Source organism: Poecilia mexicana, unplaced genomic scaffold (assembly GCF_051168715.1).
Source record: "Poecilia mexicana isolate PSO_F unplaced genomic scaffold, ASM5116871v1 scaffold_23, whole genome shotgun sequence".
NCBI classification, from domain to species: Eukaryota; Metazoa; Chordata; class Actinopteri; order Cyprinodontiformes; family Poeciliidae; genus Poecilia; species Poecilia mexicana.
In genome coordinates this window covers 19,950,942-20,013,112 of record NW_028263392.1, presented here as the reverse complement: position 1 = coordinate 20,013,112, position 62,171 = coordinate 19,950,942, and the positions used below count along the sequence as shown (strand labels likewise).

Below are 62,171 nucleotides of genomic sequence, written 5' to 3'. Positions count from 1 at the left end.
AGAGAGAGAGACAGAGAGAGAGATAGAGAGAGACAGAGAGATAGAGAGAGAGAGAGAGAGAGAGATAGAGAGAGAGAGACAGAGAGATAGAGAGATAGAGAGAGAGAGACAGAGAGAGAGAGAGAGACAGAGAGAGAGAGAGATAGAGAGATAGAGAGAGGTTGAGGTTTAAAATTCCTTTATTTCACACTCCTTATGTCAGACAACAAAAAACAAACATAAACACAAACTCAAAAAAAAGGAAAAACTAAAGATGCCTCATCCAATGTACACAAAACATCATTAATACCCCACTTGCATACAAAACCATCAATGTTCTTTGTCAACTTAAAAAACTCAAACTCCACACGGATTCGAGCGATTATCAGTCTCTGAAATAAAACACCAGCATCATCTGTTTGATGAGCGTTCTTTTTGTTTCTCCTCGACAACCATATTGCCAGTTTTGCAGTCCCAGAAATAAAATTCAAAAGAATGTAAATAGATTTCTTTCTCGCACAATACCTTGGACCATAAATAAAAACACAGTTAGAAAACTGTTCACCAAAACCACCAAACAAACGACCCAAAAGAACAAAAAGAGGCTTCAATCTTAAACATTCAACAAATAAATGAGATAAAGTTTCATCTTGAGCACAACAACAGGAAACACTAACGCCAGGATGAAGGTGTGCCAGATACCTGTTTGTAGCTATGGCCCCATGCACAATCCTCCACTGGAGGTCACCCACCCGCTTCTCAACGGGGGGTTTGTACAGGGACCGCCAACAGCCTCTTGGGGTAGAGCTGGAGTCAAAAACCTCAAGCCACTTCGACACCCTCACTTCTGCCAGAGAGCGTAGATTCAGCACCTTCACACAGACATGGTACAAAGCTTTCCTCCCCAGGCCTTCAAAACAACCCAAAGGTGTCGCTTGGAGAGACAACAACTTCTCTGGCTCATCCTGCCACTGATCCACTGCAGGAGAGACGATCAGGGAAGGAAACTCGTATTCATCATCCCATTGGTCAGACAGAGTACTGTGAACAGCAAACGCTCTGATGGAAACTGGCAGAGAGGCACACGTTTCTTCTTTCAGCCTTAATGCGAGTCTGTTGGACCGTATGTGTAGACTCTCCATCAGACTGACCACAGACAGCTTCATCAGGTGACCCAGCTTCACACAGCCTGCGTCCCTCATCCTAGACCTTAGCGTACCAGATGAGAGGAGCTGTGACGAGAGGAAACTGTTCTCAAACAGAGGCTCTTCAAAAACCCACATCCCAGGTGTTGCCTCAGTCTCTCTCTCAAAGGTGAGAATCTTCCAAGCATTTATCACAGACTGGTAAAACGGGGTGAGACCAGTCAGATCCAGAGATCCTTGTCTCAGCAGAAAGAGATGTTTATCATATCCCATTCGTCCTGCTTTCCTTAGCAGAAGACGCGCCGTGTCCAGCCATGGCAGTCCAACCCCATATAACAGCTTCTGCAGAGTTTGAAGCCTGAACGCCGCGATCCGCGACATGATGTCAATAAGTCCTTGTCCTCCCTCCTCCACAGGTAGATACAACGCAGCAGCTCTCACCCAATGGCATCCAGACCAGAAAAAATCCACTAGAGTCCTTTGGAGACGTTGTATAAGAGAGGATGGCGGCGTCAACACAGTCAGTTTATGCCAGAGGGCCGATGCAACCAAGTTATTAACTACCAAGACTCTTCCCCTGTAAGATAGCTGAGGTAGCAACCATTTCCATTTAGATAATCTGGCACACACTCTCTCCATGACACCCTCCCAATTTTTTCTCAAAACAGCCTCTGTTCCCAAATGAACCCCCAAAAATTTTAAGCCCTGATCGACCCAGTGAATATTTCCTGGCAATACGGGGAGATTATTATTTTTCCACGGGCCAACTTTCAAAGCAGAACTTTTCTCCCAGTTTAGCTGAAGAAGCTTTTTCATAAAGCTCTAAACAATGCTGAAGACCCATAACGTCATTCTGGTTCTTAATAAAAATGTTAATGTCGTCAGCATAAGCAGAGACTATTAAACTTGGATTATGAGGCAAACCTGGAAGAACAAGGCCAGTGAGGGAGGAGCGAAGTTTATGTAAAAGAGGTTCAACTACAATAGAGTACAACTGTCCAGATATGGGACAGCCTGGTCTAACACCTCTCTGAACTTTGACAGGACGACTTAATCCTCCAACTTTAACAACACAAAACACTTCATTATATAATAAACCCAATAAAGAAATAAAACCTTCACCAAATCCAAACGCTCTTAATGTAGAAAACAATGATCGACTCTATCAAAGGTTTTTTCCTGATCCAAAGAAATAATTCCAACATCAATTTCATATAATTTACAGATGTCAAACAAAAAGATTGTCCTTAATAGATCTTTCAGGTACACAATAAGATTGATCTCTATGTATGATAAGTTCTAGAATAATCCTCAACCTGTTAGAAAGCACTTTAGAAAATAGCTTGTAGTCCACACACAGGAGAGAAACCGGCCTCCAGTTCTTCAACAGAGTCAAGTCGCCTTTCTTTGGAAGTAGGGAAAGAACAGCTTGCCGACAGGATGATGGTAAGATGCCTGCTAACTCCTGCAGCACCTCCCACAAGTCCTCTCCCAACAGCCTCCAAAAATGTTTGTAGAAGTCTGCAGGTAGACCATCTAAGCCTGGACTCTTTCCAGAAACCATCTGACCAACCGCAGCAGTCAGTTCTTCCATTGAAACTCCAGCATCCAGAACATCCCGATCTGCAGCGGTAAGCTGAGGAAGATCATCCAGCAAAGTCTCCATAGAGCTTCTGCTACAGGTCTGCTTCCTGTAGAGGTCGCTGTAAACGGCCAGGGCTCCTTCATGATGCTGGGATCAGCAGGCAGCGCTCCATCAGGGAGGCAAACCGGCTGACACTCCTCTCCAAATTAAAAAAGAAAGATGTCGGGGCATCCATGTCCTTCACCGTAGTAAACCTGGACCGAACTAAAGCCCCTTTAGCTCTTTCATGTAAAAAACAACTTAACTGATCTTTCTTAAGTTTAAGCTGATTATTAGCATCAGTTGACAAGTTATTTTCTAACTCTTTAATCTCATTTTCTAAATTCTGAATCACTTTTTTAATTTTATCTGTAGAGAAACTTGTATATTGTTGACAAAAAACTCTAATCTGAGCCTTTCCAACCTCCCACCACTCAGTTAGAGACATAAACTCTGATTTTTTTGTTTTCCATAGTTGCCAAAAGTTACTAAAACTTTGACAAAAGAAAATATCTTTAAGTAGTTTCGTATTGAAATGCCAATACGATCTGTATTTAATATTACTTGAACAAAGAAAATCCAAGTAAACCAGGTGATGATCAGAAAACCCAACTGGAGAAATTAAACAGTTGGACAATCTATTTCTATAAGTATCTGAGATATAAAATCTGTCCAACCGAGCCCCACTCACTACCCCATCCTTCATTTTTACCCAGGTTTACTGTCTATCCTGAGGATGTTTAGTCCTCCAAGCATCAACCAAGCCCAGCTGTGCCGTCACCTCAATCAGTTCAGAAGAAGATGGAGGATGAGGTTCTTCCCCGGTTCTGTCAGTTAGAAAACTAGCAGTGCAGTTCCAATCACCCCCCAACACAACACATTCATTTTGATTGGACTGCTGCAAAAAATTATACATGTCTTGAAAAATCTTAATCCTTTGATCCCCTTGATTTGGCGCATAAACATTCATAAAACAGAAAAGGGTTTTTTCTATTTAACCACTAGGGCCCTTCCAGGGACCAGCTCAGTATCAGAAATAACCTCGATATCTAAACCTGGTGAGAATAAAACGGCTACAGCAGCAGATGACCTGGTCCCATGAGATAGAAAATATTTCCCTTTCCAACTCAAACCCCACTCCACCTCATTTTCACGATCTGTGTGTGTCTCTTGTAAAAACACAACATCAAGTTTCTTTTGCCTAATCGTCTCTAAACTAACCTGTTGATGTGGATCCCTCCCACCATTGATATTTAAAGTCCCCACCCTGATGTTACTCATGCAGATGAAAAAGAGAAGGAAGACAGACAGAGACAGTAGAGAGAAGGTCACCCAGTGCACTTTAACCATCATCTTATTTCTGAGTTTTCAGTCGCTTTGAACCTTTTGCTTTAGTTACTGACAAATGTCTCCGGATGTTTGTCATATGCTTTTTTAACCGGAACCGTTTCTTTTCATCCAACATTTCAAAACCAACTATTTTCTGCACCATTAATACACTCTTGATAAATTTTTCCGCATCAGGAAAATAATCAAGGACTTTAACTTGTTTTCCAAACGTTTCATCCAGAAAATCATTAATTTCCTCCAGAGTGTACAAATCACCACTGGATGTTTGTGAGTCTGCGATTGAAACGCCTCTGAGTCGCTGTCAGACTCCATGTCCTCTACCTGTGCAGGTGAATCTGCAGACTGATCCTCTGCAGCGCCACCTTCAGGTGACGCTGCAGCCTCGGCAGCAACATAACCAGCCGTCTGATCCGTTTCTATATCTAGCTTGCTCCCATCTAAGGAGTCCTTGGGAACATCGGTTCCAGTTTCCCCAGTATCCTCCCGTGCAGCACGTTTATTCAGACCACTGCTTCCCTCCCCAGCATCAGATCCAGCTGATGGAGGAAACGCCCCGCCCTCAGCAGGCGGAGGAGCTCCGCCACTCACCTCAGCCTGAGCTTCCTGATTCTTGTGCAGCCAAGAAGCCCGTTTATGTCCAACATCCCCACATTCGAAACATTTCATACTCCCAGTACTCGCATAAACCATGTAAGATCCCTCTTCATATTTCACTCTGAAAGAAACTTCTAGCGTCGCTGTAGCAGTTTAGGAACATAAAAACCTCCTGAAAGACTGAACGTGTTTCAGTTTGTCATGTTTACATCCAAACCAACAGTTTTAAAACCACTGGAGCTCTTTCTCCAACAAAACATTGGGAATGAACGGCGGCACGCCGGAGACAATAACCCGGGTGGAGGGCACCGCAAGCGGCGACACCTGCAAGTACTCTCCGCCTATTGTCACCCCACTAACAATCAGCTGGTTCACAAAGCGCTCCTCCTTTAAAAATATCACTACTCCCTTATTCATTCTGGAAGCATAAATTAAATTGCTGTGACCAACTAGATCACCAACAGAACCGTTTCAACTGGGATCGTCGGATCAGGTTGGACCCGAATCCCATTCCTCAAAGAGAGGGGCGGCGGCTCCGGAGACGCCATCCCCGCAAACAAACAGCGCTACAAGCGCTGAGACTCAAAACAAGAACCCAAGACTTAGAACCAAAGCAAGTAAAGAATGTTAGAAAGCAAATGCATGAAAGAAAAGGATTGAAAAGACGTTTGAGACACTTTCACTCCCTCAGACTCACCACCTGCAGACTCGCCACCACAACTCCCAAAGAGAGAGAGAGAGAGAGAGAGAGAGAGGTTTAAAATTCCTTTATTTCACACTCCTTATGTCAGACAACAAAAAACAAACATAAACACAAACTCAAAAAAAAGGAAAAACTAAAGATGCCTCATCCAATGTACACAAAACATCATTAATACCCCACTTGCATACAAAACCATCAATGTTCTTTGTCAACTTAAAAAACTCAAACTCCACACGGATTCGAGCGATTATCAGTCTCTGAAATAAAACACCAGCATCATCTGTTTGATGACCGTTCTTTTTGTTTCTCCTCGACAACCATATTGCCAGTTTTGCAGTCCCAGAAATAAAATTCAAAAGAATGTAAATAGATTTCTTTCTCACACAATACCTTGGACCATAAATAAAAACACAGTTAGAAAACTGTTCACCAAAACCACCAAACAAACGACCCAAAAGAACAAAAAGAGGCTTCAATCTTAAACATTCAACAAATAAATGAGATAAAGTTTCATCTTGAGCACAACAACAGGAAACACTAACGCCAGGATGAAGGTGTGCCAGATACCTGTTTGTAGCTATGGCCCCATGCACAATCCTCCACTGGAGGTCACCCACCCGCTTCTCAACGGGGGGTTTGTACAGGGACCGCCAACAGCCTCTTGGGGTAGAGCTGGAGTCAAAAACCTCAAGCCACTTCGACACCCTCACTTCTGCCAGAGAGCGTAGATTCAGCACCTTCACACAGACATGGTACAAAGCTTTCCTCCCCAGGCCTTCAAAACAACCCAAAGGTGTCGCTTGGAGAGACAACAACTTCTCTGGCTCATCCTGCCACTGATCCACTGCAGGAGAGACGATCAGGGAAGGAAACTCGTATTCATCATCCCATTGGTCAGACAGAGTACTGTTAACAGCAAACGCTCTGATGGAAACTGGCAGAGAGGCACACGTTTCTTCTTTCAGCCTTAATGCGAGTCTGTTGGACCGTATGTGTAGACTCTCCATCAGACTGACCACAGACAGCTTCATCAGGTGACCCAGCTTCACACAGCCTGCGTCCCTCATCCTAGACCTTAGCGTACCAGATGAGAGGAGCTGTGATGAGAGGAAACTGTTCTCAAACAGAGGCTCTTCAAAAACCCACATCCCAGGTGTTGCCTCAGTCTCTCTCTCAAAGGTGAGAATCTTCCAAGCATTTATCACAGACTGGTAAAACGGGGTGAGACCAGTCAGATCCAGAGATCCTTGTCTCAGCAGAAAGAGATGTTTATCATATCCCATTCGTCCTGCTTTCCTTAGCAGAAGACGCGCCGTGTCCAGCCATGGCAGTCCAACTCCATATAACAGCTTCTGCAGAGTTTGAAGCCTGAAAGCCGCGATCCGCGACATGATGTCAATAAGTCCTTGTCCTCCCTCCTCCACAGGTAGATACAACGCAGCAGCTCTCACCCAATGGCATCCAGACCAGAAAAAATCCACTAGAGTCCTTTGGAGACGTTGTATAAGAGAGGATGGCGGCGTCAACACAGTCAGTTTATGCCAGAGGGCCGATGCAACCAAGTTATTAACTACCAAGACTCTTCCCCTGTAAGATAGCTGAGGTAGCAACCATTTCCATTTAGATAATCTGGCACACACTCTCTCCATGACACCCTCCCAATTTTTTCTCAAAACAGCCTCTGTTCCCAAATGAACCCCCAAAAATTTTAAGCCCTGATCGACCCAGTGAATATTTCCTGGCAATACGGGGAGATTATTATTTTTCCACGGGCCAACTTTCAAAGCAGAACTTTTCTCCCAGTTTAGCTGAAGAAGCTTTTTCATAAAGCTCTAAACAATGCTGAAGACCCATAACGTCATTCTGGTTCTTAATAAAAATGTTAATGTCGTCAGCATAAGCAGAGACTATTAAACTTGGATTATTAGGCAAACTTGGAAGAACAAGGCCAGTGAGGGAGGAGCGAAGTTTATGTAAAAGAGGTTCAACTACAATAGAGTACAACTGTCCAGATATGGGACAGCCTGGTCTAACACCTCTCTGAACTTTGACAGGACGACTTAATCCTCCAACTTTAACAACACAAAACACTTCATTATATAATAAACCCAATAAAGAAATAAAACCTTCACCAAATCCAAACGCTCTTAATGTAGAAAACAATGATCGACTCTATCAAAGGTTTTTTCCTGATCCAAAGAAATAATTCCAACATCAATTTCATATAATTTACAGATGTCAAACAAAAAGATTGTCCTTAATAGATCTTTCAGGTACACAATAAGATTGATCTCTATGTATGATAAGTTCTAGAATAATCCTCAACCTGTTAGAAAGCACTTTAGAAAATAGCTTGTAGTCCACACACAGGAGAGAAACCGGCCTCCAGTTCTTCAACAGAGTCAAGTCGCCTTTCTTTGGAAGTAGGGAAAGAACAGCTTGCCGACAGGATGATGGTAAGATGCCTGCTAACTCCTGCAGCACCTCCCACAAGTCCTCTCCCAACAACCTCCAAAAATGTTTGTAGAAGTCTGCAGGTAGACCATCTAAGCCTGGACTCTTTCCAGAAACCATCTGACCAACCGCAGCAGTCAGTTCTTCCACTGAAACTCCAGCATCCAGAACATCCCGATCTGCAGCGGTAAGCTGAGGAAGATCATCCAGCAAAGTCTCCATAGAGCTTCTGCTACAGGTCTGCTTCCTGTAGAGGTCGCTGTAAACGGCCAGGGCTCCTTCATGATGCTGGGATCAGCAGGCAGCGCTCCATCAGGGAGGCAAACCGGCTGACACTCCTCTCCAAATTAAAAAAGAAAGATGTCGGGGCATCCATGTCCTTCACCGTAGTAAACCTGGACCGAACTAAAGCCCCTTTAGCTCTTTCATGTAAAAAACAACTTAACTGATCTTTCTTAAGTTTAAGCTGATTATTAGCATCAGTTGACAAGTTATTTTCTAACTCTTTAATCTCATTTTCTAAATTCTGAATCACTTTTTAAATTTTATCTGTAGAGAAACTTGTATATTGTTGACAAAAAACTCTAATCTGAGCCTTTCCAACCTCCCACCACTCAGTTAGAGACATAAACTCTGATTTTTTTGTTTTCCATAGTTGCCAAAAGTTACTAAAACTTTGACAAAAGAAAATATCTTTAAGTAGTTTCGTATTGAAATGCCAATACGATCTGTATTTAATATTACTTGAACAAAGAAAATCCAAGTAAACCAGGTGATGATCAGAAAACCCAACTGGAGAAATTAAACAGTTGGACAATCTATTTCTATAAGTATCTGAGATATAAAATCTGTCCAACCGAGCCCCACTCACTACCCCATCCTTCATTTTTACCCAGGTTTACTGTCTATCCTGAGGATGTTTAGTCCTCCAAGCATCAACCAAGCCCAGCTGTGCCGTCACCTCAATCAGTTTAGAAGAAGATGGAGGATGAGGTTCTTCCCCGGTTCTGTCAGTTAGAAAACTAGCAGTGCAGTTCCAATCACCCCCCAACACAACACATTCATTTTGATTGGACTGCTGCAAAAAATTATACATGTCTTGAAAAATCTTAATCCTTTGATCCCCTTGATTTGGCGCATAAACATTCATAAAACAGAAAAGGGTTTTTTCTATTTAACCACTAGGGCCCTTCCAGGGACCAGCTCAGTATCAGAAATAACCTCGATATCTAAACCTGGTGAGAATAAAACGGCTACAGCAGCAGATGACCTGGTCCCATGAGATAGAAAATATTTCCCTTTCCAACTCAAACCCCACTCCACCTCATTTTCACGATCTGTGTGTGTTTCTTGTAAAAACACAACAAGTTTCTTTTGCCTAATCGTCTCTAAACTAACCTGTTGATGTGGATCCCTCCCACCATTGATATTTAAAGTCCCCACCCTGATGTTACTCATGCAGATGAAAAAGAGAAGGAAGACAGACAGACAGTAGAGAGAAGGTCACCCAGTGAACTTTAATCATCACCTTATTTCTGAGTTTTCAGTCGCTTTGAACCTTTTGCTTTAGTTACTGACAAATGTCTCCGGATGTTTGTCATATGCTTTTTTAACCGGAACCGTTTCTTTTCATCCAACATTTCAAAACCAACTATTTTCTGCACCATTAATACACTCTTGATAAATTTTTCCGCATCAGGAAAATAATCAAGGACTTTAACTTGTTTTCCAAACGTTTCATCCAGAAAGTCATTCATTTCCTCCAGAGTGTACAAATCACCACTGGATGTTTGTGAGTCTGCGATTGAAACGCCTCTGAGTCGCTGTCAGACTCCATGTCCTCTACCTGTGCAGGTGAATCTGCAGACTGATCTTCTGCAGCGCCACCTTCAGGTGACGTTGCAGCCTCGGCAGCAACATAACCAGCCGTCTGATCCGTTTCTATATCTAGCTTGCTCCCATCTAAGGAGTCCTTGGGAACATCGGTTCCAGTTTCCCCAGTATCCTCCCGTGCAGCGCGTTTATTCAGACCACTGCTTCCCTCCCAGCATCAGATCCAGCTGATGGAGGAAACGCCCCGCCCTCAGCAGGCGGAGGAGCTCCAACCACCGGCGACTCCTCTGCACCTCCACTCACCTCAGCCTGAGCTTCCTGATTCTTGTGCAGCCAAGAAGCCCGTTTATGTCCAACATCCCCACATTCGAAACATTTCATACTCCCAGTACTCGCATAAACCATGTAAGATCCCTCTTCATATTTCACTCTGAAAGAAACTTCTAGCGTCGCTGTAGCAGTTTAGGAACATAAAAACCTCCTGAAAGACTGAACGTGTTTCAGTTTGTCATGTTTACATCCAAACCAACAGTTTTAAAACCACTGGAGCTCTTTCTCCAACAAAACATTGGGAATGAACGGCGGCACGCCGGAGATAATAACCCGGGTGGAGGCGACACCTGCAGGTCTCCGCCTACTGACCCCCCGCTGACAATCAGCTGGTTCACAAAACGCTCCTTTAAAAATATCACGACTCCCTTATTCATTCTGGAAGCATAAATTAAATTGCTGTGACCAACTAGATCACCAACAGAACCGTTTCAACTGGGATCGTCGGATCAGGTTGGACCCGAATCCCAAAGAGGGGGGGGGGGGGGAGGGCTCTGGAGACGCCATCCCCACAAACAAACAGCTACAAACTGAAACTCAAAAAAAAGAACCCAAGACTTACAACCAAAGCAAGTAAAGAATATTAGAAAACAAAATCATGAAAGAAAAAGATTAAAAAGACGTTTGAGACACTTTTACTCCCTCAGACTCACCACCACCACTCCCAGAGAGAGAGAGGGAAGGAGAGAGAGAGAGAGAGGGAAGGAGAGAGAGAGAGAGAGGGAAGGAGAGAGAGAGAGAGAGAGGGAGAGACAGAGAGAGAGGGAGAGAGGGAAGGAGAGAGAGAGAGAGAGAGAGAGAGAGAGGGAGAGAGGGAAGGAGAGAGAGAGAGCTCTGCCTGTGTCCCACAGCATGATGCTGCCACCAGAACAGCTCAGCTCTGCTCAGCTTCCTCCAGCAGGAACACAAAGGGTTAAAATCATCATCATCATCATCATCATCATCATCATCATCATCATCATCATCACTCACACACACAGACTGAGTTTATTTTTAGATGTTGCCTGGATGACTAAGTGCTAATTATGGGAACAATGAGGTGGGAGGACTGGTTCTACTGGTTCTGTCAGGCAGAACCGAGCTGCTGACTTGCCCAGCCTGACCTTTGACCTGCCAAAGGAACCTGAACCTACCATCTGGTGATGATGTCATCGTGTCAATCATTCACTGTGTGACTCTGCAGGAGAGCGACCCGAGATAACCACATGGCTGGAATCAGTCTGCACACACACACACACACACACACACACACACACTACTAACACACACACACACACACACTGCTAACACACACACACACACACACACACACTGCTAACACACACACACACACACACACACACACACACACTGCTAACACACACACACACACACACTACTAACACACACACACACACACACACTACTAACACACACACACACACACACTGCTAACACACACACACACACACACACACACTGCTAACACACACACACACACACACACACACACACACTGCTAACACACACACACACACACACACACACCGCTAACACACACACACACACACACACACACACACTGCTAACACACACACACACACACACACACTGCTAACACACACACACACACACACACTGCTAACACACACACACACACACACACACACTGCTAACACACACACACACACACACACACTGCTAACACACACACACACACTGCTAACACACACACACACACACACACACACACACACACTGCTAACACACACACACACACACACACACACACACACACACACACTGCTAACACACACACACACACACACACACTGCTAACACACACACACACACACACACACACACACACACTGCTAACACACACACACACACACACACACACACACACACACACACACACACACACACAGAGTTCCTGACTTTGCAGTAGAAGGTGAAGTGGCCAGCTGCAGGTCAAAGGTCACACATCGGTGCAGTCTGCAGCAGCATGTGACCTTTGACCTGCAGCTGGTTCTCTTTGGGTCAGTCAGTTAAAATCTGGAACAGGTTCAGTGAAGGCCGGCCGGCCCAAAGCATAAGCAACCCTTGGAGCGCTGCAGCAATCAGCTAAAAGTCAGATTCTAGTAAAAATCTCACCAAGCTTCACAGAAACCATTTAAACGCCTGGTCGGGTCGGGTCGGTTCTGATCAACAGCAGAATCCTGGTCTGGTCAGAGGTCAATGTCAATCCCAGAATCCTCAGCAGTGGTTCTGATAAAAACCTGGATGGACTCGGGTTCTAACAGAACATGGAGCTTCATGATGCAGAGGAAGCAGCTACACATTTTCCTGATGGCTCCTTCAAAATAAAAGTTTGTTCATGACTAGAATTGAAGAAAAAAAAAGTTGAAATCTAAGAGATAAAATTATATTTGATAAGTTTTCTTTCTAGCAGCAAAAAAAACAAACATTACTGTAACTGCTGGAAGGCAGCAGATTTAATAACATTAACAACAATGATGAAAATAATAATGATAATAATAATAATATTAATAATAATGATGATAATATTAATAATGATGATGATAATAATATTAATGATAACAAAAACCTGTTCATGGTTCCAGTGTCTTCGGTCGAACAGAGACTCGGACTCGGCTGAACTTTAAGACTCGGATTTAATTTACAACATAAACGATCCCAGATATAAAAAAGCTGATTGACAGAGACCCCCCCTCCCCCCCTGTTGTCATGCAAACATCTCCATAGCAACAAGCAGCTGCAGCTGCTGCAGACCAAGAGACTAGAAAAGACCATAGAAACGTGAAAACGATGCAGGACCGGTCACAGAACCAGAACCAAGCGGCTCATTGGACCGTCTGGTTCCACAGGAAGGTTGAAATCCTCCAGCGGAACCAGAACCGGACTGGGATCTGGACGCAAACCTCTGGTGATCATGGTGTCTGCTTCCTTGAGGCTCCGCCCCTTTCTCCCTGCAGGGCGGCGGCCCGTTAGCAGACCGCTAATGAGCCGACCCGTTTACACCTGGATTTATCTAAAGCTGCGGTTCTGTCGAGCCGTCTGGGTCCGCCCGGTTCCGCCCGGCATGCTGCACACCAACACACCTGGCTGGGCAGGTGGGGGCACGCGGGAGGGGGCGGGGCTTCCTGCTCCAGTCCTGCATGAACCGAGTCTGTCTGGATCCGAGTGGAGTCAGAACCGGGCCGCCTCAAAGTTCTGGAGAAACACCAGTTGACCTCAGGAAGAAGTTCTATCCATTCACTGCTTCCAGAACCAGAACCAGAACCGGCTCAGACAAACACGCCACCAATCGTCACCATGATCAGGAAGAGTTCTGGATCCTGATTGGCGGGGCGGTTCTGGAGGTTCTGCTCAGCGGTCCCGGTAGGACCCAGCAGAACGCGACGGAAAGCTGTGGAATAATAACAAAAACAGACAGAAGTCACACGATCGGGTCCGACCGAACGCCGATTCCCTCTGGGCCAATCAGAGGCCGCGTCCGGCCACAGGTAGTCTCTCCAGACCCGCGGGCCGACCGCTTCCTGGTGACATCACTGAGGGGGCGGGGCCAGGAACGACGGGATGGAGGAAGGACGCGAGGCCGGCAGCCCTGAGGCTCCGCCCCTCACTGGGCGGGGGCGGGGCTGGTGGCGTCGGCGGGCGGCTGCACGTTGTCGGCCAGGTTGTGGGCGTGCTCCAGGAAGAGGTCTTTGAGGACGCTCAGCTCCTTGCTGAGCAGCTTGATCTTGGCCTCCAGCCGCTCGTTCTCCTCCTTCAGCTCGTTGACGCGCTGCTGCGTGTCCATGGCCTTCTGCTTGCTGCGCATGCGGCTCTTCTTCACCGCCAGGTTGTTGCGTTCGCGCCGCTGCCGGTACTCCTCGCTGTCCTTGTCCACGCTGGGCTTCTTCATCTTGCTGGGCGGCGCCGCCTTTCCTCCGGCGGCAGACGGGTCGGCGGGGACGAGCTGGGGGACCTGCTGCAGTCCGGCGAGGGACGCTGCGTTGGACGCTGCGGCGGCGTGCGCCTGGCTCTGGATGACGCTCACGCCGTTGTGCTCTGCTGTGATGAGTTTCGGCTGTGGCGGCCGGCTCATTTGGATGTGCTGCCTGCAGGATCTCAGGTCTGACCGGAGCCGGACGGGTCAGAACCACAGGACGGGTCTGCAGGACAACACAGAGACACAACAATAACCATATTATAATTGTAGAACAGTGCCGCCCTGGTGGCAGCATGTTGGAGTACTTCTCCTGGTTCTGATTGGTTCTTCAGTTGCCCTGGTTTTTGGATGCTTTGCGTGGATTTCTGTTGTACTTTTGATAGGAGGCGCAACCATGGCAACAGAGTGTTGTTTTTAATCGCAGAGCAGAAGCTCAGATAATCACTGAACTGAGACTGTCATAAAGCAACAGAGGTCTCTTCAGATTCGCTGCACCACTGACTGCTCTTGGAGATCCTTCAACAACCGTCTTTCATTTATGAGTTATGACAAAATTTAATTTCCATTTGGAAGGAATAAAGTATTATATAATAATATTGTTTGCGTTCTTTACAATCCAGAATAATCAAATATAGAAACGATAGCAACATTAATTCATAACTAATATTTAATGATAATATCTGGATCCAGTGATCGCCGTCATTCCTGATTACGTCACTCTACGCTGTGAAGCAGCCGCCGCGCTGTGATTGGTCGGCACGTTGCTATGGAGCGGCTGCCCTGTGTGTAGCAGAACTCGCTCCGGGTGAAACAGCGGCTGTTGCCTGTTGTTGCATCATCACTGAGGGGAACTCCGAGTCATGCGGGTCTCAGCACAAACCTCACTTTTCAAAACCGAACCGAACCGGGTCCCAACATCAATACATAAAGCCAAACAGAACGGGAAAACTGGGCCGAACGACGTCAATTAAACGGATCATTTCCCGAAACCGATATAACTTTTAGTTCAATTAAAGCAGCTCATTAAAGCAGCTCGTTTCCTCCCTGATCTAACGACACCCTGAGCTCAAAGTACCGCCTGCTGGTCGCTAGACGCGGTTTCAGACCCGAACCGGGTCGAACCGGGTTATTTTCTCAGATTTTAATCGAACGAGTTAGCCGTTAGCCTATTAGCACCCGCTGCTAACGCTCTTCGAGGATAAATCTGTGTTTCTGAGCCAAAAAGTCAAAGTTTACCTTCACCAGGAGACCGCGTGGTTAACCTGTAGTCTATCCTGACCGATATGGGATAGAAAGTGCCACTTTAATTCCGTCTCCGGCCGCTCTCACTGTTTTTGTTTGGAACATGGACAGCAGCCGATTGCGAAATCTCTCTTTACCATGTTCGGCAATGTTTGGAGTCAGCCAATCAGGGCCGAGGAGGCGGCGGCGTAAAGATCTCTGGGCCAATCAGAGTTTAGCATTTTCAAGAATGATGCAATTCCTTGCTGGAGTGATATGTGGACGGACCAATAGAAAGCGGCCTTTCTGTTGGTTTTGTTTATGTAATATGAGGTTGGTCAGATGAGTTCAGACATGTATGACTTCATTTGATCCTGGCTTCCTGAAACCGGTTCCTTATGAAACACCTAATATATAAATATGTATAAATGTATTTATAATTACTTTATAATACACATATTTTATAGAGTTGTGGGTTTTAAAAGTTGAACATATTTTTAGCAACAGACTGAGTGATACGTGACGGTCTGCTGTTATTCATAGTCATATTGTGTTGTGTTGGGACTACCACATTTCCCCGTTCAGGAATCAATAATGTATTATCTTATATTTATATTATCAGACTGGATCCACCACAGGAGCGTCATCATACTGCTGCAACTCAGTAAGTTAGAGTATTATGTTTATTTCACTTCTTCAAATGAAACTCAATTATTATACAGATTTAGCCTGAACAGAAAGGGAACCTAAATGTGACTCTGTGGACACAAACAGACTAACATGAATTTAAATTTAAATTTGACTTAATAAATAAATCTTCATTAGTGACGTGAATAGAGTTAATCATTACTTCGTCATGAAGTTCATTTATTTTTTATAATTTAATAATTCAAAAAGTGAAACTCAGTATTGTGATGTACTCATAGATCCTCTGTTTCACTGTCTGGTTCTGTTGTTTCTCTTGATTCTGACTTCCAGGTAATAAAAAGCAAGATTCAGTTTGTCTGAAAATTTCAGATTTAAGCCGATTTAAATCCAGAGACGTGAACCGTAGACCAGCTGCGGTTCTGACAGGATGTCCAGGTTGTTGTAAAACGTCCTGGTAGACGGCGCCGCAGGCTTTGGACCCGATAAACCCGTGGGACCAGAAATCAGAAAATCCCCACTAACAGTGGGCGAGTCGGACTGGACCTCCAGAAGCCCAGTTCTGTTCTGCTGAGCCGGTTCTGATGTTTCTCTGGTTCAGGATCCTCGGCTCTATCCCTGATGAATCCGAGCCGTTGGAAGATTCCAGGAGATTAAAACCTGGATGACACCAAACTCTCGCTTTGAAATTCTGAGCAGACAGAAGTTGTTGACCAGGAAAGAGCTTAGAAACAAACCAACGGGATGATTTCACCAAGATAACCAGCAGAGATAACCAGATAACCAGCAGAGATAACTAGCGCTCTCCAGACTTCAGACCTTCCTCTCTGATAAAGCTGACAGTCTCTTGTCTGGGGTTACCCTGAGCCATTTCTGTAGTTATGATGCTACCAGCTGGAGGACAAACTGACCTCTTTTCCTCACTTCCTTCTCCTACTACTCTCCAATTTGCATTATTGTTTCAACTGTTAACTATTTGTTTTCTCCCGACAGAAGCTACAACAGGTCTCGCGTTCTGATTGGCTGATTCCTTCCTGGAGGCGGGGCTTCCACTGAGTTAATGGAAGCCATCCGTTTTTACTTTTCTCTAACATTGAAAGTTCTCCTGGTTCAGTTCTTACCATAACATACCAACTTTATTTATAAAGCACTTTAAAACAACCACAGCTGATACAAAGTGCTGCACATTAAAACACAACATAACAATAAAAAAAATAAAAAAAAATAAAAACTCTTACAGTTTAAAAACAAACATACAATTTAAAACTGGATCCTGCTGGAGTTGAAAGCCAAGTAAAATAGATGGGTTTTAAGACGAGCTTTAAAAGTGGACAGTGAAGGGGCCCCTCTGACGGTCCATATGGGGCCCCTGACAGAGGAGCCCTGTCCCCTCTGAGCTTCCTGCTGGACCTCGGTTCCTCCAGGAGCAGCTGATCTGCCCTGAGAGACCGATGGGGTATGTAGGGGTCAAGAAGCTCAGAGAGGTAAGCTGGGGCAAGATTATGCAATGATTTAAAAACAAACATAAGAATTTTAAAATGAATCCTAAAATATACAGGCAGCCAGTGAAGTGAGGTCAGGTCAGGGGTCACCTGCTCCCTGTCGAGTTCCTGTCCCAAGTGGTGCAGCAGCATCTGAACCAGCTGCAGACGTGAGAGCAGCGACTGACTGACTCCCAGATGAAGTGAGTTACAGTAATCCAATCGAAATAAAAGCCTGGATCACTGTTTCACAATGCTGATTTCACTGACGCCAATCGCCTTAAATGATAAAAGCTGGTTTTAACCACGGCTCTGATCTGGCCGTCCAATCTGAGATCATGTCCACCTTAAAACCAAGATCTGTAATAACAGGTTTAAAATAAACCTCCAAGGGTCCCAGGTCCACAGAGGAGGACTCACAGGAGCCACTGGGTCCAAACACCATCACCTCTGTTTTGCTTTCATTAAAATTTAAAAAGTTCAAGGCCAACCAAGCTTTAATATCACCTGGACATGCCAGGAGATGCTTCATCTCCTGGCATGTCCTTCTGCTGCATCTTCTCAAACCTCCAGTTGATCGTGGCAGACGTCCGCTGGTTCTGACTCGGTTCTGGTTCTGTTGGAGGTTTCTTCCCGTTAAAGAGACGTTTCCTCTTCACTGTTCCTACATCAGCTAGATGGAGACGTCAAGCTGCAAACATCTGCAGCAGATGGACAGGAAGTGAGGCAGATCTACTTCCTGCCACTGATTCAGCTCAGCAGGTTCGTGTTGCTGGAGGTTAAATCCTGTTTTCTTGACGTCTCTAGTGAAACTTTTCAGCTGCTGATGTTTTGCTGTCCTGACAAACATTCAGATGTTTATTGATCTTTTCTTCTTTTTCTCTGATTGTTGCTGCTGTTGGTTTGTGACGTTTCTTTTCACATTTTGCAGTTTTTTTCTCCTGGAGAATAAAAATGATCAGAATCCAACATCAGATCAGCTCTCAAACTTCATGTTGAGATCAATCAGAGATGTAATAAATAATACATTTAATAAAATTTAATTTAAATTAGGGTTAGTTCAATTTAATTTAATTAATCATCCCTGAAGTGACTCGATGCTCCTCTGGGCAGGGGCGGAGCTACGGGGTGGCTGGCCTAGAGGGGCCCCAGATGGGAGGTACAATGTGACTTCAGGGATCCCAGACTTCATCACTGATGAGAGCAGAAGAAGGTGAGCCCCCTCCTCTTCAGTATGGTGTATGTAAAATTACACAGAAAGATGCTCCAGTCATTGTTGACTCATGGTGGTTAAAAACTTTACCAGACCGACTGATTTTAGTGACATAGTGGGTGTAAAATATTGAATAAAATGTTGTCCTACATGACTGGCTTCATTTACATTTAAACTTTATGACATGCAAAATTACAAGAGGATCGTCCTTATTGTCTCCAAGTGTATTCTGGGTAAAACTTGTCACCAGCCGTCCACCAACGTCATCATCAGTCTCTTGGCAACAGATGGCAAACTAGCTAGACCAGTGGTTCTTAACCTGGGTTCGATCAACCCCAGGGGTTCGGCGGAGCCTCTGCCGCGGAGGTAAAGACACGCTGTGTAAAGTCGTGATGACGCCCCGTTTTGCCATCACTTGCTCCAGAGGATCACGTTACATTGCTGAGCCAATCAGAGCTGCGGGAAGGAGCTCCACTCTCAGCAGAGATTTTTTACCAAATTGTATAGTCTAAATCCGCTCCTTAGTCGCATCTTTTCGGGGTTGGTACTGCCTCTAGTGGCTTGGGGGAGGTAATACAACTAATATAATTACATTAATTTTCTGTGGGGGGGTCGATGGTGCGCATATGAAACAGGGGGGTTCGGTACCTCAAAACAGGTTAAGAACCACTGAGCTGGAACATTTTTATGGACTAAGTTATCAGGAGTGGAGCTCCATGGAGCGGCAAAGTGAAAAGGATGGAAAAAAGAGAGGAAAGAAAAGCCAAAAACTGGACGCATATTTTGTTCGTCGTCTTGGAGATGAAGCGGAGTTTTTTTGTTGGCAGCGATTCAGACCCGCCAAACCTGGCAGCCCAGTTTCCAGTCTCAGGTAACAACTAACATATTCACAAAGTGAGTTAACTGTAGACTGATAACCCAGCCGCCGAGCTCACATCCCCTTTTCTCTCTGTGGTGGTGAAACTTGTTAGCTCCGCCGTTGCATGTCTATGTTGTAAAGTTAAATTATAATGAGCTTTATTATTTGGGCCATTAGCCCCGCCCCCCGGCCCGAAGCCGACTTGTTCCGCTGCTGCCGCTGAGATTTTATAGATAGAAACTTTTTTAATGAATTCAAAACATAAACAGCTTAATGCCCTGTTGACTAGGATCACCTGTGATATACGAGTCAGTGACTTGAAATGACTCTTTATAAAATGTCTTGAGACGACAGTTGGCACCGTAGAAATAAACTGAGTTGAATTGAAACAGCTGGAGACGATTCTGTCTGATGAACTATTTATTTTAATAGTTTACATTTTTTAAAACCTCACAAAGAGAAAAGTCTGGACGGAGCAGGACGGAGGCTCCATCTACCAGGGAATCATTATCAGCTGCAGATAAACGCAGAGCGTCTGATTAAACGTTAGCATGATAAACTGATTAGCATCCGCTAACTGACCAGTCCAGACGGAGACACCTGGAGGTGAAACCTGGCAGCTTAATGAGCCACTCATTGTGCATTGATAAGGATTCCTGCACCGATGTGAGTAAGACGGTTGATGACAGACTTGGTGCCGATAAGGCAGAGAGGAAGGACGGTGCCGCACAGCGGGGTGTCATCTGCATAGGAAAAAATTAACACAAAACTTTCACCAAAAGCAAAACCCTGAGGTTCACCTGGAGAGGTAACTGGGAAGACTGGGAGCTGGTTGAAACGGTGCCAAAAATCTGATGGAGGAAAATCTGTGTTGAGAAATGGTTTAAAATGCTGGACTGGGGTTAGAGACTAAGTTTATTTATACTTTTCAAACATAACGCTGATTGGACCTGATTCTAGAATCGCTGCAGTCAGACTGACAGCCTCTGCTGCTGGGAGGAGAAATCAATAAAACAAGCTGAGATAACCTCAACATCCGACCTTGACCTCCGACCTCAGCAGGTGTTTTGTGGAAAGCTGAGTAAACGGTTCTTCAACCCGTCTGGACTTCACTGAGCAGAACTCGTAAAGGGTTCAAAAAAGTCCAGAAACGTCATTTTTAAAAAAGTTCTCTGTGAAACGAAGCTGCTTTATTCTGGTTGGACTCAAACGGGTCGGGTCGGTCCGAGCTTCTGGTACCGGTTCTGGATTTCTCAGAGAAAAGTCTGTCAAAATCCTGCTTGTATGAAAGTTGTGCTGTGAAAAACCGTCTGCGCGGTCTGTCGCCGATAGAGGGCGCTGCAGGCCGGGGCATCAGGCCCCCGACGCTCCGCTCGGAGTTGAACATTGACCGTCTGACGGAGCTCAGATTCATGACTTCACTTTTAAAGGAGAAACTTTCACAGTTGGACCCAAACGGCTGGAGACGATCCGAACCTGCAGAAAGTTCTGAGAGAAAACACCAAACTGTTGAACATTTCTGTGCTGCAGAAGAGTCTCTGTAACCGCTGAATGGGTTCGGTTCTGAATGGGTTCAGTTCTGAATGGGTTCGGTTTTGTTCGGAACTGGGTCTCTGCTGGAGCGGGTCTAGAGATTAATGGTTCAAGCGCAAAGGAGCAGAGCGAGGAGAGCTAATGTCCGTGGGGTGTGTGTGTGTGTGTGTGTGTGTGTGTGCGCTCCGCCCCGCCCACTCCCTCGTCCTATAAAGCCTGGCTGTGACAGCTCAGAGGTTACTGAGCAGCAGGAATCGGCCCCGCAGCCCGCAGCTTCACGCAGCTCCTCTCCACGTCACGCAGAGCCTCGTCCCGCTCAGCGTCCCGCCAGCTGGTCTCACCTGAGCTCGTCACCTGCGCGGCCCGCCGTGCCTCACCCTGGATTCGCGGAGCGCCTCGCCATGCATGCCGGGCTTTAGGTTCTCCATGGAGCTCTCCAACCTGTACGAAGCGGCGCCGCGGCCCCTGATGAGCAGCCTGACCCACGGCCAGCAGCCCCCCTCCGGTTACAGAGACCCGGCGGACCTCGGCGGGGACATCGGAGACAACGAGACCTCCATCGACCTGAGCGCCTACATCGACCCGTCGGCGTTCAACGACGACTTCCTGGCCGACCTGTTCCACCACGGCGCGCGGCAGGACAAGCTGAAGATGATGAGCGGGGACTTCGACTCCGCGGCCCCGCAGCAGCTCTACATGTCCGGATACATGGACTCCAAGATGGAGCCCTTCTACGAGCACAACCCGCCGCGCATCCGCCCGGTGGCCATCAAGCAGGAGCCGCGGGACGATGAGGACCTGAACCTCAGCCTGCCGCCCTCCTACCACCACCCGCATCCCCACCCGCACTCCCAGTACTCCCAGCACCACCAGCCGCCGCCGCCGCAGCAGCAGCAGATGCCGCACCTGCAGTATCAGATCGCGCACTGCGCGCAGACCACCATGCACCTCCAGCCGGGACACCCGACCCCGCCGCCGACCCCAGTGCCCAGCCCGCACCACCCGCACCAGCACCCGCAGCAGGGCGGCCTGAAGCTGCTGGAGCACCAGCGGGGCGGCGCGAAGTCCAAGAAGCACGTCGACAAGAGCAGTCCGGAGTACCGGCTGCGGCGCGAGCGCAACAACGTGGCGGTGCGCAAGAGCCGCGACAAGGCGAAGATGCGCAACCTGGAGACGCAGCAGAAGGTGGTGGAGCTGACGGCCGACAACGAGCGGCTGCGGCGCCGCGTGGAGCACCTGACCCGGGAGCTGGACACGCTGCGGGGCATCTTCCGGCAGCTGCCCGACGGATCCTTCAAGCCGCTGGGCAGCTGAGGGGCGCGGGTCTGGAACTGGACCCGAACTGGACCGGAACCCGATGGATTACCTGGCAGCTGAGCTTCACCGGGACATCCGGAACATCTGGGCCGGTTCTCCTCCAGCAGCTACCAAACGAACCAAAGCGCACAAACTGAGCAGACTGGAAGCAGCTTTGGTTCGATTCCGGACGTGTTTCTCACCGAACCGGACCCAGAATCTGTTATTGGACCACCTTCCCACTGCATGAGCTGGACCGAACCGGACTCACCCTGGCGGTTCCGTCCGGCATTTGTGCCTTTCCGACGGTTTAAAACTGAACCTGCAGCTCTGCTCCTCCTGTGCCTTAAGAACCGAACCGAACCGAACCGAGCCCGGTCCAGGTTAACCATGTCTATGCAGTCAGCTGCACCAGTACTGTAAGGAGGCTGGTTCTGGCTCCGCCGAACCCCCTCAGACTGGACCCGAACCTGCGGTCTCATGCACCTTGTCCCAGACATGACGGTACTGACCCGGTACCGATCCGGACTAAACAGAACGTTCTGCTCTAACTGTGAACTGGGCGGCTCTTCCTCTCCTCCAGTGAGTCATTCTCACTCAGTGCCTTCCGATCGTGACCTTTGACCCGTTCCGTTCGGAACCGAGGAAGCAGCACTTTGTTCGAACCTTCCTGACCCAAATGTAAAATAATTCTCTATATAAATAAATATATGAATGAATATGAAATACCAAAAACCTGCAGCATTGTAATAAAGCAGCTTGTTTCATCTCATCTCCTGTTTCTGTGCTGGAATCCCCAGATTAAAGCTAATCCAGATTATTGATCACTGATCGGCCTGATGAGGCCCAAGCTGCGGCCCGGGGGCCGTTTGTGGTGCAGAACTGTGTGTTTATTCATCAGGTGAAATTATTTCCCACATCATTAGTTTGAAATGAAAAAAAATCATTTTTAATAACTAATCTATTATAATAAAGAGAACCAGCTTTTTCCAGAGACTTTCACTGAAAACCAGACTTTGTTGCAGACAAATCAGCTTTAATTCCATTTATTAAGATGAAGCATGGCGGAAGCAGCTGACCGAATCCTGTTTTCACTTTCTGTTAAAACAGCAAACATATAAAATCATATCAAATCCTTCACCTACAAAACAATAAAAATAATAATTATCAGATGACTTTAATTGCTTGAATTTATTTTTCTACATTATTTTCTTGGCCCTTCTGTTTTGCTGATGTGACATCAGAGGTCCTGATGCATCTGATTGGTTCTAGTGAAATTCCTTTTCCTGTTTCCAAACTGCTAGGCTCCGCCCACTTCCTGCAGAAACACCTGAAGAAGCTCACCTGTCTCATTCTGACAGGTTTTTATCTTCTGTTGCAAACAGATCAGATCAAATCTTCCACTGAAAGCGGCCCGCATCACCACTCCTCTACCGCCGTGCTCACAGTCTCAGGTGTTTCTGCTTCCCTCCATTCAGAGGATTTTTTCCTAGAAGCCTCGGCTCTGCTCACCTCAGTCCCGCGGCCATCTTGTTTCTAGAGAGAAGAGGCTTTATGTGTCGTGACCTTTGACCTTTAGCCTGCTGAGAATAAAACCAAGAGAATTTCCATGTAAAAGCAGGAATCCATGATTAGGAGAATAAAATCAGAACAGATTAAACCTGAGAAAACGACGATTTAAAACAATAAACCAGAATCAGGATAAAAATATTAGATGTTATTTAAATAAAACGGGACTGAAAGCAGAAAAATCTTAGAATATAACCAAGATTAAAGCAAGACAAAACCTGGATTAACCAAGAAGAAGAAATGGAAAAATCAGAAAGCCACAAAAGCAGATCAATAATCTATAAAAGTCCAGATTGAATCAGGATTAGGGGAAATTTTTTTTTTTTTTAAATATCAGCATAAAATCATCCAGAACCGGGACAGAACAACTGATTATAACCTCAGGATAGAAACATGGATTAAACCAGGATGTAATCTGGAGGAAATCCAGATTAAATCAGTTCAGACCTGTATTCTAGAGGAGCTCAGTACCAAACCAGAACCAGAACCGGAACCTGAGCAGTTCTGGTTCCTTCTCACGACTTCGCTAAATAAAAACAGCAGATTTCCCAAAAATGTAAATCCTCTCATCAGAGACGGATCAGAACCAGAACCATCAGCTGATTTATGGGTTTCTGTGCTGAAAAGGAAGAAAACATGTGTTAGAGGAGAACCGGGCCAAACCTGAGCGCCGAGCGGGTCCAGATCAAAAGTTCTGATAAGACTGGATGTTTGGCTGGGAGCCGGCGAGGAAGAGGAGGAGGAAGATACCGGGAATAAAGCTGAGAACTCCTGATTCCCTCTGGATCCGACCTGGACAGGTCCGGATCCCAGCAGAACCTCAGCGGTCCGAACATCTGCAGGTTCTGTTCAGTAAAACACAAAAATTAATTCCTGAGTAGCTGAAGGTTTTCAGCCCCGCAGATTAAAACATGAACTCTGAGAAGGAAGATTAATTATTGATTAGCTGATCAATAACCAGATGCTAACGGTGATTAGCAGGAGGTTGTTTTGATCTCTGCAGATCCTCCAGGTGACGATGAATTGATTCCTGAATTAGCTGATTAGTTCAATAACTGATTCATCTGGTTGCTTCAGTTCTCATGGTGGTCGGATCAGAACCGGTTCTGGTACCAGATCCGACCCTCCTCTCACTGGGCTGTAACTCTCTGTGGTTCTGGCCCGACCCGTCTCGGCGTGTGAACGATCTCGGACCTGTAGCGGGGTTCTTGGAGTGAGGCCGGCCATGTTGGCCGCTCGCTCTTCCTGTGCATGGAAGACATTATCCTGTTAGCGGCTGGAACGCTTCCCCGCTTTCATTCCCTGCTCCTTTCCAGGTTCTGAGCTGAATCCCACACCGGGCCAAAACCAGAACCAGGGTCCAGGCCCGGCTGGCTGGACTTCAGGGGGAATAATCCTCTTTCACGATCCGAGGAGCTGAAGCTGCTGACAGGCGGATGAGGCTCCATCAGCTAGGAGGAAAACCGCTGTCAGCATCACCGCTGTTAGCATCACTACAGTTAGCATCACTACAGTTAGCATCACCGCTGTTAGCATCACTACAATTAGCATCACCGCTGTTAGCATCACTACAGTTAGCATCACTACAGTTAGCATCACCACTGTTGATCACCGCTGTTAGCATCACCACTGTTAGCATCACTACAGTTAGCATCACCGCTGTTAGCATTATTCCTGTCAGTTGGGCCTATCAATATTCTTAGATAGCTTGGTGAATGTTGTCATTAGCTCCTTGTTTCTGTTTCCAGTTTGACTTCTGTTTTCTCGTCTGTGAATTTTCAGGAATTCAGAACCTGAACTTTTCAGTTTCATACCAGGATTTGCAAAGTCTGAAGTTAATCTGGAGGTTCAGGACGACCAAACCAAGCTCTACTGGTCCGACCCGGCTGGTTCTGGATCAGTTCTAAGCCCATTGTTGAAGACGTTTCACCTGAACTGGACCTGCAGCCTGAACCGGACTGGGTTCCCAGCCTTGGTACCGGGTCGGCGAGGCGCTCTCTGCAGCAGAACATGTGATGCTGTTTGTTTCAGAGTCCTGGTTTCGTTGACACGCGGTGAGTCCGAGGCCCGGTTCGCCTATCTGCTCTGTTTGGCCAGGGTTGAACATTAACCAGAACTTTTCACTCTGCTGAGAGGACAGGCGGTTCTGTCCCACTTTGTCCTCTGGACGTGTCCCCTCCCTCAGACCACAGGGTCTGCAGTTCTGGACCGGGTCCAGAATCACCGGATCTAATCCATTGGTTAGTCCTGGATCAGCAGAAGTCCGGCACAGTCCGGTCCAAATAAAAGTGTACACACAGCACTGCTAAGGAGAACGCAGCAGGTCTTGAAGTGCCAGCAGGGTCAGTCCCACAGCATGATGCTTCTGCTGCCTCCAAACAGTATGTATGTGGATACATGAACCGAATTGACACAGACATTCCCAGGGCTAGCTTTGGGAAAACCATCGGCTAATGAAATATTCAAGATGGCCGCCATTTTTCAAGATGGCTCTCAAGGGCAATTTAATTTTGCACTAAATTTGCCAATATTTATCGCAGGTGTCAAATGACACAACTAGACAAATAGGAATGATATTTACTGATATGTTTTTAATTTTATATCTCAAAGATGAGTGTTTGGTGTCAAACCATGACCTATTGTGAACCGTAGAAATCATAAATATTGTCTGTATCTTGTGTTTAATTTTTCTGGTGGACATTTTTCAAAATGGCCTCTATTGTTGTCACACAGAATAATTATTTGCACTAAAAGCAACAAAGCCTCAAAATTAGGCTCACAACTTATTCCTTAAAAAGAATCTTAGACCGCTAATGCTAAACCCATAAACAATTAGCAGGAGCTAACGCCAACCATGAAGACGAATGTCTCTCTTCTTCTCCTTCCAGTTTACGACTGGTGTGAAACTCGCTACCAGCAAAGGTTCTGATTCTGCCGCATTAAAGTTTATGAACAGGCCGAACGGTCAAACAGGTCATGAAACCTGGAGCATCTTAAAGCAATAACTGGTTCAAAAGGCTGCAAAAAGTCTTAAAATTCAAGTGGCTGATGAGAAATAAGAAAAACATGTGAGCTGAGGTGTTAGCACGCTAAAGCTAACACCTCAGTGATGAGCAGCAACACCAGCAGAACAGCTTCATAACTGGATCTCTGAAGAACTGCAGCACGGTTCTGACTGTCTGTTGGACGTTGGTGAGAAGGTCCAACTCGACCTGCTGATTATCTGCCAATAGCAGGTTCTGGTTCTGAACCCGTGGGATCCAGATGTTTGGGATCAGAGAACCCAAAAGGAGCGGTCCGCTCTGATATCCTGTTTACAGCAGATGGAGCCGTAAACAGTCCAGCACAACATCTGGATCTTCTCCCTCTGAAGGTCCACTTTCCGAACCGAGACAAACAGAACTTTACAGAGGAGATGCATCTGCTGGTCTGAAGAACTCCTGGTTCTGTTACTGGTTCTGGTAGAAGGGCAGCAGTTCAGACCTGACGGGAAATCATTCATTTCACTTTACAGATAGAAATCTGAAAAGTGTGGAGTGCCGCTGTGCAGAAGCAGCTTCAGCTGCACGCCTCCACCAACGAACGTCTGCAGACCAGAAGTTCTGTGTTTTTCAGGTCCGGTCAGAACCCGTCTGTCAGCATGAAGCAGGAGAAAAGATCAGAACCAAAGCATCAGTCTGAGAACGGGTTCAAACCCGTCTAAGGTTCTCCAGAGAACCTCAGGAGAACCGGGATCCACACCTTGACCAGAACCTCCCGGGAGCCTGACCCACCAGAACCACTTCAACAACGCCAGAAGCAGGTGCAGAAGACCCAGAACATCTGGCGCGCTGCGGGCCTCACTGCCTCAGCTAAGGTCAAAGGTCATGATACAACAATGAGAAAGAGGATCTACTGACTGAAGCAAAAAGAACTGAAACTAAAATCTGGATCCAAACACAAGAAAGAACCGAACAGAAAGGAATGACCTGAACGACCCGACTACTGTAACCAGAATCCTGAAGTTATGAGATCTTCATCCTGGAGAAAACTGAACCCCGAGTCTCCTAGGTGACGACAACAGAGCTGCTGCTGAGCCTGAGTTCGTTCGGTCCGGTGCCGGTCCGCTTCAGCCCGACTCCGGTCTGTTGTCTATAAAGTCTGGTTCACTTGGTGAGGTGTGAATGAGCTGAGCTTTGACCTCTGACCTCTGGTCCGCCAGACCTCAGTCTGGGTTCACTTTGAATGTGAACGCCAACCGGTCCAGAGACCGCTCGAAAAGCAGGAAATGGACTACAGCGCAGGGCATTCTGGGTAAATACAACCAAAGCTAATGTGCTAGCCTAGCGCTAGCAGCAGAAATGGCTCCTGGTCTTTAGCCTAAAGAGAAATCCTCCAACCGCTAAAATCCTCCATCTTGTTTCCATCTGGTGAAGAAGGAAGTTGCTCTCAGTGTCTTCAGAGGTTTTTGTGTCGTTTCTTTCAGTGGTTCTTGGTGCAGCGCCCCCACAGGCCAGGAGGGAACAGGTTGGTTTGACCCAGAACCACAGCAGCCGGAGATGTTGAATGTTTTGGTCTCCAAATGAAGTGAGCCTCGCAGAGAAAATGTTCTAAATGTTCCTGCTCTGACTGTTTGCCTGAAGATCCTTTGGACCTCATAAATGTGAGGAGGTCTGCTGCCAGAACAAGCCGGCCCCAACTAGCTGCAAACATCTTGGGAAGTAGCAGGAAGGAAAGTGAAAGCGTCTAAGCGCTGAGCGCTTCCTGCAGTGGCTGCGCGGCGCAGGACGTGTCTGGAGGCGCTCCAGGACCCGCTGCGAGCTCAACGGGTGAATAAAGGTTCAGAATCTGAGTGCGGGTCCAGTTCAGAGCAGAATCTGATAACTGTGCTCAGATTCAGCGTTAATAATTCACAGGACTGTGGCTCCGGCTCTGCAGCAACGGCTCATTGCAGCTCCTGTGAGGCTGCTGGCAGCAGCTGCTGCAGGGAAAACACCCGAACCGCTCCAGCACCGCTCCAAGTCCAGAGTGTGGGAAGAAGCAGTGAAGCCGCAGCGCTGCCAGGCACTCTGCTGTGATACCATCTCTGAGAGACCCTGAACACGCCGTGATGCGTTCAAGCGCCTGCCAGAAAGAAGAAGCAGCTTCAGAAGTCCAGATTTTAAAACAGAACCGGAACCGGCTTCATTCAGCCAGTAAGGACGGACCGGAGAGTCTGGGCCGAGTCCTTCTGGTCAGGTCCCACAAGCCTCTTCCACCAGAACCAGAACCCAGAATCAAATGTTTCCAATGAAAGAGTTCTGATCCAGTCCAAACTCCAGAAGAGAACGAGTCAGAACCAACGAGTCTGTTCCAGGTTCCAGTCTGGTTCCCGGTCCAGGAACCAAGTTGTTGCAATCAGCAACAAAGTTCTGATCAGGAGTCGCATCCTGACCGGTTCTGCTCTGCTCTGAAACCAGGACTTGTTCTGATCTACAATATCGGATCAGAACCAGCAGGTCCTGGTGGGAGCAGAACCAACGAGTCAAGATCAGCCAGTACAGGCCTTGGACTGGGAGGACTGGTTCTGGTTCTGAGACTTGGAGCAAAACTTGAAGAGGTTTCAGTTATCGGGGTCTGGAGGTTCTGGAGGTCCAGATGGTTCTGATGCCATCCAAGCTCCGCCCCCTCCCTCAGGCTCCGCCCCCTCCCTCCTGCTGTGCCTCTGCTGCAGCTGAGCAGGAAGCTGAATGAGGAAGCAGCCGGCTTCCCAGCATGCCACGGGGCTGACAGGTCACTGTGGTGGACGCGTCATGACTCAGCAGTTTGGCTCAAACCAAACGCCGAGTTCCCATGAAGTGATGAAGAGGAAGGCCAGAGAGACGAAGGCTTCTAATTGGTTCTGATGCCGTCTGTGGTCAGGACAGCTGCAGCTCAGACTCAACTGTCCTCCATGTCCCTCACAGAGTGCTGCAGCTGGACATGCGTCCAGCTGCAGCACTCTGTGACGGTGAAAGCTGCGTGTTTCTGCTCTCTGCTTCTCTTCCTCTTTCTGCTTTTTGCATATTTAAACTTCTTCTAAATTTCTGTAGAAAAACAAGGTTGAGACGAGCAGAAACGTCTCCGATGTCTCCGATGTGTCCTCGTGTCTCAAAGTTGTCACATCAACAGAATCAGCTGATTCCTACGTTCATCTGGCTTTTTGTCCCCTGTGGACTTCTGTCCAGGTCCTGGTGCTGCAGCGTCATCCAGGGACAGAAGGACATCTGTCCAATCCTGAGACAGGAGGACAGGACCTGCAGCTGCAGGAAAATCCTCAATAAATAATCAATAATCAATGATGTGTGGATCTGCAGCAGCAGAGCGGCGGATCAGCCAAGCTGCAGGGGATTCACTATCATTTCCATTTAAACTTCAACACTAAAGAGGGAAAGTTTGTGGTAAAATGTTGTTGAGCTGCTTCCATGCGCTGCTGCAGACGGCCAGCAGAAGTTACAGGGCAAGTTCTGCTGGGTTCTGACCCAATTCAGCCGGCTGCGCTCATCTGCTGGGATTATTCAGATAAACATGTAACAGCAGCTTGCCCTGCGACAGACTGGCGACCTGTCCAGGGTGACCCCGCCTCTCGCCCGGAACGTGAGCTGGAGATAGGCACCAGCACCCCTCCCGACCCCACTGAGGGACAGGGGTGAGGGAAAATGGATGGATGGATGGATGTAACAGCAGCTTCCCTGAAGCAAGGACAGCCTGCAGGCTGCGGCCTCATCATGTCTGCACCGGGTCGGGTCCATGCAGCCGGTTCTGAACCGGTGAGTGGAGCTGCAGGCCCAGCGGCTGAGCCGGCAGCAGATCCATGCAGGAGGCGGCGCATGGCGTCAGGCTGCTGGGTGACGGCTACGTTCCAGATGGTCGACGTCCTCCAGCCGTGCCTTCAGTCAGAGGGCTCTTCAGCGCTGCTGTAACACAGACCTCTGCAGCTCTTTGCAGAACCTTGGATGAGTTGAAGCAACGTTTAATTTTTCTCTGAGCGACGGCAGCGCGGCAGGATGGAATCAGGTTTCCACATTTGTTTCAGCCTAAAAATAAAAACTGCTGCCTTCATCTCTTCCTGTTACTAAACAACCTTCGATGTTTCTGATGCGTATCTGCGCATCGTGCTGCTCTGCTTTAACGTTTCGCTGTGAAGAAGCTGCAGGAACCGGAGCGGCTGGCAGCGGCCTGGCGCGAGGGGTCAGAGTTCACCTGCAGAGTTTACCCAGGGAGGGGGGCCGTTAGCGGCGCTCAGGTCAAAGTCCCGCTGCCTGGCGCGTGCTGCCATGTTTATCCTGGGGGGCAGAGTCCAGGAGGGCTGACCTGCTGGGGGCGGAGCCTGTGGGCCGCTGTCACCTGGGGGTCAGTGAGTTTCTGCACACCTTTACGATCTACACGTTCAACCTGGATACCAGGCTTTTACTTTGGCGGGTCCCCCTGCAGAAACAATCATTTTCAACCTGAAGATTTCTCTGGAATCGGAGTTTAAACTGGAAACATGGATGTTGTTGGGAATTTAAAATCAGTTTGTCTTGGAGTAATCTGACATTTCTGGGAGCATTTCTGCTGTAATGAGCCCAGACTGAAGCAAAATCACTTCTGCTGCAGCCTGATGTCTGCTGCTGCAGCCTGATGTCTGCTGCTGCAGCCTGATGTCTGCTGCTGCAGCCTGATGTCTGCTGCTGCAGCACAGGAAGCTGCTTGGCCTCATCCAACTTGTTTTCCGTTGTGATGCTTTAACTTCCTCCACTTTTCTCCTCTTTGCTTTGCCTACATCTGACTCAGGAAGTCGACATGTGGAAGATTTTCAAATCTTGATCAGCTGAAGACCAGAACCAGAACCAGAGACCAGAACCAGAGACCAGAACCAGAGACCAGAGACCAGAACCAGAGACCAGAACCAGAGACCAGAACCAGAGACCAGAGACCAGAACCAGAGACCAGAACCAGAACCAGAGACCAGAACCAGAGACCAGAGACCAGAACCAGAGACCAGAGACCAGGACCAGAGACCAGAACCAGAGACCAGAACCAGAACCAGAGACCAGAACCAGAGACCAGAACCAGAGACCAGAGACCAGAACCAGAGACCAGAACCAGAGACCAGAGACCAGAACCAGAACCAGAGACCAGAACCAGAGACCAGAACCAGAGACCAGAGACCAGAACCAGAGACCAGAGACCAGAACCAGAGACCAGAACCAGAGACCAGAGACCAGAACCAGAGACCAGAACCAGAACCAGAGACCAGAACCAGAGACCAGAACCAGAGACCAGAGACCAGAACCAGAGACCAGAGACCAGAGACCAGAACCAGAGACCAGAACCAGAACCAGAGACCAGAGACCAGAACCAGAGACCAGAACCAGAGACCAGAGACCAGAACCAGAGACCAGAACCAGAACCAGAGACCAGAACCAGAGACCAGAACCAGAACCAGAGACCAGAACCAGAGACCAGAGACCAGAACCAGAGACCAGAGACCAGGACCAGAGACCAGAACCAGAGACCAGAACCAGAGACCAGAACCAGAGACCAGAACCAGAACCAGAGACCAGAACCAGAGACCAGAGATCAGGACCAGAGACCAGAACCAGAGACCAGAGACCAGAACCAAAGACCAGAACCAGAGACCAGAGACCAGAACCAGAGACCCGAACCACAGACCAGAACCAGAACCAGAGACCAGAACCAGAGACCAGAGATCAGGACCAGAGACCAGAACCAGAGACCAGAACCAGAACCAGAGACCAGAACCAGAACCAGAGACCAGAACCAGAGACCAGAACCAGAACCAGAGACCCGAACCACAGACCAGAACCAGAACCAGAGACCAGAACCAGAGACCAGAGACCAGGACCAGAGACCAGAACCAGAGACCAGAACCAGAGACCAGAGACCAGAACCAGAGACCAGAGACCAGAACCAGAGACCAGAACCAGAACCAGAGACCAGAACCAGAGACCAGAACCAGAGACCAGAGACCAGAACCAGAGACCAGAGACCAGAGACCAGAACCAGAGACCAGAACCAGAACCAGAGACCAGAGACCAGAACCAGAGACCAGAACCAGAGACCAGAACCAGAACCAGAGACCAGAACCAGAACCAGAGACCAGAACCAGAGACCAGAGACCAGAACCAGAGACCAGAGACCAGGACCAGAGACCAGAACCAGAGACCAGAACCAGAGACCAGAACCAGAGACCAGAACCAGAACCAGAGACCAGAACCAGAGACCAGAGATCAGGACCAGAGACCAGAACCAGAGACCAGAGACCAGAACCAGAGACCAGAACCAGAGACCAGAGACCAGAACCAGAGACCCGAACCACAGACCAGAACCAGAACCAGAGACCAGAACCAGAGACCAGAGATCAGGACCAGAGACCAGAACCAGAGACCAGAACCAGAACCAGAGACCAGAACCAGAACCAGAGACCAGAACCAGAGACCAGAACCAGAACCAGAGACCCGAACCACAGACCAGAACCAGAACCAGAGACCAGAACCAGAGACCAGAGACCAGGACCAGAGACCAGAACCAGAGACCAGAACCAGAGACCAGAGACCAGGACCAGAGACCAGAACCAGAGACCAGAACCAGAACCAGAGACCAGAACCAGAGACCAGAGACCAGGACCAGAGACCAGAACCAGAGACCAGAGACCAGAACCAGAGACCAGAACCAGAACCAGAGACCAGAACCAGAGACCAGAGACCAGAACCAGAGACCAGAGACCAGAACCAGAGACCAGAGACCAGGACCAGAGACCAGAACCAGAGACCAGAACCAGAGACCAGAACCAGAGACCAGAGACCAGAACCAGAGACCAGAACCAGAGACCAGAACCAGAGACCAGAACCAGAGACCAGAGACCAGAACCAGAGACCAGAGACCAGAACCAGAGACCAGAACCAGAGACCAGAACCAGAGACCAGAGACCAGAACCAGAACCAGAGACCAGAGACCAGAACCAGTGACCAGAACCAGAGACCAGAACCAGAGACCAGAACCAGAGACCAGAACCAGAGACCAGAGACCAGAACCAGAACCAGAACCAGAGACCAGAACCAGAGACCAGAACCAGAGACCAGAACCAGAGACCAGAACCAGAGACCAGAACCAGAAACCAGAGACCAGAACCAGAGACCAGAACCAGAGACCAGAACCAGAACCAGAACCAGAGACCAGAACCAGAGACCAGAACCAGAGACCAGAACCAGAACCAGAACCAGAGACCAGAACCAGAGACCAGAGACCAGAACCAGAGACCAGAACCAGAGACCAGAACCAGAGACCAGAACCAGAACCAGAGACCAGAACCAGAACCAGAACCAGAGACCAGAACCAGAGACCAGAACCAGAACCAGAACCAGAGACCAGAACCAGAGACCAGAACCAGAACCAGAGACCAGAACCAGAGACCAGAGACCAGAACCAGAGACCAGAGACCAGAACCAGAGACCAGAACCAGAGACCAGAGACCAGAACCAGAACCAGAGACCAGAGACCAGAACCAGTGACCAGAGACCAGAACCAGAGACCAGAACCAGAGACCAGAACCAGAGACCAGAACCAGAGACCAGAGACCAGAGACCAGAGACCAGAACCAGAACCAGAACCAGAGACCAGAACCAGAGACCAGAACCAGAACCAGAGACCAGAACCAGAGACCAGAGACCAGAACCAGTGACCAGAGACCAGAGACCAGAACCAGAGACCAGAACCAGAGACCAGAACCAGAAACCAGAGACCAGAACCAGAACCAGAGACCAGAACCAGAGACCAGAACCAGAGACCAGAACCAGAACCAGAACCAGAGACCAGAACCAGAGACCAGAACCAGAACCAGAGACCAGAACCAGAGACCAGAGACCAGAACCAGAGACCAGAACCAGAGACCAGAGACCAGAACCAGAACCAGAGACCAGAACCAGAGACCAGAACCAGAGACCAGAACCAGAACCAGAGACCAGAACCAGAGACCAGAACCAGAGACCAGAACCAGAACCAGAACCAGAACCAGAGACCAGAACCAGAGACCAGAGACCAGAACCAGAGACCAGAACCAGAGACCAGAACCAGAGACCAGAGACCAGAACCAGAACCAGAGACCAGAACCAGAGACCAGAACCAGAACCAGAGACCAGAGACCAGAACCAGAGACCAGAGACCAGAACCAGAGACCAGAACCAGAGACCAGAGACCAGAGACCAGAACCAGAGACCAGAACCAGAACCAGAGACCAGAACCAGAGACCAGAGACCAGAACCAGAGACCAGAGACCAGAACCAGAGACCAGAACCAGAGACCAGAGACCAGAACAAGAACCAGAACCAGAGACCAGAACCAGAGACCAGAGACCAGAACCAGAGACCAGAACCAGAGACCAGAACCAGAGACCAGAGACCAGAACCAGAGACCAGAACCAGAGACCAGAACCAGAGACCAGAGACCAGAACCAGAGACCAGAACCAGAGACCAGAGACCAGAACCAGAGACCAGAGACCAGAACCAGAGACCAGAACCAGAGACCAGAGACCAGAACCAGAGACCAGAACCAGAGACCAGAGACCAGAACCAGAGACCAGAACCAGAGACCAGAGACCAGAACCAGAACCAGAGACCAGAGACCAGAACCAGTGACCAGAGACCAGAACCAGAACCAGAGACCAGAACCAGAGACCAGAGACCAGAACCAGAGACCAGAACCAGAGACCAGAGACCAGAACCAGAACCAGAACCAGAGACCAGAACCAGAGACCAGAGACCAGAACCAGAGACCAGAACCAGAGACCAGAGACCAGAGACCAGAACCAGTGACCAGAGACCAGAACCAGAGACCAGAACCAGAGACCAGAACCAGAGACCAGAGACCAGAACCAGAGACCAGAACCAGAGACCAGAACCAGAGACCAGAACCAGAGACCAGAGACCAGTGACCAGAGACCAGAGACCAGAACCAGAACCAGAGACCAGAACCAGAGACCAGAACCAGAGACCAGAGACCAGAACCAGAGACCAGAACCAGAGACCAGAACCAGAACCAGAACCAGAGACCAGAACCAGAGACCAGAGACCAGAACCAGAGACCAGAACCAGAGACCAGAACCAGAGACCAGAGACCAGAACCAGAGACCAGAACCAGAGACCAGAGACCAGAACCAGAGACCAGAACCAGAGACCAGAGACCAGAACCAGAACCAGAGACCAGAACCAGAGACCAGAGACCAGAACCAGAGACCAGAGACCAGAACCAGAGACCAGAGACCAGGACCAGAGACCAGAACCAGAGACCAGAACCAGAGACCAGAACCAGAGACCAGAGACCAGAACCAGAGACCAGAACCAGAGACCAGAACCAGAGACCAGAACCAGAGACCAGAGACCAGAACCAGAACCAGAGACCAGAGACCAGAACCAGAGACCAGAGACCAGAACCAGAGACCAGAGACCAGAACCAGAGACCAGAACCAGAGACCAGAGACCAGAACCAGAGACCAGAACCAGAGACCAGAGACCAGAACCAGAGACCAGAACCAGAGACCAGAGACCAGAACCAGAACCAGAGACCAGAGACCAGAACCAGTGACCAGAGACCAGAACCAGAACCAGAGACCAGAACCAGAGACCAGAGACCAGAACCAGAGACCAGAACCAGAGACCAGAGACCAGAACCAGAACCAGAACCAGAGACCAGAACCAGAGACCAGAGACCAGAACCAGAGACCAGAACCAGAGACCAGAGACCAGAGACCAGAACCAGTGACCAGAGACCAGAACCAGAGACCAGAACCAGAGACCAGAACCAGAGACCAGAGACCAGAACCAGAGACCAGAACCAGAGACCAGAACCAGAGACCAGAACCAGAGACCAGAGACCAGTGACCAGAGACCAGAGACCAGAACCAGAACCAGAGACCAGAACCAGAGACCAGAACCAGAGACCAGAGACCAGAACCAGAGACCAGAACCAGAGACCAGAACCAGAACCAGAACCAGAGACCAGAACCAGAGACCAGAGACCAGAACCAGAGACCAGAACCAGAGACCAGAACCAGAGACCAGAGACCAGAACCAGAGACCAGAACCAGAGACCAGAGACCAGAACCAGAGACCAGAACCAGAGACCAGAGACCAGAACCAGAACCAGAGACCAGAACCAGAGACCAGAGACCAGAACCAGAGACCAGAGACCAGAACCAGAGACCAGAGACCAGGACCAGAGACCAGAACCAGAGACCAGAACCAGAGACCAGAACCAGAGACCAGAGACCAGAACCAGAGACCAGAACCAGAGACCAGAACCAGAGACCAGAACCAGAGACCAGAGACCAGAACCAGAGACCAGAGACCAGAACCAGAGACCAGAACCAGAGACCAGAACCAGAGACCAGAGACCAGAACCAGAACCAGAGACCAGAGACCAGAACCAGTGACCAGAACCAGAGACCAGAACCAGAGACCAGAACCAGAGACCAGAACCAGAGACCAGAGACCAGAACCAGAACCAGAACCAGAGACCAGAACCAGAGACCAGAACCAGAGACCAGAACCAGAACCAGAGACCAGAACCAGAGACCAGAACCAGAGACCAGAACCAGAGACCAGAACCAGAAACCAGAGACCAGAACCAGAGACCAGAACCAGAGACCAGAACCAGAACCAGAGACCAGAACCAGAGACCAGAACCAGAGACCAGAACCAGAACCAGAACCAGAGACCAGAACCAGAGACCAGAACCAGAGACCAGAACCAGAGACCAGAACCAGAGACCAGAACCAGAACCAGAACCAGAGACCAGAACCAGAACCAGAACCAGAGACCAGAACCAGAGACCAGAACCAGAACCAGAACCAGAGACCAGAACCAGAGACCAGAACCAGAGACCAGAGACCAGAACCAGAGACCAGAGACCAGAACCAGAGACCAGAACCAGAGACCAGAGACCAGAACCAGAACCAGAGACCAGAGACCAGAACCAGTGACCAGAGACCAGAACCAGAGACCAGAACCAGAGACCAGAACCAGAGACCAGAGACCAGAACCAGAACCAGAGACCAGAACCAGAGACCAGAACCAGAACCAGAGACCAGAACCAGAGACCAGAGACCAGAACCAGTGACCAGAGACCAGAGACCAGAGACCAGAACCAGAGACCAGAACCAGAAACCAGAGACCAGAACCAGAACCAGAGACCAGAACCAGAGACCAGAACCAGAGACCAGAACCAGAACCAGAACCAGAGACCAGAACCAGAGACCAGAACCAGAACCAGAGACCAGAACCAGAGACCAGAGACCAGAACCAGAGACCAGAACCAGAGACCAGAGACCAGAACCAGAGACCAGAACCAGAGACCAGAACCAGAGACCAGAACCAGAACCAGAGACCAGAACCAGAGACCAGAACCAGAGACCAGAACCAGAACCAGAACCAGAACCAGAGACCAGAACCAGAGACCAGAACCAGAGACCAGAACCAGAGACCAGAACCAGAGACCAGAGACCAGAACCAGAACCAGAGACCAGAACCAGAGACCAGAACCAGAACCAGAGACCAGAGACCAGAACCAGAGACCAGAGACCAGAACCAGAGACCAGAGACCAGAACCAGAGACCAGAACCAGAGACCAGAGACCAGAGACCAGAACCAGAGACCAGAACCAGAACCAGAGACCAGAACCAGAGACCAGAGACCAGAACCAGAGACCAGAGACCAGAACCAGAGACCAGAACCAGAGACCAGAGACCAGAACAAGAACCAGAACCAGAGACCAGAACCAGAGACCAGAGACCAGAACCAGAGACCAGAACCAGAGACCAGAACCAGAGACCAGAACCAGAGACCAGAGACCAGAACCAGAGACCAGAACCAGAGACCAGAACCAGAGACCAGAGACCAGAACCAGAGACCAGAACCAGAGACCAGAGACCAGAACCAGAGACCAGAACCAGAGACCAGAGACCAGAACCAGAGACCAGAACCAGAGACCAGAGACCAGAACCAGAACCAGAGACCAGAGACCAGAACCAGTGACCAGAGACCAGAACCAGAACCAGAGACCAGAACCAGAGACCAGAGACCAGAACCAGAGACCAGAACCAGAGACCAGAGACCAGAACCAGAACCAGAACCAGAGACCAGAACCAGAGACCAGAGACCAGAACCAGAGACCAGAACCAGAGACCAGAGACCAGAGACCAGAACCAGTGACCAGAGACCAGAACCAGAGACCAGAGACCAGAACCAGAGACCAGAACCAGAGACCAGAGACCAGAACCAGAGACCAGAACCAGAGACCAGAACCAGAGACCAGAGACCAGTGACCAGAGACCAGAACCAGAGACCAGAGACCAGAGACCAGAACCAGAACCAGAGACCAGAACCAGAGACCAGAACCAGAGACCAGAGACCAGAACCAGAGACCAGAACCAGAGACCAGAACCAGAACCAGAACCAGAGACCAGAACCAGAGACCAGAGACCAGAACCAGAGACCAGAACCAGAGACCAGAACCAGAGACCAGAGACCAGAACCAGAGACCAGAACCAGAGACCAGAGACCAGAACCAGAGACCAGAACCAGAGACCAGAGACCAGAACCAGAGACCAGAACCAGAGACCAGAGACCAGAACCAGAACCAGAGACCAGAACCAGAGACCAGAACCAGAACCAGAGACCAGAACCAGAGACCAGAACCAGAGACCAGAGACCAGAACCAGAGACCAGAACCAGAGACCAGAGACCAGAACCAGAGACCAGAACCAGAGACCAGAGACCAGAGACCAGAACCAGAGACCAGAACCAGAGACCAGAGACCAGAACCAGAACCAGAGACCAGAACCAGAGACCAGAACCAGAACCAGAGACCAGAACCAGAGACCAGAACCAGAAACCAGAGACCAGAACCAGAGACCAGAACCAGAGACCAGAGACCAGAACCAGAGACCAGAACCAGAGACCAGAACCAGAACCAGAGACCAGAACCAGAGACCAGAACCAGAGACCAGAGACCAGAACCAGAGACCAGAGACCAGAACCAGAGACCAGAACCAGAGACCAGAACCAGAGACCAGAGACCAGAACCAGAGACCAGAACCAGAGACCAGAACCAGAGACCAGAACCAGAGACCAGAGACCAGAACCAGAGACCAGAACCAGAGACCAGAGACCAGAACCAGAGACCAGAACCAGAGACCAGAGACCAGAACCAGAGACCAGAACCAGAGACCAGAGACCAGAACCAGAACCAGAGACCAGAACCAGAGACCAGAACCAGAACCAGAGACCAGAACCAGAGACCAGAACCAGAGACCAGAGACCAGAACCAGAGACCAGAACCAGAACCAGAGACCAGAGACCAGAACCAGAGACCAGAGACCAGAACCAGAGACCAGAGACCAGAACCAGAGACCAGAACCAGAGACCAGAGACCAGAGACCAGAACCAGAGACCAGAACCAGAACCAGAGACCAGAACCAGAGACCAGAGACCAGAACCAGAGACCAGAGACCAGAACCAGAGACCAGAACCAGAGACCAGAGACCAGAACAAGAACCAGAACCAGAGACCAGAACCAGAGACCAGAGACCAGAACCAGAGACCAGAACCAGAGACCAGAACCAGAGACCAGAGACCAGAACCAGAGACCAGAACCAGAGACCAGAACCAGAGACCAGAGACCAGAACCAGAGACCAGAACCAGAGACCAGAGACCAGAACCAGAGACCAGAACCAGAGACCAGAACCAGAGACCAGAGACCAGAACCAGAGACCAGAACCAGAGACCAGAGACCAGAACCAGAGACCAGAGACCAGAACCAGAACCAGAGACCAGAGACCAGAACCAGTGACCAGAGACCAGAACCAGAACCAGAACCAGAGACCAGAACCAGAGACCAGAGACCAGAACCAGAGACCAGAACCAGAGACCAGAGACCAGAACCAGAACCAGAGACCAGAACCAGAGACCAGAGACCAGAACCAGAGACCAGAACCAGAGACCAGAGACCAGAGACCAGAACCAGTGACCAGAGACCAGAACCAGAGACCAGAGACCAGAACCAGAGACCAGAACCAGAGACCAGAGACCAGAACCAGAGACCAGAACCAGAACCAGAGACCAGAACCAGAGACCAGAACCAGAGACCAGAACCAGAGACCAGAGACCAGTGACCAGAGACCAGAACCAGAGACCAGAGACCAGAGACCAGAACCAGAACCAGAGACCAGAACCAGAGACCAGAACCAGAGACCAGAGACCAGAACCAGAGACCAGAACCAGAGACCAGAACCAGAACCAGAACCAGAGACCAGAACCAGAGACCAGAGACCAGAACCAGAGACCAGAACCAGAGACCAGAACCAGAGACCAGAGACCAGAACCAGAGACCAGAACCAGAGACCAGAGATCAGAACCAGAGACCAGAACCAGAGACCAGAGACCAGAACCAGAGACCAGAGACCAGAACCAGAACCAGAGACTAGAACCAGAGACCAGAACCAGAACCAGAGACCAGAACCAGAGACCAGAACCAGAGACCAGAGACCAGAACCAGAGACCAGAACCAGAGACCAGAGACCAGAACCAGAGACCAGAACCAGAGACCAGAGACCAGAACCAGAGACCAGAACCAGAGACCAGAGACCAGAACCAGAACCAGAGACCAGAACCAGAGACCAGAACCAGAACCAGAGACCAGAACCAGAGACCAGAACCAGAAACCAGAGACCAGAACCAGAGACCAGAACCAGAGACCAGAGACCAGAACCAGAGACCAGAACCAGAGACCAGAGACCAGAACCAGAGACCAGAACCAGAGACCAGAGACCAGAACCAGAGACCAGAGACCAGAACCAGAGACCAGAACCAGAGACCAGAGACCAGAACCAGAGACCAGAACCAGAGACCAGAGACCAGAACCAGAGACCAGAACCAGAGACCAGAGACCAGAACCAGAACCAGAGACCAGAACCAGTGACCAGAGACCAGAACCAGAACCAGAGACCAGAACCAGAGACCAGAGACCAGAACCAGAGACCAGAACCAGAGACCAGAGACCAGAACCAGAACCAGAGACCAGAACCAGAGACCAGAGACCAGAACCAGAGACCAGAACCAGAGACCAGAGACCAGAGACCAGAACCAGTGACCAGAGACCAGAACCAGAGACCAGAGACCAGAGACCAGAACCAGAGACCAGAGACCAGAACCAGAGACCAGAACCAGAACCAGAGACCAGAACCAGAGACCAGAACCAGAGACCAGAACCAGAGACCAGAGACCAGTGACCAGAGACCAGAACCAGAGACCAGAGACCAGAACCAGAACCAGAGACCAGAACCAGAGACCAGAACCAGAGACCAGAGACCAGAACCAGAGACCAGAACCAGAGACCAGAACCAGAACCAGAACCAGAGACCAGAACCAGAGACCAGAGACCAGAACCAGAGACCAGAACCAGAGACCAGAGACCAGAACCAGAGACCAGAACCAGAGACCAGAGACCAGAACCAGAGACCAGAACCAGAGACCAGAGACCAGAACCAGAGACCAGAACCAGAGACCAGAGACCAGAACCAGAACCAGAGACCAGAACCAGAGACCAGAACCAGAACCAGAGACCAGAACCAGAGACCAGAACCAGAGACCAGAGACCAGAACCAGAGACCAGAACCAGAGACCAGAGACCAGAACCAGAGACCAGAACCAGAGACCAGAGACCAGAACCAGAGACCAGAACCAGAGACCAGAGACCAGAACCAGAACCAGAGACCAGAACCAGAGACCAGAACCAGAACCAGAGACCAGAACCAGAGACCAGAACCAGAAACCAGAGACCAGAACCAGAGACCAGAACCAGAGACCAGAGACCAGAACCAGAGACCAGAACCAGAGACCAGAACCAGAGACCAGAGACCAGAACCAGAGACCAGAACCAGAGACCAGAACCAGAGACCAGAACCAGAGACCAGAACCAGAGACCAGAGACCAGAACCAGAGACCAGAACCAGAGACCAGAACCAGAGACCAGAGACCAGAACCAGAGACCAGAACCAGAGACCAGAGACCAGAACCAGAGACCAGAACCAGAGACCAGAGACCAGAGACCAGAGACCAGAACCAGAGACCAGAACCAGAGACCAGAGACCAGAACCAGAGACCAGAGACCAGAACCAGAGACCAGAACCAGAGACCAGAGACCAAAACCAGAACCAGAGACCAGAACCAGAGACCAGAACCAGAACCAGAGACCAGAACCAGAGACCAGAACCAGAGACCAGAGACCAGAACCAGAGACCAGAACCAGAACCAGAGACCAGAGACCAGAACCAGAGACCAGAGACCAGAACCAGAACCAGAGACCAGAACCAGAGACCAGAGACCAGAGACCAGAACCAGAGACCAGAACCAGAACCAGAGACCAGAACCAGAGACCAGAGACCAGAACCAGAGACCAGAGACCAGAACCAGAGACCAGAACCAGAGACCAGAGACCAGAACAAGAACCAGAACCAGAGACCAGAACCAGAGACCAGAGACCAGAACCAGAGACCAGAACCAGAGACCAGAACCAGAGACCACAGACCAGAACCAGAGACCAGAACCAGAGACCAGAACCAGAGACCAGAGACCAGAACCAGAGACCAGAACCAGAGACCAGAGACCAGAACCAGAGACCAGAGACCAGAACCAGAGACCAGAACCAGAGACCAGAGACCAGAACCAGAGACCAGAACCAGAGACCAGAGACCAGAACCAGAGACCAGAACCAGAGACCAGAGACCAGAACCAGAACCAGAGACCAGAGACCAGAACCAGTGACCAGAGACCAGAACCAGAACCAGAACCAGAGACCAGAACCAGAGACCAGAGACCAGAACCAGAACCAGAACCAGAGACCAGAACCAGAGACCAGAGACCAGAACCAGAGACCAGAACCAGAGACCAGAGACCAGAGACCAGAACCAGTGACCAGAGACCAGAACCAGAGACCAGAGACCAGAACCAGAGACCAGAACCAGAGACCAGAACCAGAGACCAGAACCAGAACCAGAGACCAGAACCAGAGACCAGAACCAGAGACCAGAACCAGAGACCAGAGACCAGTGACCAGAGACTAGAACCAGAGACCAGAGACCAGAACCAGAGACCAGAACCAGAGACCAGAACCAGAGACCAGAGACCAGAACCAGAGACCAGAACCAGAGACCAGAACCAGAACCAGAACCAGAGACCAGAACCAGAGACCAGAGACCAGAACCAGAGACCAGAACCAGAGACCAGAACCAGAGACCAGAGACCAGAACCAGAGACCAGAACCAGAGACCAGAGACCAGAACCAGAGACCAGAACCAGAGACCAGAGACCAGAACCAGAGACCAGAACCAGAGACCAGAGACCAGAACCAGAACCAGAGACCAGAACCAGAACCAGAGACCAGAACCAGAGACCAGAACCAGAGACCAGAGACCAGAACCAGAGACCAGAACCAGAGACCAGAGACCAGAACCAGAGACCAGAACCAGAGACCAGAGACCAGAACCAGAGACCAGAACCAGAGACCAGAGACCAGAACCAGAACCAGAGACCAGAACCAGAGACCAGAACCAGAACCAGAGACCAGAACCAGAGACCAGAACCAGAAACCAGAGACCAGAACCAGAGACCAGAACCAGAGACCAGAACCAGAGACCAGAGACCAGAACCAGAGACCAGAACCAGAGACCAGAGACCAGAACCAGAGACCAGAACCAGAGACCAGAGACCAGAACCAGAGACCAGAACCAGAGACCAGAACCAGAGACCAGAACCAGAGACCAGAACCAGAGACCAGAGACCAGAACCAGAGACCAGAACCAGAGACCAGAACCAGAGACCAGAGACCAGAACCAGAGACCAGAACCAGAGACCAGAGACCAGAACCAGAGACCAGAACCAGAGACCAGAGACCAGAACCAGAGACCAGAACCAGAGACCAGAGACCAGAACCAGAGACCAGAACCAGAGACCAGAACCAGAACCAGAGACCAGAACCAGAGACCAGAACCAGAGACCAGAGACCAGAACCAGAGACCAGAACCAGAGACCAGAGACCAGAACCAGAGACCAGAACCAGAGACCAGAGACCAGAACCAGAGACCAGAACCAGAGACCAGAGACCAGAACCAGAACCAGAGACCAGAACCAGAGACCAGAACCAGAACCAGAGACCAGAACCAGAAACCAGAGACCAGAACCAGAGACCAGAACCAGAGACCAGAGACCAGAACCAGAGACCAGAACCAGAGACCAGAGACCAGAACCAGAGACCAGAACCAGAGACCAGAGACCAGAACCAGAGACCAGAACCAGAGACCAGAGACCAGAACCAGAGACCAGAACCAGAGACCAGAACCAGAGACCAGAGACCAGAACCAGAGACCAGAACCAGAGACCAGAGACCAGAACCAGAGACCAGAACCAGAGACCAGAACCAGAGACCAGAGACCAGAACCAGAGACCAGAACCAGAGACCAGAGACCAGAACCAGAGACCAGAGACCAGAACCAGAGACCAGAACCAGAGACCAGAACCAGAGACCAGAGACCAGAACCAGAGACCAGAACCAGAGACCAGAGACCAGAACCAGAGACCAGAACCAGAGACCAGAACCAGAGACCAGAGACCAGAACCAGAGACCAGAACCAGAGACCAGAGACCAGAACCAGAGACCAGAACCAGAGACCAGAGACCAGAACCAGAGACCAGAACCAGAGACCAGAACCAGAGACCAGAGACCAGAACCAGAGACCAGAACCAGAGACCAGAGACCAGAACCAGAGACCAGAGACCAGAACCAGAGACCAGAACCAGAGACCAGAGACCAGAACCAGAGACCAGAACCAGAGACCAGAACCAGAGACCAGAGACCAGAACCAGAGACCAGAACCAGAGACCAGAACCAGAGACCAGAGACCAGAACCAGAGACCAGAACCAGAGACCAGAGACCAGAACCAGAGACCAGAACCAGAGACCAGAAGCTGCAGGAATCTGTAAAACTGCAGCTGGACGGAGTCCAGGGAGATTTCACCCTGAGCTCTGACTTACAGGCTCCAGTCCTGCAGCGACCTTATGAAGAGTTAACAGGCGAGCTGTGTGTGTGTGTGTGTGTGTGTGTGTGTGTGTGTGTGTGTGTGTGTGTGTGTGTGTGTGTGTGTGTGTGTGTGTGTGTGTGTCGGCTGTGATTGATGGCATTGTTTAAAGCCAGGGAGGCTTTTGGAAAGCTTTGCTATTGTTTCAGCTCTTGGCAGGGAGGGTTCCTAAGAAAAACAAGAGCAGGGAAGGAGGAGGAGGATGAAGAGGGACGAATAAATATCAAGAATTAGAAAACAAAACAAGACTTGTCCTCACATTTGGAGGCCCGGTCCGAGTGCTTGATGCCGAGTCCTCTGGGACCGCTCCGGTCCAACCCCCCGTCTCTGCCACCAACCAAACCACAGTTATCTGTGCCCACCCCACCAGAACCAGGCCCGGCCCGCAGGAGAGAGAAAACACACACCAGGAATGCACCAACACACCAGGCCCCTCCGCTGTTGTTCTGCTCGGTTCTGGTCACCCGGCCTGACCCAAACCACAGAATTTCTGATATTTCTGTGCGACCCCCCCCCAGCCTCAGGGAATGTTTGCTTTGAGCAAACTCGGTGCCGCAGGACTTGGCCGGTGGTCCGCAGGGCTGAGGGGCCCACTGCAGAACGGACCGGGCCGGTTCTGCTGATCAGAACCTCATCAACCCGCCTCCATTGAAGGCTGGGCTCTGGTTCTGCTGCTTCATGGAGCTGTCCCAGAACCAGAACCAGTCGTGCTGAGGGAGGCCGCCTCTGGCAGCAGCTGTGCGGACCAATCAGCACGCAGACAGCAGTGCTCTCTGGGGCCGGATCTGAACCAGAACCAGAACCAGAGACCAGAACCAGGAAAGCTGATCCGTTTCCTGCGTTTTGTTCTTTTACATTAATTTCACTAAAACTATTATTTATAAAAACTCTGACCAAAGCGGAAATGAGGAATTTCTGCTTTGGTGTTTGCGTGTGTTCATCATTCCAGCCTGCAAATGATGCCCCAATAAATCGTGATACTCGCTCTGAGCCGATTCCTCATCAGCATCGTCTGGTTTAATAACTTTATATTTTAATACTGAGCCTGCAGACGAACCTCCTGGCGCCATGATGGGTCCCTAACAGGAAGTACCGCTCCTTCTGGAGCCATCTGATTGGCTGGCAGGTGTTAGCTTAGCGCTACACTGCCCCCTATAGGTCGGCATGTTTAAACAACGCTCAGGGCGGATCGGCTCTGTGGATGAAAATTTCTGAACTGATCAGAGAGAAACACGATATGAGACAGAGGCTTATAAAGACCGGCTGCCGTAAAGTGGACCGCTCTGGTTCTGGACTGACTGCAGGTCAGACCGGCCGCTTATCCACACATCCAGATGGTTTTTTTCCTGGTTTAACTTCCTGAACCAGGAGGGAAACCAAGATGAAGTGATTCAGAGAGAAGATCCCAGAGAGGATCAGCAGCTCCTTCATCCTCCCCCACAGCACTGAAGCTCTCTCTCTCTCTCCCTCTCTGTGTGTGTGTGTGTGTGTGTGTGCGCGCAGACGATCTAATGGGAGACAGGTGAATAACTGGTGGATTAAGGCGCCGCCCTCCGTCTGGATTGGCTGGGCGTGGACGAATGAATTTAAGTGTGATTACCTGCTCATTACGCCGCAGTGTGTTTAGGATTATCCTCTCTGGCGGCGAATTATCCCTGATTCCTGATGATTCCCGTGTCAGACTGCCAGACAACCTGGAAGCGGTTGCTAGGCAACACAACAACAATCAGGGTCTGTTTTATCAGAGACTCAAGAGGACGTTAAACATCCCCACCTGGCAGAAACCAACAAAAGTGTAAAGATGGGGAGCGGATGCTACTGCAGGAGGCGTAACCATGGTAACCACCGGCCGCCAACGATGGGCTCGGACATGAACGAGGAGTCCTCTGAGGATGAGGAAAGTCTTGCTCTGGGTCCTGTCGGTCAGAGCAGGAAGTGGCTGTAAACTCAGAGGAACAACAGTTGAGTCTGCAGCGCCGCAGGAGACATAAACAAACAACAGACTGCGGCCAGAGCCGGAGCTTCTGAGCATGCTCAGGAATCCACCAATCACAGCCCAGCGCTGCTGAGCTGCAGCAGGATTGGAGGAGCACCACAGGGCTCAGTGCTTCCCCCGGTTAAATCATCAGACTGCATGAATTCATATTTAGCTGAATTTGTTCAGGCATATTGATGCATAAAGCGGCGCTGCAGCTTCACTGCTGGACGTGAACTGGGAGGCGGATGTCCTCCCCAGTAGAACCAGTGAGGCAGGCACCCAGAATACTTTCTCCTACTGGTGATGTGACGTTCATGAACAATGCGATTCTTTTGAACAGTTCTTTACCCTGAACGACTGGCCTGGAGTCAGTCAGAGAGCCGCTCAGAATGACCTGCAGGCTCTGCAGCGCCTGTTATTATAATATCAGCAACATTTATTAGATACGTGTTACTTATGAAAATGAATTGGTGAATGAATAAAAGTAGAGAGCAACCCTACATTTTCCTTTTGTTCCTATTTTACAAATTCCACTAAAATGTTAATGCACACATTTATCTAGACTATTTAATGTTTATATCTTGAAATTTTATTTCATAAAAATATATACCTTTTTTTTTGCAGGAATAAACTGGGGTTTCCAATGAAACAACTCAGTGTGAAACTTTTATAAAATAACACTATTTAAAATATTTGTTAAAATGTTAATATAAGACGAGGCTGTTCTGCCTGCTCCCAGTGCTCCCAGTGCTCCCAGGGCTCCCAGGGCTCCCAGTGCTCCCAGTGCTCCCAGAAAAAATACACAACTCAGTCCAACAGCCAGTCAGATTCAGGAGGGTCTTAACGCTGCCAATCAGTGTGTGTATGTGCTGCTCACACCTTCTCTGCTACAGCTGTTCACCACAGCAGATCCTGCTATGAATGCTAAGCTAATTAGCATGACCACCAATAATAGTGGAAAAAGTTTTCCTGGAACAGGGAGTTGTTTCTCCACCATTAGCACATGGAGCAGCATGTACATTTGGGTGGTTAACAGTAGTAAGCCCCTCCTCCTGCCTCTGATTGGCTGTTTTGGTGCATTTCTCCAGACAGCAGAAGGGAGGAGATGGAGCTGATTGATTTTTATAAGTTTCAGCTGTGATTCAAACAACCTCAAAAACAGTTAATATGAAACTATTAAACTGGTTATTCCTAGAAAAATACACATTTTCAACACTGTCAGATTTGAACTGATGTTTGAGGAAAAATGATCCTGATCCCGTTGCTTTTCCTACTGCAGCAACAGCAGCTGCAGCAGGAAGTGTTGCTGGTTCGGCGCTCCTGGTAACTGCAGACAGGTTCTAGTTCTGCTGGACGCTTCCTCCCGCTGTTCCGCTCCACTGTCGCCAGATGCTTGTTCAGGATGGGAATGAATGAGGCCAGCTGGATTCATTCTTTCTGTATTTATGACAGAATCAGAAACTTAATTAGCAGAGTTTATTTTCCCAGATCCAGCGGCTCTTCAGGATTCCTGTCCTGACCTGCAGCTGCTTTGTTTTGCAGAGAAACTGACTCGTCAGATGGTCGCGACTCGGGCTCAGTTATGCTGAGTGCTGACTTGATGTGCAGCTTTTTTCTGGCTGCGTGTTGCTGTAAACAGTGTGGGTGTTGAAAGGTGAGTGTGTGAGTGTGCAGATCCTGTTCTGTCATGTTGCGTGCAGCCGAGCGTGTGGGTGTGTGATGAATGAGGCCGCAGCGTGCGGTTAGCGCTGCGTTGTTACTGAGGAGCTGCGCTGTGCGGCCAGCTGACCCGTCAGCATCAGCGCCTTCCGGGTTAATGACCAGGAAGACGGTCCGGTGAGGCCGGAGGACACGACTTCATATTTCAAACTAACTAAATGAACACAAAGAGCCTTTTGTTTCTGGTTCATTGTGTCCTTGTGTGATAATGATGTCTTGATGCAAAACAGCCGGCAAGGCAAGCCGAAAGCAGAGAGACTTAAAAACAGCAGCAGCTCATTCTGAGCGGAGAAACAAAACCTGGATAAAACAATCAGGTCTGGGTTTGGGTCTTTCTACAGAAGGAAGGGTTCTGGACCAATCGGGTCTCTGAATATTAAGGCTTCATATGTGAGAACCTGAGATTATAATCTGGATGCAACAGGGAGCCGATAAGAAAAGCTGAACAGGAGAAACATCTTCAGCCCTGAAGGAACAAATACAAGGATCATCTGGAGATGAAAGGATTAATTATTATTAAATCTCTGATTCATCTCAATAGGAAACATGAGAGCTGATCCGTCGATGTTGGATTCTTAGTTTATCATTTTTATCCACCAGGAGAAACGAAAACAGAGAAACATCACAAACCAACAGCAGCAGAAGAAGAAAAGATAAGAAACATCTGAATGTTTGTCAGGACAGCGAAACATCAGCAGCTGAAAAGTTTCACTAGAGACGTCAAGAAAACAGGATTTAACCTCCAGCAACACGAACCTGCTGAGCTGAATCAGTGGCAGGAAGTAGATCTGCCTCACTTCCTGTCCATCTGGATCAGATCTTCCTCCATGTTGTAAAGATGATGATCCACAAACTCCACATAAGAGAGAACCTGTTGTAGAAGAAAACCGGTGGTAAAACGATTCACTGAGTTCAGACTTTGCTCAGGATGGTTTTCCTCCCAGTCACAGGTTGAAATTGAGACTCACATGTTGTCAATCAGATGTTTCCTCTCTGCTGGAAAACAAACAAAGCAAAAGTTAGAAAGATGAACATCATATAAATATGTTTGTTTCATCTTTGTTGACTTGCATATGGAGACTTCAACCAGGCGGTTTGATCATTTCTGACTGAAAAGTTCTTCCACCTGTCTGTTGTTGACAGGTGTGATCCTCTGCAACCAGACAAACAAAAACATGAATAAAAACAAGACCTGGTGTTTCAGGGAATTCTCCATCTTCCTTTTGGGAGAAACATTTTTCTCTTTACAATTTTTTACTTTTTGATCAGTAATTCAGGATAGATGACAAGAACAACTCAATGCAGAAAGTCAAACTGAAAAAAACCCCAAAAATTCAAAAACAAAGGGTTAATAATTAAAAAGTGAACATCCCTTATTTGGTGTGTATATCAGCATAAACTGTTTAGATTTGAGCTTTATATCTTGTTATAATTCCGTGTTCATGAGGAGTCATTTCCTCAGGAAAACATGTTTGCGACAACCTCAGATCTCCATGGCAACCATTCGGTGGCGCTTCGATGCTTCCTCATGCAACGCGCCGCCCGTTTCTACACAGCTCCGCTTGGAGCAGCAATCCTTTTCTTCTTTTTTCAAATGTACGTCCCCAAACAGAGAGAACCCTTGTAACATGTTAAACGATCTGACGTCCAACTTTCAGTACACAAACTGATTTTAAAAGTTAAATAACTGTTTTAGGCAATTTATGAGATGGATACTCACCATTTATCCGAGTCTCATGAAGCCCAATAAGTTGTCTTCAACCATTTAATTCCTGCAAGCTAGCAGAAACAAAGCTGTAAATGTGAACACTTTTCATACAGGCAAACAAATAGACACACCTGAGACAATTTATGCTATGTTAGTTTTTCTCAGTCACTTTTGGTGCATTTCTCAAAACAATTTGTAGAAACAGCAAAAATAGCATTTGTTTGCTTGAAAAATCCTTAGTTCAGCTCTCAAAAGTCTGTCTGTTAACATATCAGTGACTCAAAATAATAAGTTATAGTTTCTCTACGTACAGATAAGACGGTCAAATTGATTAGTCATGGGAAGAGGCTACAAAATTCACATTTACGCTTTTGCTGTAATGTTTTGATGGACCATGGTGATTCAGAAAGAAAAAGACAGAAATGCAGAGAACAAAAAAAAGTAGAAAAGGAACCACAGGACAATCTCCTCATGGAAAACTGTACAGTGCTGTAGAAATTACATAATTACATTACATTTTAATTGCCATCATCATGCTGACAAAGGTTCCTGAGTGGGGTTAAGGATGGAGGTCCTCCCACCCTACTACTAGGGTGGGAGGACCTCCATCAGCATCGTGTTGTGGGTCGCAGCCATGTCCTGATGTTGGACTGATGGAAACTGGCAGATGTCCTCAGCCTCTTCTGACTCTTCTTCTGCTTTCCTCCGAACTATTTCCTCCTCAGTCTCACTCCTCTTCTCTCTGGCTGTTCACTCGGTCCAGGTACTTGTTCATCAGTTCTCAGACATGTAACATTGTGTTGTGTTCTGGCTCTATAGACCACATTGTTGCCAACTGATGGTTCACAAGATGCACCTCCAATCTGTTTCAGAAAACTGGTTGATCGTTGGTTGAGCTAATGGTTCATACACTGACCTGTTAGAGAAACTCAGGACTCACTTGGGAACAATTTACCAATTCAGGACAGATTTAGAAAAGAATCAATTATAAATTAATTAAAATATGATTGACATTATGACAACTTTAAGACTTATGCATGTTAAGACTTAAACAATGAACTGATGCTGTTTGGGAAGTTGAGAATTCAACACCGACACGTTTAACATATTTTGATCAACATGATTAAAGCAAATTACAACGGGGGAAAAGCAGACAAGTGTACATAATCAGTTACATGATGTACAAAAGCAAAACTTGCAAAAGGAATGAGAAACTCATTTGTTGATGTGCAGAAGTGACACAGTAATTTGAAGATTGAACAGGTAGTTTTAAGAATTTCAATTCTGTTCTCAGAAATGCACCCAAACTGAGAAAAACTGTCAAATATTAATATTTAAATGCTCTTATCTTAAAACCCTTCAACTGTCATGGACCCAGTGACTTTAGTGCAAGTATTTTTGGGGTGAGAGTCAAGAGGTCAAAGGAAAATATTAAATATTAGCTCTGATGCCAAGCTTTCTACTTCCAAGTATTACCAAAGTATTGAAACAAACTTCACAGATTTAACTTGCATGCATGAACATTTCACACTCAAAGTAATTCAAATTACTGAACTTAAAGCACATGCAGTCTAAAGTAGACCAGAAATATAATCTATGCAGTCGTTCCTACAGAAACATTAATGGAAGTGTTGCGTCTGGGAAAATTAAATGTTTCATTTAGTAAGAATATCTAGCTGCAGTGCATGTACATAAACAGCATGGCTCAGAAATTACACATTTCTTTATCAGTTGGTTAAAGTTAGCTAACTTCAGTTAAAACCGTGAAAGGGGCTCACCTGTGATGCAGAGATGTTTCCTCCTCCTTCTCCTCCTGAACGCGCAAAAATAGCAGAAACTAAGACAGGAGCCGCATCCTGACAAGGACCAGGCCTACTGGGCTCTCAGCACCCTGAGCTAGCACTTGCTAGTTAGCAGCCTTAGCTAGCGCACTAAGGCTGCTAACCTGCTAATTAGCAGCCTTAGTGCGCTAGCTAAGGCTGCTAACCTGCTAGTTAGCAGCCTTAGCTAGCGCACTGTGACTTTACTGTGTTGAGTTCAGGACACCACAGTATCCTGAGCCACGCTCAACTACAGGAACAGAGTTAAAAGAATCTTGCTGCTGATGCTGAAGGATCAAGCAGTAATACAAACTAGATAATTATTTGTTTACATGACAAATTACAGTCTCCATTTACTGTAAACCCTGCTATTTATCGCAATAACAAAATGAAAAACTCTCTGGACTATTCTCCACAATATTTAGAACCAAGTGTGGGATTTGTGAAACTTCAATGAAGGGCGACTTCACAACTTGTATGATTTTGGATAACACTAGAATTGTTCTTTATTGAAGTTTCACAAATCAAATAAAGGTTTCACAAATCCCACACTTGGTTTTAAATATTCTGATATGAGTTGAGAATAATCTAGTCCAGATTTGAAGAGTCTAGGTGTTGTAGGTTTTTAGCTAAAATAAATTAAAGATGCTGATGGTAGTGAAAAATTAGGTGGAATTGCCCTTTAGCCATTTCCCAAATTGGAAGCAGCAATTGGAAACCAACTTCAGCTTCATCCAAGCAAGAGGTGCTAACATACAGTTCTCATAATGTATAAGACATCTGTGGTCGGCATAAAATTAATCTCAAATGCATCATTTAATCAAATGTTCTTATCGATGATGGTGGCGTTGGCTGTAGGAGTTTGCTTTGCAGTCGGTGGGTTGCCAGATCGATGCCTGGTTTACTGTTGAGATTTCAGTTTGGTGTATTAAAGGCATTGTTAAAAAAGAAACCAAAATATCACACCAGCATTCTGTTCTTTGTAAAAATGACTTTTGCAGCTTGTTTACGGTTTTACATTGTAGATATAAATATCAGCAAAATTTGTAATTTTGGCTGATTAGTACTGTTAAGTTTAGGGTAATTAACTGCTAGCAATATTACAATATTTTTCTATGAACTTTACAATTACTTATATCTTTACAATATATTTCTGTATTTTCTACATTCATGACTGTCAAAATTACTTAGGACATATGTTTATTGAGTTATGATAATTCCACGTATTTTCTACGGTAGTTTAATGCTTTGGATATTACAGTCAGTAACTGTTGGTATTTAACAATTTTCTTACCGTAAATTCACAGAGTTTTTTTGCAGTGTTGACTTACGGTAGTTTCATGTAATTTCTACGGTAATGAAATGTTTTTGGATATGACGGTCAGTAACTGTTGGTCTTTTACTGTTTTTTGCCGTAAATTTACTGACTTTTTTTACAGTGCACACACACACACACACACACACACACACACACGCACACACACACACACACACACACACACACACACACACACACACACACACACACACACACACACACACACACACACACACAGACGCAGTCAGGAAACGTTGTTCTTTGGTTTCACCTGAACTCCCAAGTGGGTGGAGGTCAAAGTTCAGCAGCTGGAATGGGAACCGGACCAGTTCCTGTCATCCAGGTGATCCAGAAAACCCGCTGACTGGTACCGGACCAGAACCCATCCCAGCGATGCTCGGCTCCTCTGGTTTTTACTTCTGATATCTGAGGGTTAGTGTTGGCTGGTACCGATCCGATTCAGAAATGTTCTGAATTCCAGTTTGATCTGATAACTGGGAACCAGTTCAGCTCACTGAAATCCATCAACAGCGCCACCAGCTGGCCTGACAAGCAGCTTCCAGTGATGAACCAGCAGCTCGTTTCTCTGGAAACAACAGTAAAATCTGAAAAGTGCGGTGTGCATTTATCTCAGTTTTCAGACTCAGAACTCTGGAATATCTGGAAAACATCTGTAGCTCTGTCAGAGAACATCAGACCTTTGGGTCTGGACTTTGACTACACCATTCTAACCCATAAGTCACTGGCTGCACGTTCAGGCTGGTCTTCCTGCTGGAAGCTGACCTTTGACCCCAGATTCTGTTCTGCTGCAGATTTTCCTGCAGGATGGTCCTGAATCAGCTCCATCGGGTTCTGGTCAGGCCCGGTTCTATAAATAGCTGAGGGTCTGCTTCCAGCCGGGCCGGGGTCCAGAACCAGAGCAGGATTCATGTTGTGTTTGTGTTGGAGCAGAGTGTGGGACCGCTCACTCTCGCTCCGTTTCTCTCACACGCCCACGTGAGTGAGAGTGAGAGAATGTGTGTGTGGATCTTCTGGGGTTCAGGTGAAGCAGCAGAGGTCAGAGGTCATCAGCAGTGACCTCAGCAGGTCGTGTTGAGCAGAGCTGAATGCAGACATGGTTGAACCTCTCAGCTCCTCCTTGCCTCTGATGTCCAGCTGAGCTTCATGACGGTGAGATTTTCCTCCAATATTCTCCTCTGGATATTTATTGACTGCGCCGCCTGTCATGGTTCTGGTTCCAGCTGGGTCCAGTTTCAGCCCAAAATGTTCCAGTTTTGGGTTTTTCTGGGCTGATTTATCTTCCGGCGCTCTCTGAGGACGGACTCCTGCAGCAGAGGCCACCGGCCTCCCCGCAGCGCCGCAGTAACCCGAGTCCGGATGATGACATGGCGGCGGAGCCAACGGCCTGTTAGCGCAGCAGAAACTGCTGGAGTGTGTAAACGGTGAGGTTTACTGAAACAACAGGCCGAGTCTGCTGGGAGCCCCGCTCCGACCACAGGGAGGTTTTAATGATACCGTCCAGGAGTTCTGGTCCAAACCCGGAGCCGGAGGGAAGGAGGAGCAGGGGGTGGGGGGGGGGCAGTCTGAGAAAAGCTTTTAGTTTGACGGAGGAAAGAGCGGGAAGACGCTCAGCGTCCTACACTGTCTGGAACAACACAAAAACCTGGACCAGCGTCAGTCAGGGAGCGCTCTGGACACGCATGGAGCTGCATGTGGCTGCAGCGCATGGCAGATGTAACACAAGCTGCACACGTATAGATGATGCAAACTGCAAACACACAAACACAACAAAAAAAAAGCACAATCACAGAAAATGGAATCAAAAGCAAATGTGAGCAGGAAATGCTGCAACTGCAAGAAGCAAAAGCAACCCTGGCTCCACCAACAGAAATCCTCCAGACCACCAGGGGGCGCCGTACCGGCCCAAAGCCTCTGTAAAGACGCCATGATTTACCAGAAGGCCAAGAAGAAAGAAAACCTGCGTAATACTTCTCGTCTTTTACAGTGATATAGAACAGCAGCATATTTACGTTGCTAATATAAACTCTGGACGCCCCCTGGTGGTCTGGACCGGCGCAGCTCCTCGGGTCAATATGGAGCTGTTGTCATGGAAACGCTGATCCTCCTGCTCCTGCCGTCCAATCAGCGCGCTGCGTGCGGAGCCGGTCCAGCGGAGGTCATCTCCTCTGTAGGTGTGTTGGCTTCGTGTTCCCGTCCTCACCGGGACGTTCTGGGCGTCCTGCCATCAAACACACTCGCAGCATTCCTGACCATTTATCCGAAGTGATACGGCCTCCCTGGGGGGGTTCTCACCGGAGGCCCGGCTCTTACATAACGCAGGAGATGAAGATTAAATGACTCTGACATCCATCAGCAGAGGAGCTGCCAGGGCCAGATTTATTTTATCTGCATCTTATCGCGGCGCTCCCCCTCGGAGCCGAGCGCCGAGCCAACAGCATCCACGCATGCTCCTGATGGATCAGCTGACAGGAACGTCGGCGTTGTAACGGCCCGTGGTTGCCGTGGCAACGGATCTGCAGCTTCTCAGTGTGCAGAAGACATTTTTACTTCAAGGTTTAAATGTTCCCACAGCCCCACTGGTCCATAAATCAGTTCAACAGTTCCAGAAAAGTTTGTCCTCAAAGACATTCATGATCGTTTCTCTTTGTGTTGAAATCTGAAAGTGAACCTAAAGAATCTCCTGATTATGGCCGCGACTGTAAAGTTATAGCCAAAGTTAACAGCAATAATCTGGGTTATTTAAGCTGCCATAACAGGTAGAAATGGGGGTTCATCATTCAAAGTCATATTTTCACCATGTTATTCATTCAGTTAGAAATGTCACTAAATATTTATACAGCCCATCCACTGAATGCTTGGAACTTCGTGACATCTGCTACAAAGTTTGACTTTAACAAGAAGATTTGCTGAAATTGTTGGCTTAGACAATAAATATTTACTGAGATGACAAACTCTAAGAAATATCCTTAAAAAGGTAACAGAATAGTTTGACAAATTTAAAATGAACCAAACTTAAATATTTAATTCATGATCATAACAATATTTGTTGCTAAAAACGAGAAGAAGAAAAAAAATTATATATATATATATATATATATATATATATATATATATATATATATATATATATATGTATATATATGTATATATATATATATATATGACCCGGGTTCGAATCCAGGCTGGGGCAAACAATTACAACAGTGAAATTGAGCTATGCAGTGTGGGTCCTTAGGCAAGACCCTTGGAGCTATATAGCCTACCTCATACCATGAGAGACATTGATAAGCACGACATGCCGGCTCAGACGTCGCCCGGCCAAACAAGGTCTGCGTCAGGTGCTGGGGAACCAGAGCACCTTGATGAAAAATGGGCTACTGGAACAAGACGGAAATGGGCGAGAGACGAAAACATGGATCTGTGGGAATGCTACTACTCAAGTAACCCTAGTCAGAGGGGCTACATGCAAAGACTGAGGGTGGAATGGTTACTTCGACACCCACAGTCTACAATGACTGCCAAACAACTAGTAGCTCAGTGTTCCAACATCCACAAACGGCAACTGCTATCACAACTTGAGATTGACGAGGTACAACACAAAGGGGAGGAGCCAGGACGCCAGGTCAGAGGGGAGTTAACTACAACTACAAGGATGAAAGAGACCACCCGCGGAGGGTGAGAAGGGAATTAAAACTGAGCTCAGGTCCTCTACCAGAGGCCTGGGAGCTTCAGGTTCTCCTCCAGTATCTTGGCTGTGCCTAGAACTACACATTTCTGGACTGAGATGTCTGATGTTGTTCCTGGGATCTGTTTGAGCCACTGCTCCAGTTTGGGGGTGACTGCCCCAAGGGCCCCGATGACCACAGGCACCACTGTGGTCTTCACCTTCCAGGCCTTCTCCAGTTCCTCTCTGAGGCCCTGGTATTTCTCCAGTTTCTCCTTTTTCCTGATGTTGTGGTCACTTGGTATTGCTACATCCACCACAACGTCTTTCCTCTGTTCTTTATCATTTTGACCCCCATTTTGACCTCGGGGCTTCCAGTCCATATTCTGCACAGATGTTCCTGTACACTATGCCCGCCACTTGGTTATGTCGTTCCATGTACGCTTTCCCTGCCAGCATCTTGCACCCTGCTGTTATGTGCTGGACTGTCTCAGAGGCCTCCTTGCACAACCTACACCTTGGGTCTTGTCTGGTGTGGTAGATCTGAGCTTCTATTGCTCTGGTGTTTAGGGCCTGTTCCTGGGCGGCCAGGATGAGGGCCTCTGTGCTGTCCTTGAGTCCAGCTTTCTCCAGCCATTGGTAGGATTTCCTGATATCAGCCACTTCAGTTATTTGTCGGTGGTACATCCCATGTAGGGGCTTGTCTTCCCATGATGGTTCCTCCAGCACCTCGTCCTCTGTTCCCCATTGCCTGAGACATTCACTGAGCACATCGTCCGTTGAGGCTTTGTCCTTCATGTATTTATGGATCTTGGATGTTTCATCCTGGACAGTGGCTCTCACACTCACTAGTCCTCTGCCTCCTTCCTTACGGCTTGTGTACAGTCTCAGGGTGCTGGATTTGGGGTGGAACCCTCCATGCATGGTTAGTAGCTTCCGAGTCTTAACGTCCGTGGCCTTCATCTCTTCCATTGGCCAGCTAATTATTCCGGCAGGGTATCTGATTACTGGCAAGGCATAGCTGTTTATTGCACGGATCTTGTTCTTGCCATTGAGCTGGCTTCTCAGGACTTGCCTTATTCGTTGGAGGTATTTGGCTGTGGCTCCTTTCCTTGTGACCTCATCGAGGTTGCCATTTGCTTGTGGTATTCCCAGGTACTTGTAGCTGTGCTCTATGTCTGCTATTGTTCCCTCTGGGAGTGAGACCCCTTCTGTGCGGACGACCTTCCCTCTCTTTGTAACCATCCGGCCACACTTCTCTAGTCCGAATGACATCCCAATGTCAGTGCTGTAGATCCTGGTGGTGTGGATCAGTGAGTCGATGTCTCGCTCGCTCTTGGCGTACAGCTTGATGTCATGCATGTAGAGGAGGTGACTGATTGTGGCCCCATTCTTGATTTGGTATCCGTAGCCAGTCTTGTTGATGATTTGGCTAAGGGGGTTCAGGCCTATGCAGAACAGCAGTGGGAACAGAGCATCTCCTTGGTATATGCCACATTTGATGGACACTTTTGCAAGTGGTTTGCAGTTGGCTTCAAGGGTGGTTTTCCACAGCCCCATCGAGTTTGCAATGAAGGCTCTTAGAGTCCTGTTGATGTTGTACATCTCTAAGCATTCAATGATCCAGGTATGTGGCATTGAGTCATAGGCTTTCTTGTAATCAATCCAAGCGGTGCACAGGTTGGTGTGTCGGGTTTTGCAGTCTCGGGCGACTGTGTGGTCTACAAGGAGTTGGTGTTTGGCTCCTCTGCTATTTATGCCGATGCCCTTCTGTGCCGTGCTCATGTATTTATCCATGTGCCCGCTTATCTTAGCCGCTATGATGCCTGATATGACCTTCCATGTTGTAGAGAGACAGGTTATCGGCCGATAGTTGGATGGGACTGAACCCTTTGAGGGATCCTTCTGGATCAGGATTGTGCGCCCTTCAGTTAGCCATTCAGGGTGAGTCCCATTCTGTAGCAGTTGGTTCAGTTGAGCTGCCAGTCGCTCATGGAGGGCAGTGAGTTTCTTTAGCCAGTAGGCATGGATCATGTCAGGTCCTGGTGCTGTACAGTTTTTCATACCCGAGACTCTTTCTTGGACATCTGCCACAGTGATGGTTACCGGGGCTTGTTCAGGGAGGTTGCTGTGGTCCTCTCGTAGAGAGGTTAGCCCTGTGCATTGCTGTTGTGGGACGCCTCCCTTTCCCATATGCCTTTCCAGTATTGTTCAGTCTTTACCTTTGCTGTGGCTCATCACAGCCGCTGTAGTTTCTGAACATTCAATAAACGACAAAATTGGAGTAATTACCTCCTTAGTCTGTCATTTACAACAAACATCAAACACGATAAATATGTTTCATTAAGTATTTAACAAACAAATGGCTTCTACCGAGATAATTATGTGAAATTAAATTGTCTGATTTAAAAATAATAGTTTTATTGCTCTCTGGCATCTCGTTTTGAGCTCAGAGTCTGAGACATTTTTCCTTTATCAACATTTTTTGGCTCTTATTTAGTGGAAATATTGATGTTGGTGATATTTTCTCCAAAATAAAATTTTTCAACCTTAAAGCTCCACTGTTGAAAATGAGGCTCTAACATTCACAAATGACAGTGAAATAAAATCCAGTCCAACATCTGGTTTGAGGTGATTCCTCTGGAACCTGTTGGAGGAAAAACATCCCAACTTCAGAAGATGAGCTTTAACCTCACAGAGCTCTGTGGTTCCTCCTGTCAGGGTGAGGAGGAGCCATGTTGGGAAGATGAAGCTGCAGGATCTTCAGAACAAACAGGTCATGATGCTGGGCTGCTGATTATCCCTCTGTCTGGACACAGGATCAATATAACCAGTTTAAAAGATAAAATGGTTATACGCCAGACATGGAAAACTGGGATGCACTCCAAGTTTTTATTTATATATATATATATATATATATATATATATATATATATATATATATATATATATATATATATATATATATATATATATAAAAATAATAATAATTCCCTTCTCACCCTCCGCGGGTGGTCTCTCTCTTTCATCCTCTGAGCTCGGGTCCTCTACCAGAGGCCTGGGAGCTTGAGGGTTCTGCGCAGTATCTTGGCTGTGCCTAGAACTGCACCTTTCTGGAATGAGATGTCTGATGTTGTTCCTGGGATCTGTTTGAGCCACTGCTCCAGTTTGGGGGTGACTGCCCCGAGGGCCCCTATGACCACAGGCACCACTGTGGTCTTCACCTTCCAGGCCTTCTCCAGTTCCTCTCTGAGGCCCTGGTATTTCTCCAGTTTCTCCTTTTTCCTGATGTTGTGGTCACTTGGTATTGCTACATCCACCACAACGGCTTTCCTCTGTTCTTTATCCACCACCACAATGTCCGGTTGGTTCGCCATTACCATCTTGTCTGTCTGGATCTGGAAGTCCCACAGGATCTTAGCTCGGTCATTCTCCACCACCTTTGGGGGTGTTCCCCACTTTGACCTCGGGGCTTCCAGTCCATATTCGGCACAGATGTTCCTGTACACTATGCCCGCCACTTGGTTATGTTGTTCCATGTATGCTTTCCCTGCCAGCATCTTGCACCCTGCTGTTATGTGCTGGACTGTCTCAGAGGCCTCCTTGCACAACCTACACCTTGGGTCTTGTCTGGTGTGGTAGATCTGAGCCTCTATTGCTCTGGTGTTTAGTGCCTGTTCCTGGGCGGCCAGGATGAGGGCCTCTGTGCTGTCCTTGAGTCCAGCTTTCTCCAGCCATTGGTAGGATTTCCTGATATCAGCCACTTCAGTTATTTGTCGGTGGTACATCCCATGTAGGGGCTTGTCTTCCCATGATGGTTCCTCCAGCACCTCGTCCTCTGTTCCCCATTGTCTGAGACATTCGCTGAGCACATCGTCCATTGAGGCTTTGTCCTTGATGTATTTATGGATCTTGGATGTTTCATCCTGGACAGTGGCTCTCACACTCACTAGTCCTCTGCCTCCTTCCTTACGGCTTGTGTACAGTCTCAGGGTGCTGGATTTGGGGTGGAACCCTCCATGCATGGTTAGCAGCGTCCGAGTCTTAA

At 48.3% G+C, this 62,171-nt stretch overlaps 2 protein-coding genes across 2 annotated transcripts; one reads left to right on the top strand and one right to left on the bottom strand.

Annotated features, from left to right (window-relative positions):
• Positions 1–12,650: 12,650 nt before the first annotated feature.
• cebpg (CCAAT enhancer binding protein gamma) lies at positions 12,651–15,329 on the bottom strand. Its single transcript, XM_014976456.2, has 2 exons — positions 15,186–15,329; positions 12,651–14,172 (listed from the first exon to the last, which is right to left on the bottom strand). Exon 2 carries the CDS (start codon positions 14,103–14,105, stop codon positions 13,638–13,640), a length of 468 nt encoding a protein of 155 aa, XP_014831942.1. The 5' UTR covers positions 14,106–14,172; positions 15,186–15,329; the 3' UTR covers positions 12,651–13,637.
• Positions 15,330–20,116: 4,787 nt separating this feature from the next.
• cebpa (CCAAT enhancer binding protein alpha) lies at positions 20,117–22,969 on the top strand. The gene has a single exon (XM_014976454.2). The coding sequence runs from the start codon at positions 21,307–21,309 to the stop codon at positions 22,213–22,215; it is 909 nt and encodes a 302-aa protein (XP_014831940.2). The 5' UTR covers positions 20,117–21,306; the 3' UTR covers positions 22,216–22,969.
• The last annotated feature ends 39,202 nt before the right edge of the window (positions 22,970–62,171 follow it).

Bases quoted from the DNA above. Each gene is read 5' to 3' on its own strand.
- cebpa (XM_014976454.2), top strand. From the start codon at position 21,307: ATGCCGGGCTTTAGGTTCTCCATGGAGCTCTCCAACCTGTACGAAGCG.
- cebpg (XM_014976456.2), bottom strand. From the start codon at position 14,105: ATGAGCCGGCCGCCACAGCCGAAACTCATCACAGCAGAGCACAACGGC.